We start from the raw sequence: 61,199 nt of genomic DNA on the forward strand, positions 1-61,199 counted from the left end.
TCTGTTTTATCGAACATCTGACTCCAATCTGTTCTCAGGAAACGGAATGACTCAGTTCTATCGTGAGAATGTTTATTTATTTTTCATTTAGATCATTTAATATGTGACAGAAAACAAACTGAACATCACTTTATCTGAGAGATTAAGTCAAGTGCTGAAATATTTAATTTCTCAATTTAGCTCTGTGTCAGAGCTGTAGACTTAACAGATGGGCACAGGTATATGTGGCTGATGCTTTGGCATTCCTACACTAATCTGAGATGTGCACCTGACGTCAAGGGTTGGCCTATTGCCTGGGCCAAGTCATTTGAGCAGTCATGCAAGTTAAGCCTAAGGTTGCATGTTGGGCAGGTGATTTTTGACCCAAAAAAAAGTCAAAACAACCAAACTGCAAAGAATTCCAGTAGCCTAAAGCTGATCTTTCTGGTTCCTCCCCATTGTTTAAATGAAAGACAGACAATGTATGGCAGTTGGGCAAGTTGAGCCTGTTCTACTTGCTAATAACAACCAAAATACAAAGAATTCCAGTAGTGATCTTTCTGGTTCCTCCCCTATGTGTAGGTGAAAGACAGGCAATATATGGCACTTCTGTGTGTAAATAGCTCATTTACATTTTCGGGCAAGTGCCTTTCAAACTTTAATGTCAATCCCTGTAATACAGTATAATACTCTACAAATACAATATCATACAACAGTTTGACTCCTGTTTCCCTGCACTTAACTGTGTGTATGTGACCACCATTTTCTTCACTGACAACACATCTGTGGCAAGCCTGAAAGGGCACCATATTGCCTATACACTGCACTACTGACCAGATCCTGATAAGCGGTGTACATGCGTGTGTTTGTGTTGAAATGCTGAAAGGCTACCGGTATTTTCTGCTCAGTCACAGCTTTCCACTATAATATAGCATCAATATTGTCATAGCATGGCATTGTATCTAGGTCAACACAGACGTTCGAATAGTACACAGCAGCAGCAGAATCCCACCTTTAGCCTATTGTGAACATGTCATATTTCATTTTACCTTCCTGAATGTCAACTTAAAGCAGTTTAAGTATTCACTGTGTTTTTTGTTAACATGTTAAAGTGCTCAAGAAATTGTGTTACCATTTGTACTCGGGGTGATGGTTTTGTTTTAAAAGTTCCTCTATGAAGGTTCATGATAGTCAAAATGAAGACTTCCTAGAAAAGGCCTCTTTTTAAATAATACTTTATTTACCACCCACACCGGCTGCCCAGTCATTTCTGTGTGATGTCTGCGTAAAGGGAAGTTAAAGATGGGAAACTATACTATAAGTCACTTTAAAGAGCGTAAACCATAAGCTGTGAGTCATAGAGAGAGTTAGGGCTGGGGTATTTTTCTCCCCGCTCCAAGGGGGGGATTTTTTGTGGCGCCCTGCTGACGAGTATTTCGCTCATACAGCGGTCATGAAGGCCTAGAGTACTAATTTAATGTCATTTTTATTTAAAAAATGATACTATTTTTTAGCATCACCCTCAGCACCCCTAAATCCGCTGTCTATGGGCTGGATTCAATACGTAGCTCCGAAGATCAGCGTTGTAGGCCGGTGGAAATGTAAAGGTAATTTTTGGTTGAGCCGGAAATGCAGCATTTACCCTAAATTCAGTCTCTGAAAAAAGTATGGTTGCTGAGGGTGAGCGAACTATAATACAGAAGCTGTGGCTCTTTCATTGTTGATGGACACATTTAACAAGGTGTGGTAAACTTTATAGGAAGATATTTCAATATCACAATTCATGTCAGCCTGATTCAGATTTCAGATAGGTAGACTTAACATTCATTTAAGACAAAATATGTACTTAAGCAGAGGCGTCATGCCCATAGGGGGCATTTCTGATATTTAAATATATATATATATATATATATATTCAGACCTCTTGACATTTTCCACAATTTGTTACATTACAGCCTTATTCTAAAATGAATTACATTTTTTGTACATTTTCATCAATCTACACACAATACCACGTAATGGCAAAGCAAAAACAGGTTTTTGGAAATGTTAGCAAAGTTATATAACAACAAAACAAATAGAAATAGCTAATTTACATAAGTATTCAGACCCTTTGCTATGAGACTCTAAATTGAGCTCAGATGCATCCTGTTTCCATTGATCATCTTTAAGATGTCTCTACAACTTGATTGGAGTCCACCTGTAGTAAATTGAATAGATTGGACATGATTTGGAAAGGGACACACCTGTCTATATAAGGTCCCACAGTTGACAAAAAATCAAGCCATGAGTCGAAAGAATTGTCCGTAAGCTCAGAGACAGGATTGTGTCGAGGCACAGATCTGTACCAAAACATTTCTGCAGCATTGCAGCATTGAAGGTCCCCAAGAACACAGTGGCCTCCATCATTCTTAAATGGAAGAAGTTTGGAACTACCAAGACTCTTCCTAAAGCTGTTCGCCCGGCCAAACTGAGCAATCGAGGGAGAAGTCACTCTGACAGATCTCCTCTGTGGAGACGGGAGAACCTTCCAGAAAGTCAACCATCTCTGCAGCACCAATCAGGGCTTTATGGTAGAGTGGCCAGACGGAAGCCACTCTTCAGTAAAAGGCATATGAAAGCCTGCTTGGAGTTTGCCAAAGGGCAGCTAAAGGACTCTCAGACCATGAGAAACAAGATTCTCTGGTCTGATAAGGACTCTCAGACCATGAGAAACAAGATTCTCTGGTCTAATGAAACCAAGATTGAACTCTTTGGCCTGAAAGCCAAGCGTCAGGTCTGGAGGAAACCTGGCACCATAGCTGCGGAGAAGCATGGTGGTGGCAGCATCATCCCTGGAGGAAACCTGGCACCATCCCTATGGTGAAGCATGGTGGTGGCAGCATCATGCTGTGGGGATGTTTTTCAGCGGCAGGGACTGGAAGAGTAGTCGGGAATGAGGGAAAGATAAACGGAGAAAGTACAGCGAGATCCTTGATGAAAACCTTCTCCAGAGCACTCAGGACCTCAGACTGTGGAGAAGGTTCACTTATCAACAGGACAACAACCCTAAGCACACAGCCAAGACAACGCAGGAGTGGCTTAGCGACAAGTCTCTAAATGTCCTTGAGTGGCCCAACTAGAGCCCGGACTTGAACCTGATCAAACATCTCTGGAGACAGAGGTTGAGAGGATCTGCAGATAAGAATGGGAGAAACCCCCCAAATACAGGTGTGTCAAGCTTGTAGTATCATACCCAATAAGACTCAAGGCTGTAATTGTTGCCGAAAGTGCTTCAACAAATTACTGAGTAAAGGGTCTGAATAGTTATGTAAATTATATATTTCAGTTATATATTTTTTTTATAAATGTGCAAAAAATTCTAAAATACCTTTTTGCTTTGTCATTATGGGGTATTGTGTGTAGATTGATGGGAAAAAAAACGATTTAATACATTTTAGAATAAGGCTGTAACGTAAGAAAATGTGGAAAAAGTCAAGGGGTCTGAATACTTTCCATATATATACATTTTTCTGTAATACTACTGGCCACCTAACAATTTGATGAAATTGGCTTTAGCCCAGATAGGTTACCAATCTCCCAGCCTCATAATCTTCTAATATTTTTTTATACAAAGGGCACCATTGGGAATTAGACCCTGGTCTCAATTGGGCTACCCTGAATAAATAAAACGTAATAAAAATACATTTAAGAAAACTAGTTACCAAGAAGCCATTTCAGGGTAACAATTAAGTTAGAGTAGCTAGCTTGTTTAACTATCTTATCTGGCATGCCCGCCTGCTGGCAAGGTTGGTAGACTTTAGAAAAGCAAACAATAACTAAATGTATTCTTTTCAATCTTATACCCAGATTTTAGCAGAGAAACAGAGAAGCATATTCAGTTTATTTAAAAAAAAAAAGAACCACCACTCAGTAGGATACAGAAAGCTCAAGAGGTATGCTTAGATATGCAATAATTAACATGGCTCTGCAGTACTTTTATGTCAACTTTTTTTAAACTTAGGTTCATGTTGAGACAACCATCTCAAGTTTGAATTGAAAACTGAATTGACCCCAACCATGACGGAGATGAGCCTCCTCTCTCTCATCCGTGACGTGAGATATTTACTCTTTCAAATCAACCACACGCACGCACACGCGCGCATACATTCTCCTACCACCCACACTCACAAATAAAACACTCACACCCTCTCAGCCATTAATAACACTCAGTTTTGTGAATTGTTCTCTTCAGTAGCATCATGTTGCGACATTGACGCAGAGCCATTCTGCCTTGGGCTAGTGCAAAGTAATTACAATCACAGAACAAAGAAGGTCAAACATTTGTAGAATGTAACCTAGTGTATGAAAAGGATTTTGAGGGAACGTAATCATGTGATGGTTTCATTATTGTTTATTTACACAAAATACTTACAATAGCAGGACAAACTGAATTGGAGAGCCCATATTGTATTAAAGGTTGTCTTTGTTCACAACAACAATCCTTTATTGTTATGATGGATAATATGACAAGTTCTCCCCTTGAACTCTTGGTTACCAATCATCATTTGTACATAGATATTATGTTAAACCAGCCTTATCAGTTTCCCCACTGCTTGGCTGTGGGTTTCCTCTTCTCATATATGCTGTGAAGCAAATGACACACTAAATATGCAAACATTTATCACACCGCCTAGTTTTCCGCTAAGTAGAGGACCTCTAACTAAGCAAATGGATTAATTAAACAAAGTTATCCACACTCTGAGAAAAAAGGTTCTATCTACAACCTAACAGGGCTTTTCAGCTGTCTCCGAAGGAGAACCCTTTGAAGAACTCTTTTTGGTTCTAGGTAGAGCCCTTTTTAGTTCCATGTAGAACTCTCTGTGGAAAGTGTTCAACATGAAATCCAAAAGGGTTCTACCTGGAACCAGAAGGGTTCTACGGCTGTCCCCATATGAGTACTCTTTTTGGTTGTAGGTAGAGCTGTTTTTGGTTCCATGTAGAACCCTTTTGGGTTCCAGGTAGAAGTCTTTGTGGAAAGGGTTCTGCATGGAACCCAAAAGAGTTCTACCTGGAACCAAAAGGGGTTATCCTATGTGGACAGCCAAAGAACCCTTTTGGAACATTTTTTATAAGAGCGCATGCCTGCTGGCTGGGAGTAAAAGTCTTTACTTAAGACTCATCTCTTCAGTGAGTCCAATGATTGAGCGTAGGGGCCCCTCGAGCACATTTCTCTTAGGGCCCCCAAAAGGCTTGATCCGGCCCTGATAGAGGATATGTAGAGCAGGAAAGGGGAAAGGGTAGGTGGAAGGACAGACAGAGAGAGAAAGAGGAAGGAGGAGACTGCAGAGGACATAAGCGAGAATGGGGAGGGTGAGATAGAATGATAGGAGTGGTTGTATAGCAGTCTTAGTCTAGCAACTCACTATATGCTGATGAAGTTCCAGAGAAGGACTTACTCTATTGTTCTCTCCCAACAAAAAGCTTGGTGCGAGCCTAGTGAAGACCTATCAGTCTATAGGAGGCTTGATATTACCTATACATTTGAGGTAAGCCAACTGATTACCCTGCATTTCTCTTTCTGTATACTGTTTTGATTCTTTTCCCGCTCCTATCTCTCTCTTCTTGCTTACACTGTTTTTTGGGTGACGTATTTGCAGCTGGGTCTCTAGTCCTACACAATCTCCCTCTCTTTCTCTCACTCTCAGGGTTAGAAAAGCTCACGTGTGTACCTAGCAGCTAGGACCATTCCAGGAAGGAAATGTAGTCAGCAGAGAGCAGTGGAGGTCTGAGAGAGAGGGGGATACAGAACTTTGAGAATGCAGCCAGGGAAAGACACCTGGAAAGGCTGTAGAATGTGTGGAATGCCGCCAGCCCCTCTCAGGACACAACATGTGAAGGAGGGGGTTAAGATGATATCAACTCACCTGGCTGCAGGACACACTAAGGTGTAGTTAGTCTAATTCTATTGCACTTGGTCAGAGAATGGCTGACACTAAGTGAGTAAGGTTTCCCAGCAGCAGAGCTAACATTAGTGCCAAGGTAAACAAGCTCGCCAGACTAGCTAGAAAGCAATTACTCTCAACATTCAGCCTTCGGTTCATCTCCAGTGGCATGTTTGATGTGGTTTTTTTAGCTCTGCGTGCCAGGCCGGCACACGGCCGGTGAGTGAGACTGGTGCCAAGGTAAATACTGGGGTATTACAGTGGTGTTACAGTAGGTTAGCTATATGTTTATGGGTTATCTTGTTTGTTTCACACTCTTTCGTGGGAGAAACCAGATTAAATAGTTAGCTGGGACTGTATGTGGCTGTGTGTTCTTTTCCTTAGGCAGTAGGCACAGATCTATGATCAGTTTACCCTCCCCAAATCCTGACCTGAACCATTAGAGGTGAAAACACAAAAATGAGCTCATTGACTATTGTTTACTGATAAGGTTTACGTTTACTGATAAGGTTTACGTTTACTGATAAGGTTTACGTTTACTGATAAGGTTTACGCTTCCCAGAGTTGGTGCCAGATGATTTTGGATCCTACACTGGGGATGTTGGCATGGGTCAGGACACTGACATTGGTCTGTCGATCCTCACACCTGATGTTTAGTATCTTATTATGACAGTTTTGTACACGTTTTACAGCCATAGAGAGGGTTGGGATTATGACAGCCCTGTACACGTTTTACAGCCGTAGAGATGGTTGAGATTATGACAGCTTTGTCCACGTTTTACAGCCGTAGAGATGGTTGGGATTATGACAGCCCTGTACACGTTTTACAGCCGTAGAGATGGTGGGGATTATGACAGCTTTGTACAGGTTTTACAGCCATAGAGGTGGTTGGGATTATGACAGCCATGTACACGTTTTACAGCCGTAGAGATGGTTGGGATTATGACAGCCCTGTACACGTTTTACAGCCGTAGAGATGGTTGAGATTATGACAGTTTTGTACACGTTTTACAGCCGTAGAGATGGTTGAGATTATGACAGTTTTGTACATGTTTTACAGCCGTAGAGATGGTTGGGATTATGACAGCCTTGTACATGTTTTACAGCCGTAGAGATGGTTGGGATTATGACAGTTTTGTACATGTTTTACAGCAGTAGAGATGGTTGGGATTATGACAGCCTTGTACATGTTTTACAGCCATAGAGATGGTTGGGATTATGACAGCCTTGTACACGTTTTACAGCCGTAGAGATGGTTGGGATTATGACAGCCTTGTACATGTTTTACAGCCATAGAGATGGTTGGGATTATGACAGCCTTGTACATGTTTTACAGCCATAGAGATGGTTGGGATTATGACAGTTTTGTACATGTTTTACAGCAGTAGAGATGGTTGGGATTATGACAGCCATGTACACGTTTTACAGCCGTAGAGATGGTTGGGATTATGACAGCCTTGTACATGTTTTACAGCTGTAGAGATGTTTGGGATTATGACAGCTTTGTACACGTTTTACAGCCGTAGAGATGGTTGGGATTATGACAGTTTTGTACATGTTTTACAGCAGTAGAGATGGTTGGGATTATGACAGCCATGTACACGTTTTACAGCCGTAGAGATGGTTGAGATTATGACAGCCTTGTACACGTTTTACAGCCGTAGAGATGGTTGGGATTATGACAGCCTTGTACATGTTTTACAGCCATAGAGATGGTTGGGATTATGACAGCCTTGTACATGTTTTACAGCCGTAGAGATGGTTGGGATTATGACAGTTTTGTACATGTTTTACAGCAGTAGAGATGGTTGGGATTATGACAGTTTTGTACACGTTTTACAGCCATAGAGATGGTTGGGATTATGACAGCTTTGTACACGTTTTACAGCCATAGAGATGGTTGGGATTATGACAGCTTTGTACACGTTTTACAGCTGTAGAGATGTTTGGGATTATGACAGCTTTGTACACGTTTTACAGCCATAGAGATGGTTGGGATTATGACAGCCCTGTACACGTTTTACAGGCGTTCGAGATGGTTGAGATTATGACAGCCCTGTACACGTTTTACAGCCATAGAGATGGTTGGGATTATGACAGCCCTGTACACGTTTTACAGGCGTTCGAGATGGTTGAGATTATGACAGCCCTCTACACGTTTTACAGCCATAGAGATGGTTGGGATTATGACAGCCCTGTACACGTTTTACAGGCGTTCGAGATGGTTGAGATTATGACAGCCCTTTACACGTTTTACAGCCGTAGAGATGGTTGAGATTATGACAGCCCTGTACACGTTTTACAGCCATAGAGATGGTTGGGATTATGACAGCCCTGTACACGTTTTACAGCCGTAGAGATGGTTGAGATTATGACAGCCCTGTACACGTTTTACAGGCGTTCGAGATGGTTGAGATTATGACAGCCCTTTACACGTTTTACAGCCGTAGAGATGGTTGAGATTATGACAGCCCTGTACACGTTTTACAGCCATAGAGATGTTTGGGATTATGACAGCCCTCTACACGTTTTACAGCCATAGAGATGGTTGGGATTATGACAGCCCTGTACACGTTTTACAGCCATAGAGATGTTTGGGATTATGACAGCCCTCTACACGTTTTACAGCCATAGAGATGGTTGGGATTATGACAGCCCTGTACACGTTTTACAGGCGTTCGAGATGGTTGAGATTATGACAGCCCTTTACACGTTTTACAGCCGTAGAGATGGTTGAGATTATGACAGCCCTCTACGCGTTTTACAGCCGTAGAGATGGTTGGGATTATGACAGCCCTGTACATGTTTTACAGCCGTAGAGATGGTTGAGATTATGACAGCCCTGTACACGTTTTACAGGCGTTCGAGATGGTTGAGATTATGACAGCCCTCTACGCGTTTTACAGCCGTAGAGATGGTTGGGATTATGACAGCCCTGTACACGTTTTACAGCCGTAGAGATGGTTGGGATTATGACAGTTTTGTACACGTTTTATAGCCGTAGAGATGGTTGAGATTATGACAGCCCTGTACACGTTTTACAGCCGTAGAGATGGTTGAGATTATGACAGCCCTGTACACGTTTTACAGCCGTAGAGATGGTTGGGATTATGACAGCCCTGTACACGTTTTACAGCCATAGAGAGGGTTGGGATTATGACAGCTTTGTACTCGTCCTGAGATCGTGGTTTTTGAATACCCATTAGTTTTCCAAAGGCTGTGCTTGTGCAGCCTATCGTGTGCTGTATTTCTTCCTTAGTGGTGACTCATTAGGCGAGATGGCTGCTGAGGTAGGCAAAGTGTTCCACGTTGTCAAGTGGTTCACATTCATCATAGGTCACTGTTGGATTTGGTGGTTTGGTTTATTTATGTTCAGGCTCTTGTATGTTTCAGAGGAGCTTTCGAGAGCAGTTTGGAGGTCTGCTTTGGAGTGTGTAACAATTGCACAGTCTTCGGCATATTGGAGGTCTTTGACTTTGGTAGTTCTCACAATGTTTTTTGCGCGAAGGCCGCAAAGATCGAAAAGGTTTCCTTTATTTATTACACAGTGAATCATTATGATGAGCAGTCTTGTGTGAGGGGTTGGAGTGCTGCAAGGAATAGGGAGAAGTTGGTGCCAGCACACATGCTTTATAAAATGTATTTTACAAGGACCAATCAATATTTCCATAAATGTGCCATGTGTATAGCTGTTTCATCAGTAGTAACTGAGTGACATTACATACAGTGTGAATGGCAACACAGAGGTGTCAGCGCTACTGTCAGAACATGACTAAATCCTGTCATTAACACTATCTAGAGTATCTGTTTGATATTGGAGTGGAGCATGACTAACATGGTGATAAGAGGCTGTTAATATCTTGGAAAGGCCATGATGTAATTGTAATCTGCCATCACTCACTCCCACCTGGGAAAGGTGTTTGATCATACACTCTAATCTGGGAACAAACAGGTGTGTCATGAATCATGTTTAAGTGATAATGCCCGAGAAGCCTGTGTTTGGAGGATATATTGGCACGGGTGTTGTTTCTCCTCGGGCCAGCAAACCTTGCCAATATATTCTCCAAACACCGGTATCGAGGGCATTATCAATTTTATAACATATTCAAATAATGATTTACATATTTTAATTAAACACGTTATTTTGGGTCTAAGGCACTGTATCGCAGTGTTGCGGCGTCACTACAGGGATTGAACCCAGGCTGTGTCACAACAAGCCTTGACCGGGAGTCCCATAGGGCAGCACACAATTGGCCCAGTGTCATCCGGGTTAGGGGAGGGTTTGGCTCATCGTGCTCTAGCGACACCTTTTGGTCAGGCCAGGTGCCTGCAGGCTGACACGATTGTCAGTTGAACGGTGTTTCCTCCCACACATTGGTGCAGCTCACTTCTGGGTTATGTGGGCGGGTGTTAAGAAGCGCGGCTTGGCTGGTCATGTTTCGGAGGACGCCTCTCCCGTGCCCGTTGTGGAGTTGCAGCGATGAGAAGATCGTAATCGCGAAATTGGGGAGAAAAAGGAGATCAAAAGTTATTTTGATGAATTTATTCATACTATTTCATCCTTCCACAAGATCTAGGGTTGCTACACAAGCCGGCTGGTTGCTCATTCGTTCGGTTGCCAGAGACGCGACCCAGTCCTTCAGTCTTTTTGTTCCGTATCTATGGACACGACCCAGTCGTCCGTTCTAAATGTTCCCTTGCCATACTGGCTGGCAACGTTCTTATCCCTTGCTTGCTAGCTAGTCAACTACAGCTAACTTACAGTCACATCAAAAAATCAGAATAACAGTAAAGTAGCTGCATTGCGTAAATTTAAGCTGTTTTCTAGTGACATTTATTTGGATACTTCCATGACAATGAGCAAATGATGCACAATTTCACCTGGCATAGAAAATGTGCTCTCTCGTCTGGACACTGTTGTTCAGAGGAGCAAGCCAACAACACAACTAACACAATCACTTCAAACTGAATATGGAAAGACTGCAAAATATCTGCACGCTTTACCTGTATGTCTAAAAGAAATGTGAGTTTATAAATTGCCTGGCTGGGCTGATGAGACAGTGGATTGCGCAGTCAGGTGGAACAGAGCAAATAGGCATTTTAAGGTCATAGATTTAGCTGATGGTAACTTGCGGGAATAGACACTGGCTGGAATATGCTTTTAACCAATCAACTTTCACATTAGATCCACACTTTGTATAAGAGCTTATACACACTGTAACTCCCCCCCCCCCCCCCCCTTTCTCTTTCTCTCCCCTCTCTCTGATGACTAGCAATGATGACTAACTCTAAGTGGACATACAAATCATCAAATCAAATTGTATTTGTCATATGCGCCGAATATAACAGGTAGACCTTACCGTGAAATGCTTACTTACAAGCTCTTAACCACCAATGCAGTTAAGAAAATAATATTTACTAAATAAAGTTGAAAAAAAGTAACACAATAAAATAACAATAACAAGGCTATATACAGGGGGTACCTGTGAATGTGCGGGGGTACAGGCTAGGTAATTGCGGTCGTATGTACAGCAGTGAAAAATAATCTATGCAAATAGTCCAGATAATTGGTTAATTGTTCAGCAGTGGCTCGGGGGTAGAAGCTGTTAAGGAGCCTTTTGGACCTAGACTTGGCGCTCCGGTACCGCTTGCTGTGCAGTAGCAGAGAGAATAGTCTATGACTAGGGTGGCTGGAGTCTTTGACCATTTTTGGGCCTTCCTCTGACACACTTCCCTTATTGTGCATTGTGTGATCCACTGTGGAAAAACCTGAACAAGAGGAAAACTTATGTGAGAGTGTTGTTCATTGACTACAGCTCTGCTTTCAACACAATAATGCCCTCCAGGCTCATCACTAAGCTTAGGGCCCTGGGTCTGAACCCGTCCCTGTACAACTGGGTCTCAGACTTCCTGATCGGCTGACCCAAGGTGGTGAGGGTAGGCTACAACACCTCCGCCACACTGATCCTCAACAGCGGGTAGAGCTCTGCTACCCGACCCGAGCCCGACGAGCCTTTAGGGCCGGGTAAGGACTGTTTTTTCATCAATAACTAGGGTACAGGCAGGGCTTGGGTGTCACTAAATTGATCACTAGTAGATTAAAAAACATGAGCTGGCGCACACCCAGAAAAACTAGCCTGTGTGGAGGTGCTGACCAACGGCGAACAAACTACCAAAACAAAGAAAGTCACACACTCCATGTATAAACACCCAGCAACCTAATGGGTACAATTAAAAATCAACCAAAAAATGCACATCTCTTCAAGGAACCCCCACTGGTGGTCTATAAGCGTGGTCGCAATACTGGAGATAGTTTGGTGAGATCTGACCTGCCCCCTGAGCCCACTCAGACACTCTTGGAGATAGTTTGGTGAGATCTGACCTGCCCCCTGAGCCCACTCAGACACTCTTGGAGATAGTTTGGTGAGATCTGACCTGCCCCCTGAGCCCACTCAGACACTCTTGGAGATAGTTTGGTGAGATCTGACCTGCCCCCTGAGCCCACTCAGATACTCTTGACACCTATCCCAAATGGGAACTACAAATGTGGCTCATGCGCACAGTGTAATAGCACTATAAAAACATCTTTCTTCATACATTCATATACAGCTTGAAATATCTCTGTTAGGGGTATCATCTCATGCAAGACCAAGGGAGTAATCTATCTCATCACCTGTTCATGTGGAAAAGCCCACGTAAGACAAACGAAAAGACAATTAAAACAATGCATAGCTGAACACCGCAGCTCAATCAGGTGTAACGACATTGATTATCCAGTAGCAGGTCACTTTGTTGAAGCTAACCATCCAATCCCCTCCCTCAAATACACAGGCTTTGAGCATGTTGCTCTACCAAGGAGAGGAGGTAACATCGAGATCCTACTACTACAAAGGGAGGCTTACTGGATATCTAATAACATTGACCACTAGTTGCCTGAATGTTGACTTTGATCTCAGGCCCTTCTTATGAACATATTTTTCCTTTATGAACAAGTCTTATAAATGTATATATTATTTCTATAGCTTATTAGCGTACAACTAATATGTTCCCCCTGTTGATGATGCTCATTATACGTTAAGGTTGAACCAAAAGATTACATGTAACAAATATGAAATTATGTGAAATTTAATTAAACAATAATGCATGTTGATGCTAATATGATGTACAATATTCCATTATATTTCTATATGATAGCAATAGTGTAATATATTTAATATGCCATATAATATTTTTTAACAGTTTAACTAATTCATTCTAATTAACTTAATCATCATGAAACACCCCTCACTATTGTCATTGGTTGCACTAATTGCACTGTTTGTCTACATAACCTGGTTCAAGTATTCATGACATTACCCTGAGGAAGACACAGTGATGCCCAAACGTTGGTAAATACCCATTAGGTTGCTGGGGGTTAATACATGGAGTGTGCGACTTTCTTTGTTTTGGTAGTTACTAAATTGATCAGGAACATTTTGAAGCTGAGCCATTTGCTCGTGCTCTGCTGCACAACACAGTCATATCTGACTAAGATTATAACATGGTGTCAGAAGTGCTTCAACTTCGTCATTTAAAACAGGATAGATTATTTCACAGAAAACAGTAATAATGTTCCTTGAGTTTTGTCAGTTTTCAGTGACAAAGTAGCTAACAGCTAACTGCTCTTTAATTTCTCTTCATTGAGCAGAGCAGCCCAAGCAGAGCAGTTGCTATGGATACTCACAGACTCAAAGCTGCCATGAGCAGAGTGCATGCAGAGCGAGATGTGCGCAGGGAGTGAATGACAGACAGAGAGGAGCAGCTAATGGATTTACTAACGTCGTGGGCATGTGTTGGGCTTGGGTTTAAAATTCATTCCTGTGCAGGACTCTAACACGGGGGCCCCCAAGGGGTGTGTGCTCAGCCCCCTCCTGTACTCTATGTTCACCTATGACTGCTTGGCTATGTATGACTCCAACTCATTCATCAAGATAGCTGACGACATGACAGCCTGTTTACCAGCAATGATGACATAGCCGACAGGGAGGAGGTGAGGACCCTGGCAGAGTGGTGCCAGAAAAATAATCTCTCCCTCAACTTTAAAAAAAACGAAGGAGTTTATCGTAGACTACATGAGACAGAAGAAGGAGCAAGCCCCCATCCACATCGACGGGGCTGCAGTGGAGAGGGTCAAAAGCTTCAAGTTCCTTGGCGTGCACATCACTGAGGACCTAAAATGGTCCCTCCACACCGACACCGTGGTGAAGAAGGCACAACAGCATCTTTACAACATCAGGCGGGTGAAGAAATACGGCATGGCCCCTAAGACCCTCACTAACTTCTACAGATGCACCATTGAGAACATGCTGTCTAGCAACTGCACCGCCCTCAACCGGCTCTACAGAGGGTGGTGCGGTCAACCCAACGCATCACCAGGGGAACGCTGCCTGCCATCCAGGACATTTACAGCACTCAGTGTCAAAAGAGGGCCAGGAAGATCATCAAGGACCTCAGCCACCTGAGCCATGGTTTGTTCACTCTGCTACCATCCAGCACACAGAGACGGTACAGGTGCATCAAAGCGGGGACCGAGAGACTGAAAAACAGCCTCTATCTCCAGCCATCACCCCATCTCCAGTAGTAAGACTCACTCACACAAAACACATACACACACAGACAACGCTGCTGTCCCATGTATATAGAGACATTAAACACTGGACACTTCCTGTTTCTTTTATACTGCTTTTCACACTGTGTATTCATATACTGGATTCTTGACATCGCTCATTGTAATATATCTACTGCCATCTACTTTTTACTATATATTTTTGTTGTGTATACTGTTGGATTCTGGGGTGAACTTTGAACATTGTTATACTCAGAGAATATGAACATTAGTTACACAAGAGACATGAGGGGTGCCATAATGAGGGGCTGAGTGCAGGGAAAACAATCATTTGTGACAGTACTGATAAGGGGAGAAACCGTTGAAGGCTCATATCACTTAGTTCCCTGCTTAGCAGGAAGGATGCAACGTTTAGAGATGAGGAGACTCCACCCAAAGTGGGGTATGAATACCACCACAAGGGAAGCCATGTCTGTGTCTGAATTACAGCTGTGTCGACCCTTTGGGAAGAATTCAACTTGGTTAAAGCTTCTCTAGTGTCCGTGAGTTATTTACTCTGAAAAATTAGAACCTAATAATACGCATAGATTGCATTTGTATTACTGATACAGTGTTATTTGGGTTGTAATTGGGTTAGTTCCTGTAATTAGCTGTAAGACCTTGATCAGACTTTGTAAATAAATGCACTATAATGATAACATACCGGTACAGGCTAGTACTATTTTGTGTCATTGCGGCAAAGAATGGACTTCATCAGCCACAGTGATGCACACCTGGTAGAGAACCTCCATAGGCCCCCAAGCATCGTCTCCCGCGACACAGGCCAAGCATCGTCTCCCGTAACACAGGCCAAGCATCGTCTCCCGTGACACAGGCCAAGCATCGTCTCCCGTGACACAGGCCAAGCATCGTCTCCCGTAACACAGGCCAAGCATCGTCTCCCGTGACACAGGCCAAGCATCGTCTCCCGTGGCACAGGCCAAGCATCGTCTCCCGTAACACAGGCCAAGCATCGTCTCCCGCGACACAGGCCAAGCATCGTCTCCCGTAACACAGGCCAAGCATCGTCTCCCGTGACAGACCAAGCATCGTCTCCCGTGACAGACCAAGCATCGTCTCCCGTGACAGACCAAGCATCGTCTCCCGTGACAGACCAAGCATCGTCTCCCGTGACACAGGCCAAGCATCGTCTCCCGTGACACAGGCCAAGCATCGTCTCCCGTGACACAGGCCAAGCATCGTCTCCCGTGACGTAGTGTTTTGTGTTTAAAAACTGTGCTGAAATAACTGTGTTAATTCATTTCATACCACACAGAACTCTTGTCGCAACCACAAGGCATGATCAACAGCTTCACTTGTATTCCTGTAATCATTATCTGTCAATCAGGGGAGAAGATGCTCTGATTCCTTTGTAGGTCAATTGAAATGTATTGAGTCAAACGTTACATGAACTGAGTTCTCACAGTCTGGTATGTCTCAGTATCTGACCCTTTATCTGACTAGGGGAAATGGCTGAGGGTAGTCTTAACCACACACACACCAAGTCTGATTACATATAATGACTGTTTGAGCAGCAATGAAAGGATTACGCAACTAAGTGCAATGTCACAACTTGAACTGAAAAGGATATTTGTCAAAGATATTTACACAATTACATTCCCAGGTCACGTTATCAGGTACTATGCAATGCTGACATATTTGACTAACATTGTGTATTATTGGATATTTCCCACCTGTCTATCTGTTCAGTGACAGGCAGTTAGTTTAGCAAGTCGAGTTTAAGAAGGAAGTTGCAGCAGACAAGCTGTTACCCTCTGGGTTTCCATTTAAACTTTACCACCACAGTAAATCATAACCTCGGCTAAACATTAGCATTCACATATAGCATGTTTAATAATAATATATGAATAATAATAATAAATCATATTATAACCTATGCATCTAAGAGAAGATAATCAATCATTAACATTCATTCTTGCTTAGTAGAACATATTTTTCTTTCTCTTGAGGAAAAAAAACAACAGATTGTGATCCTGACTATAATTCAATAAATAACCCCTCTACTCCTCTCTCGACCTCTCTTTTCCTCCTTCAGATGGGCGACCAGGATGTTTATGACAGAATGTTTGGGTCCCAGATAGACGGAGAGATGGACGAAGAGAAAGATGAAGAAGGAGAAAGTGAAACGAGGGGGTCAGGGAAAGGCGCTCAGAGTTTCTGCCAGTTCTCGTCCTCTCTGCGTACTGTGGTTCGCATCAAACAGAAGTACCAGGCTATGAAGAAACAACGGCTGGAGTTGGCCGGGCTGGGGGGAGGAGGGCTAGTGTTAGGGGCTGGTCTCCACACTGGTGCCCCTGTTCGCAGCAGCCCCAAAATCTTCACCTTCGAGACCCCCTCCAGCTCCCCCTCTGCCTTATCGTCGCTCTTCCTAAAGATGAAGAAGAAGAAGAAGTCGCGGCGGGTCATGTTCCCCAGTGGAGGGGGGCGCAAGGCCCCCGTCGTACAGGAACACAGCCGAGCAAAGATCTGCCTCTTCCTCCTCTGCACCATCCTCTTCTTCCAGGTAATGAGTGAATGTGTGTGTGTGTGGTTCATCTTCGTCATCCTCTTTGCCTGTGTTTGTCTCATTCTGTACTTTCTAACCTCCCTCCCTCCTTCACTCCAGGTGTATAATGCCATAGAGAACCTTGATGACCACGTCCTGAAGTATGACCTGGGGGGATTAGAGAAGACTCTGTGTAGGGAGGTGTTTGGTCAGCAGGGAGCGATGGATGCTCTGTTAGCCCAGCTCAGAGACTACCTCTCTACCTACGTCCACAGTAAACCCCTGGTCCTCTCCTTACACGGACCCAGTGGCGTGGGGAAGAGCCATGTAGGGCGACTCCTGGCTAGCCACTTCCGCTCGGTGGTAGGCGCGCCCCTGGTTCTACAGTACTTTGTGTTGCACCACTGCCCCCTGGAGGACGAAGCCTGGCGCTGCGCCCGAGCCCTGTCGATCTTAGTGTCAGAGACAGTGCTGAGAGCAGAGGAGGAGGAGAAAATTCCTCTTTTCATCTTTGACGAAGCAGAGCACCTTTACCCAGAGCTTCTTGATGCATTGAGTGACTTGGTCCGCTCAAACCGCTCCAACGAATACCTGAACGCAGTCTACCTGTTCCTGAGCAACCAAGGACACACCCACATCACCATGCACCTGCTGTACAACTCCTCCAGCGACTCCATGATGACCGCATCTGGACACCACGGCAAACTCGTCAAGGAGCTGAATCCGTTGTTGCGCAACACTCTGGTGAAGCTCCACCCACTGTGGGCAGAAGCTGAACTCTTACCAATGACCCTGCTGGAGAAAGGTCACGTGATGGAGTGCTTCCTGGATGAGATGACAAGGGAGGGGTTCTACCCGGACCGTACCAACGTTGAGAGGCTGGCGGGGGAGATTGAGTACTACCCTGTGGTAGGGGGCCACGTGTATGCCCGGACAGGTTGTAAACAGGTGGTTGCTAGGGTCAACCTGCTATGAGAGACTTAGAACTGCAGGGAAATGTTGTGATTAGATGAGATGTCTACTGAGAAAAGACAGTTCTGGTCCATATCCTTTTGGTGTTTCTTATGATCCACCAAGCAAACATTACCAACGTTACAAGCCAGAACCCATCCTTGAAAAACATTTTAAAATAAAAAGGTGTGTGTCTGAGAATGAGGAGTATCTCCATGACGGCTAATCATGTCCGATAATCATGTTTTCTACGTTCTGTAACAACCTCCCAAACAAGACCCTTGATTACTGGACGAATAGATAATTACCATTTTGGTATGAGAGGGAAAAGAGAGAGGTGAGGTTGGGATAATATCCAGAGTGAAGTCACAATCAGATGTTATGGTGAGACACGGCTGTGCCCTTCTCCCACGATGCTGTTAGTCAAAATACTGACGGTAATAGACAGACCCACTCCTGATAGAGGACGAGAGAAGTGATTGGACCAAATTAGTCTGGCTGTGGCATTGACAACAGCAGATCAGGAAAATGTGATGCAGTATTTGATGCATTTTGTTAACACAAATAATGTATTGATTAAACTATCATCCTGTCTAAATGATTAGTCTGTCTGGTCAACAGTGACCAAGGGTTTGGGACAGACTGCAGAAGCAGCTTTCTCTGGAACCCCCACAATTAGAAATTCAAAATACATATGGAAACTATTACAACTGAACCAAATACTGAAATTATCACTACTACTATCACTACTTCTCACTTCAGTGTTAACGGACAATGAGAAACAAAAGACATGATCAAGTCAATGTGTTTATTAGAATTCCATTACTTGAAGTTGGAAAAAATGTGGTACTGTGTCTAAACACACAAAATCAAAGTGATTCACAATTATGTCAACAAATGGAAAGAAAACAAAGATAAATGGATAACTGGTTTATGACTTGGTGAAGGAAACAGTTGAGTTCCACACAACAGCCTGTGACATGATCCCTTCAAGTGTTTTCTGACTGTAGGAGTGGTGAAACTAAGAGGAGAATATGTATACCATGTACAGAGAGTGGGAATGACAGGGAGTGTTGATTAGCTTCCAATGGGACCGATGGCAGCCAGGAAGGGGTGTCGGTCCAAAGTAGCATGAGCAACAACAACATTCTAGAATGGCACCAAGACACACATTTTAGAACAGACTAAATAAATCCCTGAACAGAAATTCTAACTCATGAGTCGCTCAAAATACTCTCAAATAGCTCCATGTCCACGTCCCTCTTCACGTGACCACAGATCTTAACTAGATAGATGAAAGCAACACTGTAGAAATGCCACCTATTCTAACCTACTGGAAGATTCCACCATATTATTTTCACCTACCAGCTGGTATATACAGAAGTGTGGCAAGTTTCAAAGGAGAGGAAAATATGAGTGTTTCAAAGGAGAGGAAAATATGAGTGTTTCAAAGGAGAGGAAAATATGAGTGTTTCAAAGGAGAGGAAAATATGAGTGTTTCAAAGGAGAGGAAAATATGAGTGTTTCAAAGGAGAGGAAAATATGAGTGTTTCAAAGGAGAGGAAAATATGAGTGTTTCAAAGGAGAGGAAAATATGAGTGTTTCAAAGGAGAGGAAAATATGAGTGTTTCAAAGGAGAGGAAAATATGAGTGTTTCAAAGGAGAGGAAAATATGAGTGTTTCAAAGGAGAGGAAAATATGAGTGTTTCAAAGGAGAGGAAAATATGAGTGTTTCAAAGGAGAGGAAAATATGAGTGTTTCAAAGGAGAGGAAAATATGAGTGTTTCAAAGGAGAGGAAAATATGAGTGTTTCAAAGGAGAGGAAAATATGAGTGTTTCAAAGGAGAGGAAAATATGAGTGTTTCAAAGGAGAGGAAAATATGAGTGTTTCAAAGGAGAGGAAAATATGAGTGTTTCAAAGGAGAGGAAAATATGAGTGTTTCAAAGGAGAGGAAAATATGAGTGTTTCAAAGGAGAGGAAAATATGAGTGTTTCAAAGGAGAGGAAAATATGAGTGTTTCAAAGGAGAGGAAAATATGAGTGTTTCAAAGGAGAGGAAAATATGAGTGTTTCAAAGGAGAGGAAAATATGAGTGTTTCAAAGGAGAGGAAAATATGAGTGTTTCAAAGGAGAGGAAAATATGAGTGTTTCAAAGGAGAGGAAAATATGAGTGTTTCAAAGGAGAGGAAAATATGAGTGTTTCAAAGGAGAGGAAAATATGAGTGTTTCAAAGGAGAGGAAAATATGAGTGTTTCAAAGGAGAGGAAAATATGAGTGTTTCAAAGGAGAGGAAAATATGAGTGTTTCAAAGGAGAGGAAAATATGAGTGTTTCAAAGGAGAGGAAAATATGAGTGTTTCAAAGGAGAGGAAAATATGAGTGTTTCAAAGGAGAGGAAAATATGAGTGTTTCAAAGGAGAGGAAAATATGAGTGTTTCAAAGGAGAGGAAAATATGAGTGTTTCAAAGGAGAGGAAAATATGAGTGTTTCAAAGGAGAGGAAAATATGAGTGTTTCAAAGGAGAGGAAAATATGAGTGTTTCAAAGGAGAGGAAAATATGAGTGTTTCAAAGGAGAGGAAAATATGAGTGTTTCAAAGGAGAGGAAAATATGAGTGTTTCAAAGGAGAGGAAAATATGAGTGTTTCAAAGGAGAGGAAAATATTTGAGTGTTTCAAAGGAGAGGAAAATATTTGAGTGTTTCAAAGGAGAGGAAAATATTTGAGTGTTTCGGGACACATGTAGAACTGCATTCAGCGGACGATACTCCTGACAGGTCCTTCGCTAAAATCTTACTGAAACTCTCCTGCAGACGCCCCTATTGTTCAGTGGTTACAGTAACAGCAGATGGTAGCAGTGGTCAAATGGTGGATTCATTCTCAAGGTTGGACTCAATTAAAATCTCACTTCAGTCAAATGAGGAATTAAAACATAAATTGTCTGAAATGAGATGAGTTCTTACGCCAACCCTGTTTCTTGTGGCTTTAACCGGTCTCTTTCCACCCACCCAGCCCGACCAAAACCAACAACGGTTTACATCCGTGATATGAAAACATACAATTGAGTCGTACATAATGTCCAACATCACTAAAACATCATATGATCACACCTAGTTTAACTGATACCATGGTCCACGACTGACAACATCACAACCAAAATACAACATTTGATACTCAAACCAATACAAAAGAAACAGACAGACGGAGCACTTTTTTTTTTACCAAGGGAACACTAGACTTCAAATGCATGAGGCTTCCATTCTTACCAAGCCTTCCGTTCTACCCCAGATATTCATTCAGACATGTTTACAATGAAAGACGAAGGGGAATATATACACGTACATAAGCTACAAGTTTCCCAAGGACTACTCCCCTAAACCCCTACTGAGAGGTGACTCTTCAGTTACCAGTCAGATGACAAAACTCCCCTGCGCTTCTGTACAACGTCAGTTAAAGGGGAGGTATCCATCTTATGTGCCTGCCTTTCCCCTCTAAGACTGAAACACTTTCTTTAAAACAAGATGAACGGTAGTGGTAGCTAACTATCTAAACCAAAGGACTAGAATATATAATGGCCATGACATTACAGAATGTCTCTCAGAATTCATTCAGGTTATTTAGCTACTTCAGTCATGACGGACATGGCTGCCACGGGTTTGACTATTCCTGCCTAAACACTTAGTGTGTGTGTGTGTGTGAGAGACAGAGGTGTAGGAATGGAGAGGCTACATGAAGATGGTTTTGGATAAGGGCTGTGGTAGGATTTGCATGTGGTTGGGAATGGAGGTGTGATTGGTTCTGAGCTCTTCTCTTGGTTGGTGGGTTTTGTTCCTGCTTTATGCCTCCAGCTCGAAGCCCAGGCCAACCTTGTGACCGCCGGTGTTGAAGTTCTTCCCATCGATCAGGGCTGACAGAGTCACCTTCACACCTACACGCACAGAGGAGAATAATATTACTGGAGGTGTTAAACACTACAGCTAGACCTAACACGACGGTTGTGCTTAGATCATAACCTTCTCTGTTGTGATTGTTACTCACCTGGCCTGAGGCTCTGGGTGTAACCGACTCCAATCAGGCTGGCGTTATTCACTTTGGCCTGCAGGGGGAGACAGAGACAGCCAGAGAATGTGTGTTAGTCTGTAAAGCTGGCTGAAGTCCCGCCAGGGTAAAGCGTGTAAATGGAAGTGTGTGTTACTCACAGACAGGGAAGCATCTTTGTCTAGAGCGTATTTGGCTGCGATGCCAAAGCGTGTGTTGTTGCTGCCGGCCGTCCAGGCCAGAGTGACTGCCGTCTCCAGCTGGTCATCCACTTTCTGGTAGATAGAACCCCCAAATTCAGTCCCATCGTTACTGAGAGAGGAGAGAGAGAGCAGTTAACAGACATGCCCAAATCAACCCCTAGTTCATACTCCTAGACACCTTCTGGTGGGTGGAACCCTCTTAATTATGTTCCGTCATTACTGAAAGAGAGGGAAGGTAACACAGAAACTCCTTCCTACTCTAACCTCCATACCATTACTGCTGAGAGACACGGGGCAACTGCAGCCACGGTTCCCAAACTTTACCATCTAACACATTCCACATTTCTGATGACTCACTCAAAAACAAAACCAGTGTTTCTGGGCAAGATCCACTGCATTGAGATACTCACACGTTGGTGTGGAGCTGGAAGTCTCCAGCCTTGTATCCCAGGGCGAAGTTGTTCTGGGCCAGTTTGGACTTGGCCGTGTCAAAGGCCATCTGGTACCCGGCCAGCCAGCCCTCATAGCCCACCACGGCTGCTGCGTGGATGATGGGACCCTCGAAGTCGACGTCACAGCCCACATTAAGGAATTCACGCTTGTAGCCAGTCTTCAGCTTGCCACTCTTCTTACTGAGGACAGATGGAGAGGAGACAGGAAAATTAGACACCCAACAAATAACCTTTCATATCTGATCCTTCACACTCCAAAAAAAGAAAGGCGATAACATATTTCATTAATAAATCCTAAATCATTTCATATTTTTTTGTCAAAAGGAATAACGTGGTATGTCATTAACAGTTTGATGTCCCTCTCTCACCCAGTGTTTGGTACGAAGGATGTGTCCAGAGCCAGCTTGAGACCTTGAGCCAGCTGGTCCTCCACAGTGACCTCTGTAGCCAGAGTGTTGTCGGTGTTCCACTTCTGGTTGAAGCTCAGGCCCAGCTCCTTCATCTTGTACTTTGTCTCCAGGTTACCAGCTGCCTTCCCTGTGTCTGTGTTACTGGAACCTGATGTGTTGAACTCCTGATGGGGAGAGAAGAGAGAGTGAGAAAAAGAGGAAAATGTATGAGGCAAGAGATGGTAGAGAGAGAGTTGGTCAAATAGTTTAAAGTGAGTGAGTGAGATCTAGAAAAGCAGATTTTTGAAAAGGGAAGTTTTTTGCTTACAGCAAAAGAGGACACCCTGTATGATTAATGAACTATGTAAGGAGAAACACAGAAAACAGATTACAGGTAATAGAGCATGAAAAGGTTCACCAGGAAAATAAAGGTCAAGAAAGTGAGGGATGCAAGGTAAGGAGGGTGGATAGGTGGGTGGGAGGAAGTATAGACAGAAACACTATATATATATACATAAAAGTATGTGGATACCCTTTCAAATGAGTGGATTCGGCCATTTCAGACACAGCAGTTGCATCCCTCACTTCGAGCACACAGACATGCAATCTCCATAGACAAAAATTGTCAAGATAATTACCTTACTGAAGAGCTCAGTTACTTTCAACATGGCATCATCATAGGATGCCACCTTTCCAACAAGTCAGTTTGTCAGATTACTGCCCTAATAGAGCTGCCCCGGTCAAATAAGTGCTGTTAATGTGAGGTGGAAACATCTATGCGCAACAACAGCTCAGCCGCGAAGTGGTAGGCCACACAAGCTCACAGAACAGGACCGCAGAGTGCTGAAGAGCGTAGAACGCAACAATAGTGTGTCCTCGGTTGCAACACTCACTACAGAGTTCCAAACTGCCTCTGGAAGCAACAGCAGCACAAGAACTGTTCGTCGAGAGCATCATGAAACGGGTTTCCATGGCCGAGCAGCCGCACACAAGCCTAAGATCACCATGCCCAATGACAAGCATCGTCTGGAGTCTCTCCCCCCCCCCAGTCACTGGCAGCAGAGAACTGGAAGGAAAGGCGGCCAAAGGGGGTGTTGGCTTTGGGGATGACCAGTGAGATACACCTGCTGGAGCACGTGCTACGGGTGGGTGTTGTTATCGTGACCAGTGAGCTGAGATAAGGCGGGGCTTTACCTAGCATAGACTTGTAGATCACCTGGAGCCAGTGGGTCTGGCGACGAATATGTTGCAAGGACCAGCCGACTAGAGCATACAGGTCGCAGTGGTGGGTGGTATAAGGCACGTCGGGAACAAAACGGATGGCACTGAAAGACTACATCCAGTTTGCTGAGTAGAGTATTGGAAGCTATTTGTAGATGACATCGACAAAGTAGAGTATTTACTAGGGTAAGTTTGGCGGCTTTATTTGCTAAATAGAACGCCAATTCTAGATTTGATTTTGGAATGGAGATGTTTGATATGAGTCTGGAAGGAGAGTTTCCAGTCTAGCCAGACACCTAGGTATTTGGAGTTGTCCACGTATTCTAGGTCAGAACCGTCCAGAGTAGTGATGCTAGTCGTGCGGGCAGCGAACGGATGAAAAGCATGCATTTGGTTTTGCTAGCGTTTAAGAGCAGTTGGAGGCCACGGAAGGAGTGTTGTATGGCATTGAAGCTCGTTTGGAGGTTAGTTAACACAGTGTCCAAAGAAGGGCCAGATGTATACATAATGGTGTCATCTGTGTAGAGGTGGATCAGGGAATCACAATCAGCAAGAGCGACATTGTTGATATATACAGAGAAAATAGTTGGCCCGAGAATTAAACCCTGTGGTACCCCCATAGAGACTGCCAGAGGTCCGGACAACAGGCCCTCCGATTTGACACACTGAACTCTGTATGCGAAGTAGTTGGTGAACCAGGCAAGGCAGTCATTTGAGAAACCAAGGCTATCGAGTATGCCTATAAGAATATGGTGATTGACAGAGTCGAAGGCCTCGGCCAGGTCGATGAAGACGGCTGCACAGTACTGTTTTCTATCGATGGCGGTTATGATATCGTTTACTACCTTGAGTGTGGCTGAGGTGCACCCATGACCAGTTTGGAAACCGGATTGCACAGCGGAGAAGGTACAGTATATCCATTTATTGGATATTTCAAACTTTTTTAACAAATCAAAAACTGAAAAATTGGGCGTGCAAAATTATTCAGCCCCTTTACTTTCAGTGCAGCAAACTCTCTCCAGAAGTTCAGTGAGGATCTCTGAAGGATCCAATGTTGACCTAAATGACTAATGATGATAAATACAATCCACCTGTGTGTAATCAAGTCTCCGTATAAATGCACCTGCACTGTGATAGTCTCAGAGGTCCGTTAAAAGTGCAGAGAGCATCATGAAGAACAAGGAACACACCAGGCAGGTCCGAGATACTGTTGTGAAGAAGTTTAAAGCCGGATTTGGATACAAAAAGATTTCCCAAGCTTTAAACATCCCAAGGAGCACTGTGCAAGCGATAATATTGAAATGGAAGGAGTATCAGACCACTGCAAATCTACCAAGACCTGGCCGTCCCTCTAAACTTTCAGCTCATACAAGGAGAAGACTGATCAGAGATGCAGCCAAGAGGCCCATGATCACTCTGGATGAACTGCAGAGATCTACAGCTGAGGTGGGAGACTCTGTCCATAGGACAACAATCAGTCGTATATTGCACAAATCTGGCCTTTATGGAAGAGTGGCAAGAAGAAAGACATTTCTTAAAGATATCCATAAAAAGTGTTGTTTAAAGTTTGCCACAAGCCACCTGGGAGACACACCAAATATGTGGAAGAAGGTGCTCTGGTCAGATGAAACCAAAATTTAACTTTTTGGCAACAATGCAAAACGTTATGTTTGGCGTAAAAGCAACACAGCTGAACACACCATCCCCACTGTCAAACATGGTGGTGGCAGCATCATGGTTTGGGCCTGCTTTTCTTCAGCAGGGACAGGGAAGATGGTTAAAATTGATGGGAAGATGGATGGAGCCAAATACAGGACCATTCTGGAAGAAAACCTGATGGAGTCTGCAAAAGACCTGAGACTGGGGACGGAGATTTGTCTTCCAACAAGACAATGATCCAAAACATAAAGCATAATCTACAATGGAATGGTTCAAAAATAAACATATCCAGGTGTTAGAATGGGCAAGTCAAAGTCCAGACCTGAATCCAATCGAGAATCTGTGGAAAGAACTGAAAACTGCTGTTCACAAATGCTCTCCATCCAACCTCACTGAGCTCGAGCTGTTTAGCAAGGAGGAATGGGAAAAAATGTAAGTCTCTCGATGTGCAAAACTGATAGAGACATACCCCAAGCGACTTACAGCTGTAATCGCAGCAAAAGGTGGCGCTAAAAGTATTAACTTAAGGGGGCTGAATAATTTTGCATGCCCAATTTTTCAGTTTTGGATTTGTTAAAAAAGTTTGAAATATCCAATAAATGTCGTTCCACTTCATGATTGTGTCCCACTTGTTGTTGATTCTTCACAAAAAAATACAGTTTTATATCTTTATGTTTGAAGCCTGAAATGTGGCAAAAGGTCGCAAAGTTCAAGGGGGCCGAATACTTTCGCAAGGCACTGTATGGTGGGATTCGAAATGGTCAGTGATATGTTTATTAACTTGGCATTCAAAGACTTTAGATAGGCAGGCAGGATGGATACAGGTCTATAACAGTTTGGGTCTACAGTGTCACCCCCTTTGAAGAGGGGGATGACCGCGGCAGCTTTCCAATCTTTAGGGATCTCGGACGATACGAAAGAGGTTGAACAGACTGGTAATAGGGGTTGCAACAATGGCGGCGGATCATTTTAGAAAGAGAGGGTCCAGATTGTCTAGCCCAGCTGTTTTGTTCGGGTCCAGGTTTTGCAGCTCTTTCAGAACATCTGCGATCTGGATTTGGGTGAAGGAGAAGCTGGGGAGGCTCAGGCAAGTAGCTGCGGGGGGTGCGGAGCTGTTGGCTGGGATTTGGCTAGTCAGGAGGAAAGCATGGCCAGCCGTAGAGATATGCTTATTGAAATTTTCCATTATCATGGATTTATCCGTGGTGACCATGTTACCTAGCCTCAGTGCAGTGGGTAGCTGGGAGGAGGTGCTCTTGTTCTCCATGGACTTTACAGTGTCCTCAAACTTTTTGGAGTTAGAGCTACAAGGTGCAAATTTCTGTTTGAAAAAGCTAGCGTTTGCTTTCCTGACTGACTGTGTGTATTGGTTCCTGACGTCGCTGAACAGTTGCATTTTGCGTGGGACTGTTCGATGCTATTGCAGTCCGCCACAGGATGTTTTCGTGCTGGTCAAGGGCAGTCAGGTCTGGAGTGAACCAAAGGCTCGCCACCATTGGACTGGAACAGGAAATGCCATTGCACTGGAACAGTGGAAATGCATTCTCTGGAGTGATGACTCATGCTTCACCATCTGGCAGTCCAACGGACAAATCTGTGTTTGGCAGATGCCAGGGGAACGCTACCTGCCCCAATGCATAGTCCCAACTGTAAAGTTTGGTGGTGGAGGAGGAATAATGGTCTGGAGCTGTTTTTTCATGGTTCGGGCTTAGTTCCAGAGTCAGACCCTTAGTTCCAGTGAAGGGAAACCTTAACACTACAGCATACAATGACATTCTAGAATATTCTGTGCTTCCAACTTTTTGGCAACAGTTTGGGGAAGGCCCTTCCCTGTTTCAGCATGACAATGCTCCCGTGCACAAAGTGAGGTCCATAAAGAAATAATTTGTCGAGACCAGTGTAGAAAAACTTGACTGGCCTGCAGAGCCCTGACCTCAACCCCATCGAACACCTTTGGGATGAATTGGAACGCCGTCTGCGAGCCAGGCCTAATCACCCTACACCAGTGCCCGACCTCACTAATGCTCGTAGCTGAATGGAAGCAAGTCCCCGCAGCAATGTTCCAATATCTAGTAGAAAGCCTTCCCATAAGAGTGGAGGCAGCAAATGGGGGCCCAACTCCATATTAATGCCCATGATTTTGGAATGAGATGTTCGACAAGCAGGTGTCCACATACTTTTGTTCATGTAGTGTAGGTGCAGCAAAGCAGTGAATGGCAGTCAGTGGTTGAAGCTGGACAAAGAAATGGATGACAAAATTAAATTAGTTGAAGAGACAAAAATTAAAACATTGACACCAGTCAATCCAGATGGACAAAGAAATGGATGTGAAATACATGTAAATTAGTTGGACAAAATTATAATAGTCACTGGACAGTGATGTAGATGCAAACAGACTAACAGTACCATCTGCTGGACACAAGGATGCTAAAACAAGACTTAACAGTGAAATCAGAGTCTGTCGATGCATCTTCCAGCACGTATCATGTTGTACATACATAGAGACATCAGCACACTGTGGGAGAGAGTCTTACCATCTAAAATAGAGCGCAGTCCAGGAGGCAGGGGGACAGAGCAGGGGTTAGGATAAGCAGATGGAGACAAACAGGCCCCACACACAGTCTTAAACACAAGCTGCCTCTCACACACACAGCCTGTCATATCTCTTTATCCTGAAGCATAAAGCCAAGCAGAGCCAGCAACATCACCTAGCAACCTGTGAACCTTAGAGCCCAGAATTACAAACCGTTAGAAGGGTCGTTATTACAGTACCATAGAGAGACAAGGGTTATTTCTAAAATTACAGTCACAGAATCACTACTAATCACTACTAATCATCTACTTTTTCCTCAAAGAAAGAAAAATGTTCTACTAAGATGTTCTACTAAGCAAGAAGGAATGTTAATGACTGATTAACATTAACAGAGAGAGAAAGAGCAGCCGAGGAAGCGCAGGTGGTACAGTGGAGGGGGGAGAGAGAGAGAAAGAGCAGCCGAGGAAGCGCAGCTGGTACAGTGGAGGGGGGGAGAGAGAGAGAAGTGGAAAAGGGGAGGACAGAAACAGAAGACTCACCACTCCACTCTGAGACTTGGTCTTCAAGTCCAGCTTCACGATGCCGAAGCCTTGAGGGTTAAATAAGAGGTTGAGGAGCTAAGTATATATTTGAGCAGACTTGAAGAACAATGACAATTTGCTTATGATGTGTTGAGTTACATCATGGTTTGCATTTAGGGATGTGCATCTTTCCCCTTCAAGACGTTTCGATTCGTATCCAGATACATGGGCTCCAACATGATACAGGAACGATATGCTTCAGTTTGAATCGATTCGGTGCCATTTCAGCTCCATGCGATTCGATGCACTAACATATGCTGCATAAACCCAGTTACCTCACATTGGTAACATTGCTTTAAGGGTCCATAATAAACCAATTATATAAGGCATTTATAAATTGGGTATTCCCCATGTATTAACTCGCTACTCAAACAATAATAAACCATTTACTAACCAATAGTAAAGCATTTTTGCAGTCCCTAATCTAGAGTGAGTGCAATTTAAACTACTACGTTTTGAGTGACCAGTATAACTTCTCACAAAAAGATGGGCATGCCAATTGTAGACATTCTTGCTGTACCTGGTAAAAGAACAATTATACAACACAGGATGTTTAAGTAAACTCAGCAAAAAAAACATGCTTCACTGTAGGGATGGTGCCAGGTTTCATCCAGATGTGATGCTTTGCTTTCAGGCCAAATAGTTCAATATTGGTTTCATCAGACAAGATAATCTTGTTTCTCACGAGTCCTTTAGGTGCCTTTTGGCAAACTCCAAGCGGATTGTCATGTGCCTTTTACTGAGGAGTGGCTTCCATCTAGCCACTCTACCATAAAAGGCCTGATTGGTGGAGTACTGCAGAGACGGTAGTCCTTCTGGAAGGTCCTACCATCTCCACAGAGGAACTATGGAGCTCTATCAGAGTGACCATTGGGTTCTTGGTCACCTCCCTGACCAAAGCCCTTCTCCCCCGATTGCTCAGTTTGACCGGGCGGACAGCTCTAGGAAAAGTCTTAGTGGTTCCAAACTTCTTCCATTTAAGAATGATGGAGGCCACTGTGTTCTTGGGGACCTTAAAAATTGCAAAAATGTTTTCGTACCCTTCCCCAGATCTGTGCCGAGACACAATCCTGTCTTGGTGCGCTACGGACAATTCATTCGACCTCATTGCTTGGTTTTTCCTCTGACATGCACTGTCAACTGTGGGACATTATATAGACAGGTGTGTGCCTTTCCAAATTATGTCCAATCAATTGAATTTACCACAGGTGAACTCCAATCAAGTTGTAGAAACAGCAAGGATGATCAATGGAAACAGGATGCACCTGAGCTCAATTTCGAGTCTCATTGCAAAGGGTCTGAATACTTATTTAAATAAGGTCTCTGTTTTTATTTTTTTTAACATTTCTAAAAACCTGTTTTTGTTTTGTCATTATGGGGCACTACATTTTTTAAATTTAACTAGGCAAGTCAGTTAAGAATAAATTCTTATTTACAATGACGGCCTAGGAACAGTATTGTGTGTAGATTGATGAAGAAAATAACTGATTTAATCAATTTTAGCACAAGGCTGTAACGTAACAAAATGTGGAAAAAGTCAAGGGGTCTGAATACTTTCCGAATGTAGTGTAGGCCCATCTCATTATCTTATTCAAATGTTAGGCAATGTTGGAATGATTTAACTGTTTTGCTTACTTTGTGTATTATAATTAGCTCGTGTGCTTTTCTTGACGAGGAGCAGATACTATATAATGTTGTTGTGTCTAACCATATTTGCCAGTGACAATCTACCATTAAAATATTTGTTTTCAACAAAAAGTTCAGTAATTGACCCATGTAATTCCAGTTGATAATGCAAGGATTGTTTTGTTTGCGCACTGCGCTGACTGTGCGTCGGTATATTGTACATAAGTGGATCCTCGCGATTGTATTTTCCTCCATTTTTAGACCACATAGGCCTAAGAAAATACTTAAAATGGTAGGCTAACCAAGTCTCTCTCGCTCTCCCTCTCTGTGTGAGAGTAAAGTTAAGGGCTCAACATCTTGTTGAATTTATTTGAACTAATATCTGAATTTCTGTTGGTGTCCATTTTGAAAGTGCTGAATGGATAGGCCCTTGTTTGCTTGCACTTGCTTATATTTAAGGCTAAGTGTTAATGATAAGAATAAACATTGTGAATTTACTGAACATACATTTAAATGATGTTTGTGTATGGTTCAAAAGTCAAAACTCATTTTGGCGTTCGTTATTATTTAAAGAGAATGCGGTTCTAGATTTATAGACTTACACATATCCACAAGGAGTCAGTAGTAACCACATTTGTTTAAGCAAGTCAGTCATATCAGCTATAATTTTTAAAAAGGCAGTAAATAAGGCTTGATGAACTGTTGTGCTGCTAGACAAGGCTCCGCTGATAGCCAAGTGTAGTGGTGTTAAGGATTCACTCCATGGTGCTGAAAGTAGAGGTCGAACGAAAAGGATTTTTCAACGCCGATACCGATGATTGGCGGACCAAAAAAAGCCGATACGGATTATTCTGACTATTTTTTACATTTATTTGTAATAATGACAATTACAACAATACTGAATGAACACTTTTTTAAACGTAATATAATACATCAATAAAATCAATTTAGCCTCAAATAAATAATGAAACATGTTCAATTTGGTTTAAATGATGCAAAAACAAAGTGTTGCAGAAGAAAGTAAAAGTGCAATATGTGCCATGTAAAAAAGCTAATGTTAAAGTTCCTTGCTGGTGGTTCCTTTTAACATAAGTCTTCAATATTCCCAGGTAAGAAGTTTTAGGTTGGGGTTATTATAGGAATTATAGGACTATTTCTCTCTATACGATTTGTATTCATATACCTTTGACTATTGGATGTTTTTATAGGCACTTTAGTATTGCCAGTGTAACAGTATAGCTTCCGTCCCTCTCCTACCTGGGCTCGTACCAGGAACACATCGACAACAGTCACCCTCGAAGCAGCGTTACCCATGCAGAGCATGGGGAACAACCACTCCAAGTCTCAGAGCGAGTGCCGTTTGAAATGCTATTAGCGCGCACCCCGCTAACTAGCTAGCCATTTCACATTGGTTACACCAATCTCGGGAGTTGATAGGCTTGAAGTCATAAACAGCGCAATGCTTGAAGCACAGCAAAAAGCTGCTGGCAAAACGCATGAAAGTGCTGATTGTGCCTACCATCGCTCAGTCAGACTGCTCTATCAAATCATATACTTAATTATAACATAATAACACACAGAAATACGAGCCTTAGGTCATTAATTTGGTCGAATCCGGAAACTATCAGCTCGAAAACAAAATGTTTATTCTTTCAGTGAAATACGGAACCGCATTTTATCTAACGGGTGGCATCCCTAAGTCTAAATATTCCTTTTACATTGCACGACCTTAAATGTTGTCATAATTACGTAAAATTCTGGCAAATTAGTTCGCAACGAGCCAGGCGGGCCAAACTGTTGCATATACCCTGACTCTGCGTGCAATGAACGCAAGAGAAGTGACACAATTTCACCTGGTTAATATTGCCTGCTAACCTGGATTTCTTTTAGCTAAATATGCAGGTTTAAAAATATATACTTCTGTGTATTGATTTTAAGAAAGGCTTCAATGTTATGTTTATGGTTAGGTACACATTGAAGCAACGACAGTCCTTTTTCGCGAATGCGCACCGCATTGATTATATGCAACGCAGGACACGCTAGATAAACTAGTAATATCATCAACCATGTGTAGTTATAACTAGTGATTATGATTGATTGATTGTTTTTTATAAGATAAGTTTAATGCTAGCTAGCAACTTACCTTGGCTTTTTACTGCATTAGCGTAACAGGCAGGCTCCTCGTGAGGCAGGTGGTTAGAGCATTAGACTACTGTAAGGTTGCAAGATTGAATCCCCGAGCTGACAAGGTAAAAATCTGTCATTCTGCCCCTGAACAAGGCAGTTAACCCACTGTACCTAGGCCGTCATTGAAAATAAGAATGTGTTCTTAACTGACTTGCCTAGTTAAATAAAAGGTGTTAAAAATGTTTTTGCCGATTTCCGATTGTTATGAAAACTTGAAATCGGCCCTAAATAATCGGCCATTCCGATTAATCGGTCGACCTCTAGCTGAAAGGAAAGCTCTGCTGTTGGCACAGTTTTATGTACTGTAGTACCTAACAGTTTATGGCCACCGTTTGTCAGTGTTATAGTGCAATGAATGTATTGTTTCGTGTTGTGGCTTTGCTGGCATGCATCTAAAATGTTTTGAGTTTGTCCCACCAAGATTTACCTGCTAATATCGCCACTGCTCTATATATCAAAAATAATACCATATTACACTATTACACTAATTGCAAAACTAACAAAATTATTGCTGTTGGTGAACCTGAATAATCAAAATAAAATCTATTGTAGCAGGTAGAGCCTATAGCCAGATGAGAGTTGTCTCCGGCAGCTTACTTTTAGTCTGGTAAAATACATTTTTCAACAGCGCATAGATAATAACCTAGAAAATTACATTGGTTGTCAGTTAACTAATAAAACCTTATATTGCGCTAGTCATTTGGGGATTTTAATGCTGAAGGTGCCGGACACCGTATGTAGTTTGACTAGGCTACTGATAGTCCCTGGGATCGTTCAGCAGGTAAAAGGACTTGAAGAGCAATGACTGTCAACGCAGTTACATGCTTAGTTCCACACTGAAGAAGAAGACGCATCAGGTGTTACAAAAAAATATATATTTTCAGAAGGTAGAAAGTAAGAACAAAGAGTGAATTAGTGATTCATAACGTTTGAATATATTTTCTGACCAATGCAGCTGCATCTAAAACATTTTAAAACAGAGATCAAGGCATATTGGTGAATCCTTACATCCCTATCTGCTTTGCTTTCTAACAGTCCATAACCTCGCCAGCCAAGTGCAACTTAACATTTTTATGTATCACATTGGCTGATTCCCAGGTGACTTTGGTGTATCAAATTCTAGCACGACCAGACTATAAACAGTAACTTTATCTGTTATTTCATGCTTCAGCTAACTCCTCTGACTGTCATTCATTGTCATGTGTGGAATTTTGGCTTCTCCTTGGTAAGCTAACTGTTCAGGTGTGCAAATGGTTTTACTATTTAGTAACCTATCATAGCCCTTGTTGATGATAGTTAGTAACTCACCATAGCCCTTGTTGAAGATAGTTAGTAACTCACCATAGCCCTTGTTGATGATAGTTAGTAACTCACCATAGCCCTTGCTGAAGATAGTTAGTAACTCACCATAGCCCTTGCTGAAGATAGTTAGTAACTCACCATAGCCCTTGCTGATGATAGTTAGTAACTCACCATAGCCCTTGTTGAAGATAGTTAGTAACTCACCATAGCCCTTGCTGAAGATAGTTAGTAACTCACCATAGCCCTTGCTGAAGATAGTTAGTAACTCACCATAGCCCTTGTTGATGATAGTTAGTAACTCACCATAGCCCTTGCTGAAGATAGTTAGTAACTCACCATAGCCCTTGTTGAAGATAGTTAGTAACTCACCATAGCCCTTGTTGAAGATAGTTAGTAACTCACCATAGCCCTTGCTGATGATAGTTAGTAACTCACCATAGCCCTTGTTGAAGATAGTTAGTAACTCACCATAGCCCTTGCTGAAGATAGTTAGTAACTCACCATAGCCCTTGCTGAAGATAGTTAGTAACTCACCATAGCCCTTGCTGAAGATATTTAGTAACTCACCATAGCCCTTGTTGAAGATAGTTAGTAACTCACCATAGCCCTTGCTGAAGAAAGATAGTAACTCACCATAGCCCTTGTTGATGATAGTTAGTAACGCACCATAGCCCTTGTTGATGATAGTTAGTAACTCACCATAGCCCTTGTTGAAGATAGTTAGTAACTCACCATAGCCCTTGCTGAAGATGTCCTTGGCAGCCTTGCCCAGGTCTGAGTATGAAGGAGGAACAGCCATTGTACCTGGAGAGGAGGAGACAAGTCAGGAAGGTCAACACATGCAAGTCATATACAGTTGTGGCCAGATATATTGGCTCCCTTGACAATATATTCCCCATTTCTTCTAAAATAAGTTGGGGGGGAAAATGGCCTCCTTACCTTGCTAATCGATTTAACATTGCAGAACTATTTTTATTTTTGTAAACTTAAGTTAACAATTAGATTTTCGAAAATAAAGACATGGAGAAAATGGACAAAATTATTGGCAACCCATAGCTGGTACTTGGTTGCACAGCCATTGGCCAAAAGAACTGCCAACAAATGTTTCTTGTAGCCATCAATGACCTTGCTGCACTTTTCTACTGGCAATTTGTCCCACTTTTTAGCAGTAAACTGCTCTAATTCTTCTATGTTTGAGGGGAGCCCTCCATGTGCTGTTTTCAGCTCTCGTCATAGGTTATGGGTGTGATTCAGATCTAGATCATCGCTGGCCGCTCCAGAACAGTCTAGTGATACTTCTTGAACCATTTCAGGGTGCTTTTGCTGTATTTTTGGGGTTGTTGACTTGCTGGAAGACCCACAACCATCAACAGAGACACTGTTTTTGGACACTGGGTTGAACATTACACTCCAAAACACAATGATAATCTGCTGATTTTATGTCTTGCACACATTCAATGCTCCCAGTATCAGAGGCAGCAAAGCAACCCAACAGCATTACCAAACCGCCCCACGTTTGATTTTAGGGAGGGTGTTATTTTCTTTGAATGCTTTATTTAGTCGTTGGTAAACATGAGACCCCACTGCCGAAGGAGACACAAGAAAGCCTAATTGAACTTCTCAAAAACTCCCCTAAACAAGCCTAAATCCTGTGGAAATGTTCTGTGGACCAATGAAACAAAATCAGAGCTCTTTGGCAATACAGATCAGCACTGTGTTTACTGACAACCAAATTAAGCAGTCAATGAAAAGAACACCCTCCAACAATCAAAGACGGGGAGGATTGATAATTCTGTGGGGTTTCCTTGCTGCCTCTGGTACGGGGGGCCTTGAACGTGCAAAAGGCATCATGAAATCAGAAGATTATTAGGTGTTTTGTAGTCCAATGTTGGACCGACCCAGTGTCCAAAAACTGGGTCTTCATTAAATGTTGTGGGTCTTCTTCCAGCTGGACAGCAACACCAAACACAAATCAAAAAGCACCCTGGAATGGATCAATGAGAGATGTTTAAGAAGTGCAAGGCTGCCAATATATTTGGCCGTAACTATGTCCCACTGCAATACTTGACTCAGTGTGTGATGTTCTAGAACGTTGCATACAGCTGACATGATACCTTCAGGACTGATTTGGAAGTTGTCACTAGAAATCTCAGGACTCTCCATTTTGCAAAGCAGTCCAGAAGGACTGCAGTGTGCCAGTGACTATTCTGCAGCATGACTTTCCTGCAGCAGACATTTTTTTCCTAGTGAATCATCAGTGTAGTATAGATGCCCTGTCACATATCCTTGGCAACCAGAGTGCTGGGAGGCTGGGTACCTAGGTCATGTGACCGGTTTCCCAGTGAGTGAGCTCAGCTGGAGAACAGATTGTTTCTTCTGGCAGGAAGCTAGCTAGGCCGACACCAGCATCACACACAGCACTGGATTAGCCTATAGCTTTGATTGACCTACATAACCGTAAGGAGATGCTTTTACATGCCATTCTGGGCAAGTTTCCAAACCTATCATCTCAAGGATAAACTGAAGTCAGAGGTGGCATGTATTTTCTTGACTGGGGACAACAGGAGCTTGCAGAACAGGCTGCAGTATTTACACATCTAGGCCCTTGTGATTTGACAGGACTGGGCATAGGCACATATTGTAACAATATTTGCAGTTATCACAATACCAAACAAATAGATAGTTGATTTTTACTTAGAATTTTATTTTCAGGTGGATTTTGAGTTACCTTGATCTGTCACAAAGCCAAAATATATGTCAGGTTAGTAATTATTTTTTTTATTTAACCAGGTAAGTTGACAGAACACACAGGGTGGGGGATGAATTAGCCAATTGTAGATAACTAGCTAGATGCATCTAATAATGAATACATTTTTTTTTTTTTAAGTTTAATGTTATGTCATCCTTCCAACCAGCTAACAGTAAGGCACTGGTTAATTCACTTGGCTGATTATCTTCTAATTTCAGCACGCAACGACAGCTACGCAACTTAGTTTAGCAAGATAGACTCAACCAGAAAAATGTGTGTTCATCTTGAAGGTGAGGGTCATAGCTATCAGTTACCAAGGTGAGGGTTCTCCTGTAAATGAACGCCACCAGCACAAATGAAAGTACCTAGATGGCTCGCTAGTTTATATATTTCCACAGCTACATTTTCATTTTTCTATTGTTTGCAAGACGAGTGGCGGGCGAACATATTTTGTGCACTGTCTATTTCTGACAAAGGACTGTAGATGGGGCCGTTTAAGTGAGTCAGTTGTGGTGGTTAGCCAGGCTAGTCAAACTGGTTAACATTAGCCAGCTGAAATGTTGGCTAGCGTAGATAACGTTACAGCTGCATGATGCACTGGAATCAGTAAGAGTAAATATGCCAACAACGACAAAAAGTATCATATATAAAAAGTTAAGTACTTAATTTGATAAATATTGCAGCTAGTTAGCCTCGTTAGCTAGTTAACTAACAGTAGCTAATAGTGGAAAAATAATGGTACACGCCCCTTATTTCTTAAAAAAAACAACTGTTAATCCTTTAAAACGTTAAAATAACGTTAAATAGTTTCATCTCGTTAATTGCAACACAACTCTACATGGGATTATACAGCACAACATTATGTAATATTTGCTAGCTAAAAGGTTAGCATGTTAACCACATTAGCTAAAACAGATGGACATTGGAATAGGCCCTTGTAGCGAGCTACCTAACATTAGCTAGTTGGTGCAGTGGCTAACCTTGGACAACCGCGCTAACTATTGTAGTGACATTTACTGTCAATGATTCATTCATGCGATGAATGGCATTATTAAAAAAAAAAACATTAATGTTTTATATTAGCTACATCAACAGTTAAATGTTCATAGCTACCGATTTTATGATGTGAAGCAAGGAGAGGAGATGTCTGGTCCTTTTTCACCCTGTCAAAGCTAGCATCTGCCGGCCTGGCAAAGATAGGGCACAGTGAAGGAGACACAGGGAGCATGCGCAATTCACAGGGGCGACTGTTTGAACGACTGCAGAAATATGCAATTTACCTGCCGGTACATAATCCACATTTCTTCAATTAATTCCAGCATTTTCTAAAACAGTAGTAGTTTCAATTATTGTATTTATATTAGTCGAAGTGCATCTCAAATGTCAGCAATTTACAGCCTTTTTTTTACTGCTTACAGTTTGAAACATCATTATATTCGGACGAAAATAGATTTTTTTGTGCCCAATAATAAGATGAGAAAGATAAATCATCATCACTGTAGCCCCCCCCCCCCCCCCCCCCCTATGAGCAAAATACGTCAAAATACGTTGAAAAAACGTTGAAAATAGTCTTGTGCTCACTGGGATAGGAAATGGGGAATGTAATGCTTACAAAGGGCCCAATGGCTGTGTTAGGGTCAAAATATTTTTTTTAAAATTTTTTTTATTTATCCGTTATTTTACCAGGTAAATTGACTGAGAACACGTTCTCATTTGCAGCAACGACCTGGGGAATAGTTACAGGGGAGAGGAGGGGGATTAATGAGCCAATTGTAAACTGGGGATTATTAGGTGACCATGATGGTTTGAGGGCCAGATTGGTGAAAAACACAATTGCTGTTGTCATTTACACCTGCACTTTAGGCCAGTGGCCACCCTGATAAAGTTTACAGCAGGATATTTGGAGAGGCAGCATTGGGAGCTATTTTTACAGTCTAGTTGGGAGAACGTGAGGTGTCTGTTTCTCAAACCAGACACTCTAATGTACTTGTTCTCTTGCTTAGTTGTGCACCGGGGCCTCCCACTCCTCTTTCTATTCTGGTTAGGGCCAGTTTGCGCTGTTCTGTGAAGGGAGTAGTACACAGCGTTGCACGAGATCTTCAGTTTCTTGGCAATTTCACACATGGAATAACCTTCATTTCTCAGAACCAGAAAAGACTGGTGAGTTTCATAAGTAAGTCCTTTGTTTCTGGCCATTTTGAGTCTGTAATCGAACCCACAAATACTGATGTTTCAGATACTCAACTAGTCTAAAGGCCAGTTTTATTTCTTCTTTAATCAGAACAATAATTTTCACCGGTGCTAACATAATTACAAAAGGGTTTTCTAATGATCAATTAGCCTTTTAAAATGATAAACTTGGATTAGCTAACACAACGTGCCATTAGAACACAGGAGTGATGGTTGCTGATAATGGGCCTCTGTACATCTATGTTGATATTCCATTAGCCATTTCCGGCTACAATAGTCATTTACAACATTAACAATATCTACAATGTATTTCTGATCAATTTGATGTTATTTCAATGGACAAAAACTAGTATTTTCTTTCAAAAACAAGGACATTTCTAATTGGCCCCAAACTTTTGCACGGTAGTGTATGTTATGGTTCAATCTTAGCTTTCCTTATCTCCTTTGTGACCTTCTGTGTCCCTGTGTATGAGGTTTCTGTGTTATGCACTATAGCCCATTACCACATATATGTATTATCTGCTGTTGGCTTGTGTGGATGTATGTATGTGTTATGCAACATAGCTGACTTGAAACATTGTTAACAGTTTCAAAGCCATGGGCCTTTCTCATGATGGAAAAATACAGAATAACATAAAAACGGACACATACAGAACGTAGTGTAGCAAACCACAGACTGTTTTTGTTAGAACTCAAACTTAACAATAACAGAAACCAGATATGTGATAACGGTATCTAGGGAATGAGCGCATTGATACTCGACACAGCAAGTTACATCTATCAACTGGAGCGCCCGGGGGCTGGTACCAGCTCGTACGACAACAATCAATAATAGGCTGGGTGAGTTTAAACCACGCCCAGTCTCTACTCTGACAGGCCGCGCGGAAGCAGGAACTACTACTGTCATCTGGGTATATTATAATATCTTTGTCAGGAACAAGTCAGTTCTCTGCTTGCCCTGCGAGGTGGGACAGAGAGCCCGTATATACGAAAATTGCATTTACCACTTATTGCTTAGCTAATAAAAAATACATAGTATACAATCGGTGACTCATTGTCATATTTATCCTGATACCAGATTCGAATTGACGCAATTCTAACATGTGGAATGTCCATGTTGATCCTCTTGGTCCATCCACCTGTCTTTGTTAGTCAGGCCTGACCCCTTCATCCCGTAGTTTATTCCAGTTATCTATTTTAATATGACTGAAGATGCAGAAGTGTATGCCAGGCCGCTTCTAATAGGGTATAACAGACTGGTTAGAACTTTGACCACACACCCTTTAGACGGACTACATGCCCTCTATCAAATCAAAACTGGATTTTTTGACTCAAAACAAAAGTTGTAAAAGTATGCTAGACATTTATAGAATACATTATACATAGTTTGACGATTCTGTGACAAGCGGTGAATTTGTTATTGATTTATACTGCTTTAAATGCCATTTATATATTTTATGTATTTCTATCAAGTCAAAACTGGAATTTCTACTCAAAACAAAGGTTGTAAACGTATGCCAGACATTTATAGAATAAATCATATCTAGTTTGACGATTCTGTGACAAACGGTGAATTAGTTATAGATTTGTACATTTTTAAATGGCTTTCGGCTTTTGGCGAATGTCTGTTGAATGTCTGTTGAATGTCTATTGAATGTCTATTGAATGTGTGAATATAAAACCAAGTCCCGTTCCACCTTAAATCGGATTTGCGTTTGTGAAAAATATGGCGCTTTTATGAGGGTGAAAACACCGCGCTCCGCCCTAAAAACACTGACCACGATGGGCCGATACACTAGCCTACTGGCAATGGAGGAGTGAGGAAACTTCGCCTGTCAAAAGTGCAGATTCAACATTATCTTTTGTACCGTGCCAAGTCCAATGATCAACACCGCCTTTGTAAATGATCGCACAGCAATTCGTGCACAGAGCAGTAGAGTGCACGGAGGCTGACGATCGGGAGAGAGAACGAGTGTCGTCGTAGAATAGAACAAGTTCTAGCTTGTTTTTTGGGGCGCGATTGTTGCCAATATGTCCGGGAATCCCACATTTGTGAGTCCCTTCCACAGACCCCGCTGTTTGGCCGCAGCCGCGCCAGCAGGGAAAGCCAAACTCACCCACCCGGGCAAAGCCATTCTAGCAGGTAAGGATGAAGTCATTCATCTTTCCTTGTGTAAGCTGCTGACTTTGTATCACATTTTCATACAGTGTTCATTCCAGCGCCTTGCTACACTCGAATAACACTGCAAGTCATTGTCACAGTGACAATGCAGGGTTTTCTACATGGGTTTCTTTTTACTTTTGTCAAGTGTTATATTGTAGCAATATATTTAAACACGATTGCCTGCCTATAGTGCTTGCTATGGGAGTAGTGAGGTGAGCTTTGTTAGTGTAGTGAGTTATTTGAGAGTACTAATCCATTCAGTCATTTTTTTCTTAATTTAGTCATGAACTACATGTCATTCAGTTGCTAGGGAGTAAGTAGCCCATTCATAGACGCTAACCACCTTTAGCGTCAGTTCATGACGGCATCTTCGAGGGTCAGACTGATTACAATATAGCAACCCACATCATGTGCTGTTCTTGACAGGGTGCTGCAATATGATAATTATTGAACGCATATGAGACTTAAGGAATACAAGACAGTATGGAATTGTTTGGAAATTAAACCTAAAATAAGAGTCCACCATGTCTAAGCCTGGGTTGTCTTTAAACTGTAGTAACCTCAAAGTGTTCAGCAAAATCCTACTCACTTTGACTATGGTTCTGTCTCCATCTGTTGAACTACTGCTATCAATTTGCCCTTTGAGCCTTTACTTCAATGTGTGTGAGCGAGTGGTGTGTCTGTTCTAATCAAGGACACATGCTCTGGCTGAAAGTTCCAGGGTGTATAAAGTTAATTAGATGCATGTGGTGGTCCTTTTTCTCTGATAATTACTAACCCCACGATCCTACTGAATCCCCCTCTCCTCAGTCCAGCAGAGCTTGGTTAACATGGCTTATGAATGGAAGTTAGGCAGGCTTTCCTCTCACAGGAATGGGGGCTGAGTGGAGTGTGCCGTAACACTAAAGTTACAGAATCTGGCAAACTTGGTTTCAGACACAAAACGTTTACAAAGTTCCAATCTAGGAAAGAGTTTGTTTGGATTTTGTAGAACACTTGGTGCCATCACAGATAATGGTTGGCTGTTCTATCCCTTTCTCGGAGTACAGTTGTGGCCAAAAGTTTTGAGAATCACATTAAATCAAGGTTTATTTGTCACGTGCGCCGAATACAACCTTAGAGTGAAATGCTTACTTACAGGCTCTAACCAATAGTACAAAAAATATATTAGGTGAACAATAGGTAAGTAAAGAAATAAAACAACAGTAAAAAGACAGGCTATATACAGTAGCGATACTATAAATGTAGCGAGGCCAGTTAGTCAGGCTGATTGAGGTAGTATGTACATGTAGATATGGTTAAAGTGACTGCATATATGATGAACAGAGTAGCAGTAGCGTAAAAGAAGGGTTGGCGGGTGGTGGGTGGGTGGGTGGGACACAAGAATGACACAAATATTCATTTTCGACGTCTGCTGCCTCAGTTTGTATGATGGCAATTTGCATATACTCCAGAATGTTATGAAGAGTGATCAGCAATTAATTGCAAAATCCCTCTTTGCCATGCAAATGAACTGAATCACAAAAAAACATTTCCACTGCATTTCAGCCCTGCCACAAAAGGACCAGCTGACATCATGTCAGTGATTCTCTTGTTAACACAGGTGTGAGTGTTGACGAGGACAAGGCTGGAGATCACTCTGTCATGCTGATCGATTTCGAATAACAGACTGGAAGCTTCAAAAGGAGGGTGGTGCTTGGAATCATTGTTCTTCCTCTGTCATCCATGGTTACCTGCAAGGAAGCACGTGCCATCATCATTGCTTTGCACAAAAAGGGCTTCACAGGCACGGACATTGCTCGCAGTAAGATTGCACCTAAATCAACCATTTATCGGATCATCAAGAACTTCAAGGAGAGCGGTTCAATTGTTGTGAAGAAGGCTTCAGGGCACCCAAAAAAGTTCAGCAAGCGCCAGGACCGTCTCCTAAAGTTGATTCAGCTGCAGGATCGGGGCACCACCAGTATATAGCTTGCTCAGGAATTGCAGCAGGCAGGTGTGAGTGCATCTGCACTCACAGTGAGGTGAAGACTTTTGGATGATGGCTTGGTGTCAAGAAGAGCAGCAAAGAAGCCCCTTCTCTCCAGGAAAAACATCAGGGACAGACTGTTATTCTGCAAAAAAGTACAGGGATTGGACTGCTGAGGACTGGGGTAAAGTCATTGTCTCTGATGAATCCCCTTTCCGATTGTTTGGGGCATCCGGAAAAAAGCTTGTCCGGGGAAGACAAGGTGAGCGCTAGCATCAGTCCTGTGTCATGCCAACAGTAAAGCATCCTGAGACCATTCATGTGTGTGGGTTGCTTCTCAGCCAAGGGAGTGGGCTCACTCACAATTTTGCCTACGAACACAGCCATGAATAAAGAATGGTACCAACACATCCTCCGAGAGCAACGTCTCCCAACCATTCAGGAACAGTTTGGTGATGAACAATGCCTTTTCCAGCATGATGGAGCACCTTGTCATAAGGAAAAAGTGATAACTAAGTGTTTCGGAAACAAAACATTGATATTTTGGGTCCATGGCCAGGAAACTCCCCAGACCTTAATCCCATTGAGAATTTGTGGTCAATCCTCAAGAGGCGGGTGGACAAACAAAAACCCACAAATTCTGACAAACTCCAAGCATTGATTATGCAAGAATGGGCTGCCATCAGTCAGAATGTGGCCCAGAAGTTAATTGACAGCATACCAGGGTGGATTGCAGAGGTCTTGAAAAAGTGTCAACACTGCAAATATTGACTCTTTGCATCAACTTCATGTAATTGTCAATAAAAGCCTTTGACACTTATGAAATGCTTGTAATTATACTTCAGTATTCCAAAGTAACATCTGACAACAATATCTAAAGACACTGAAGCAGCAAACTTTGGAAATTAATATTTGTGTCATCCTCAACCTTTGGTCATGACTGTATACGCTGAACCTGGCTATTGCCTTGTGTTGCATGGCTGTGTAGATATTTGTAGTCATAGTAAGGCTTATCCTAAGTTTACATGTAAATCAAGTCAAAGTTTATTGGTTGTACACATAATTTTGCAGGTGTAATCGCAGGTGCAGCAAAATACTTATGTATTCTTATACAGCCTGAGGAGGAAGGTCCTTGGATGGAAACATTGCAGCACATGCAACAGATAAAAAAATCAAGGAACCCTTGAATGCAGTTCTACTACTTGTTTTGTCTCTTTTACATCATAACTAAGAGCATTCATGGGTGATAGCTGAGGGCATACATAGGTGATAGCTGAGGGCATACATGGGTGATAGCTGAGGGCATACATGGGTGATAGCTGAGGGCATACATTTGTGCCTAACTGCCTATATTGCTTCTGTATCTTGCTTTTTGCAAGAGTGTTGTTCAACCTCAAAAAGCACCAAAAAGATAGATTTTGACACCCACCATCTCAGATTCTTGTGAAATAATTTATGTTGTTGATGCTTCATGTCCAAATCTACCTAACTTATCTAAAAATGTATTGTGTAACTTATAGATGATTTGGATATAAAGCACAAAAATGCTAACATAGGTACCATTGACTTGCATTGGATTTGTGCCACAAATTATTTAAAGTTAGCATTTGAAGCAATGGCCAGGTAAACAAAACCAAACAATGGGTTGCTGTCATACCTGGTTCAGAGACTTACCCTGTAAGAAAACCAATATGTAATTTGGGACATAAACCCAACAACTTCAATGGCTAATTTCTCTAAACATGAATAAAACATATTTTTGTTGTTGTTGCTGAGAATACAGTACATAGGATAAAGAAACAATACTCCAAACCGCAGCTCCATACTACTTGTCAAAGTTAAGTAATGATACTATATACTCTAGGCTACCCTGGGGCGGCAGAGTAGCCTAGTGGTTAGAGCGTTGGACTAGTAACCGCAAGGTTGCAAGTTCAAACCCCCGAGCTGACAAGGTACAAATCTGTCGTTCTGCCCCTGAACAGGCAGTTAACCCACTAGGCCGTCATTGAAAATAAGAATTTGTTCTTAACTGACTTGCCTAGTTAAATAAAGGTAAAATAAAAAAATAAAAAAAACTCATTGTTGAGGTGGGATTGGCTTGGGGTGGAGGGCTTTTGACCACTTCTTTGGACTCCTCATGTCTTACTCATTGTTAGCAAAACATTTGGTCCAAATTGGATACTATTGGTACTATTGGTACAAATTGGTACTATAATTCTTGAATATTATATACAGTTGAAGTTAACATACACTTAGGTTGGAGTCATTCAAACTCGTTTTTCAACCACTCCACAAATTTCTCGTTAACAAACTGTGGTTTTGGTAAGTCGGTAAGGACATCTACTTTGTGCATGACACAAGTCATTTTTCCAACAATTGTTTACAGACAGATTATTTCACTTATAATTCACTGTATTACAGTTCCAGTGGGTCAGAAGTTTACATACACTAAGTTGACTGTGCCTTTTTAAACAGCTTGGAAAATTCCTGAAAATTATGTCATGGCTTTAGAAGCTTCTGATAGGCTAATTGTCATCATTTGAGTCAATTGGAGATGTACCTGTGGATGTATTTCAAGGCCTACCTTCAAACTCAGTGCCTCTTTGCTTGACATCATAGGAAAATCAAAAGAAATCAGCCAAGACCTCAGAGAATATATTGTAGACCTCCACAAGTCTGGTACATCCTTGGGAGCAATTTCCAAATGCCTGAAGGTACCAATTTCCTCTGTACAAACAATGGTACGCAAATATAAACACCACAGAAGTATCTATATCCACAGTAAAAGGAGTCCTGTATCGCCATAACCTGAAAGGCCGCTAAGCAAGAAGAAGCCACTGATCCAAAACCGCCATAAAAAAAAACTGTTTACGGTTTGCAACTGCACATGTGGACAAAGATCGTACTTTTTGGAGAAATATCCTCTGGTCTGATGAAACAAAAATAGAACTGTTTGGCCATACTGACTATCGTTATGTTTGGAGGAAAAGGGGGGAGGCTTGCAAGCTGAAGAAGACCATCCGAACTGTGAAGCATGGGGGTGGCAGCATCATGTTGTGGGGGTGCTTTGCTGCAGGAGGGACTGGTGCACTTCACAAAATAGATGGCCTCATAAGGAAGGGAAATTATTTAGATAAATTGAAGCAACATCCGAAGACATCAGTCAGGAAGTTAAAGCTTGGTCACAAATGGACAATGACCCCAAGCATACTTCCAAAGTTGTGGCAAAATGGCTTAAGGACAACAAAGTGAAGGTATTGGAGTGGCCATCACAAAGCCCTGACTTCAATCCTATAGAACATAAAACATAGAACTGAAAAAGCGTGTGCGAGCAAGGAGGCCCACAAATCTGACTCAGTTACACCAGCTCTGTCATGAGGAATGGGCAAAAAATTCACCCAACTTATTGTGGGAAACTTGTGGAAGCCTCCCCAAAATGTTTGACCCAAGTTAAACAATTGAAAGTCAACGCTACCAAATACTAATTGAGTGTATGCAAACTTCTGACCCACTGTGAATGTGATGAAAGAAGTAAAAGCTGAAGTAAATAATTATCTCTACAATTATTCTGACATTTCACATTCTTAAAATAAAGTGATGAACCTCACTGACCTAAGACAGGGAATTTTTACTAGGATAAAATGCCAGGAATTGTGAAAAACGGAGTTTAAATGTATTTGGCTAAGGTAATCTTCCGACTTCATCTGTAAATCTTGTAAATAAATATGTCCAATTTGGGTGCAATCAAGGAACTTAATTTCTCAGAGATCAAATTTATATTTCAACAAAATAATGTTTCCGGAATGCTTATGTTTCTAACTACAGAAGCTATTTCAGAACAAGTGAACACAGACCCATTCCAATGCCCTGATTGACTGGAAATATCACCGATTGACTGGAAATATCACCGATTGACTGGAAATATCACTGATTGACTGGAAATATCACTATCTACTTTAGGTGACTGAAATAATTTGTCTGTCTCTCAGATCTCTGGCACATTTTTCAGGACTATTTTTTAAAATTTGTATGTCTATCGGTGTTAGTCAACTACTATGCTTTCACCTGGAGTGATACGGGAGTTATAGGGGCCCACTCATTTTAACTCACAGAATAGATGAGAGCAATATGATAGTGCTTTCACAGTCAAACCGAAATGGAAAGGAGATGAAAGGAATACAGTGAGATTCACCCAATAATGTGAGTGCTTGGCAGCGGGGTGGGGCCTGCAGTGCAGTGCTGTGTTACTGAATCCATGAACCATGATGACACAGCATAAATCCACACACTTCTGCAGTTCAGAGAGCACACACACACACACATGCACACGTGCAGCTGGATTACAACATCCTTTCACCCGACCAGCTCAGACCAGGGCCAGGGACGCATGCAGAAGGTAGGGTTGTCCTTTCATTTTTTATTTTCTTTCTTCACTGTTCACTTTTTAGTGCAATTTTTGTACTAGATTACCCCCATAGAATGCAAGCACTCTGAGACCCAGTAAAATGTGTCATAAATGTAAATCAATTCATTGGTAATGTTGTTGAGCATAAACTATGGTCTTCAACACCCTCATCTACACAGATTACGTTATATCTGGCTATGCAGTATTTTGGCTTGCTCCTCATCTTTAAATCTGAGCCTTTCTTTCTCAACATAGAGAGTTGTAGTAGGTCAGTTAAAAAGTCAACTCATATTGAAGTATCATTGTTGCACGATCACTTATTTCAGCGTGTTTTGCTTGCACACTTTCCTTTGCAAGAAAATAAGTGTGTGTGTGCTCGAATGTTTCCCTCCCACCAGAGACCAGTCAGCAAAGCTGTCTATTAGCCCAGAGACGATTGCAATCTCAGTAGTCAGACCTGACAAACTGGTTGTCTTTCTCCTGTCCTGTTATGAGGAAACCGTTAGACATGTCTAATTATAAATATCTAACTTTATGACGGAAGGCGCTGGGCAGAATTTAGAGCCTACTGTGTAATAACAAGATCATTTGCGTGAGCGTTTGTGGAGATTGTTGCATGTCCATTCCTGTGTGGGACTGACAGACCAGCATGTCTGTGTGTTCAGGTGAAATGCATGCTTGGAGTTCAGAGCCTCAACAAATGTCTCTTTCAGAAGCCGCAGCATTGGGTTGCAGTTGAGGTTCAACCAGGACGTTTCCCAAACACACACAGGTTTAGGGTCAGCTTTCCCAACTCCAAATCTAACAGTTTTTTTCCATGGTGAGTGTTTTAGCCTAGTTACAACTGGTTAGAGATCAGTGGTTGAGAATGCTAAATTATCAAATAACTTTTAGGTTGCTACCGGCAACAAACTCTATGTCTGTGATGACTCTGTGTCACTGAGTGTGTGTGTAGCTCTAGCTCGCGGTCCCCTGCTAAGACGTTGCATGCATCAAATCAAATTCTATTGGTCGCGTACACATATTTAGCAGATTTTATCGCAGGTGTAGCGAAATGCTTATGTTCCTAGCCCAACAGTGCAGTGCCACTGGGCTGCCGAGTGGCGCAGTGGTCTAAGGCATCACTACAGTCCCTGGTTCGAGTCCAGGCTGTATCACATCTGGCTGTGATTGGGAGTCCCATAGGACGGCGCACAATTGGCTCAGCATCGTCCGGATTTGGCCAGGGTAAGCCGTCATTGTGAATAAGAATTTGTTCTTAACTGACTTTCCTAGTTAAATAAAGGTTTAATAAATTTAATACATTTAACCTTTTATTTAACTAGGCAAGACAGTTAATAACAAATTCTTATTTACAATGAGGGTCTACTGGGGAACAGTGGGTTAACTGCCTTCTTCAGGGGCAGAACAACACATTTCTATCTTGTCAGTTTGGGGATTCGATTCAGCAACCTTTCGGTTACTGGCCCAACGCTCTAACAACTAAGCTATTTAAAAGAAAATGCCTGACGATATAAGCAAACCCCCCCAAAAAAAGAATAAAGAAATGAATTAAGAAATATTAAATTATTAGAATGAGCAATGTCAGAGTCCGGAATAAAAATATATACATGTACAGTTGAAGTCGGAAGTTTACATACACTTAGGTTGGAGTCACTTGTTTCTCAACCACTCCACAAATTCATTGTTAAACTATAGTTTTGGCAAGTCGTTTAGGACATCTACTGTGTGCATGACAAGTCATTTTTCCAACAATTTTTTAGACATATTATTTCACTTATAATTCACTGTATCACAATTCCAGTTGGTCTGAAGTTTACATAAAATAAGTTGGCTCTGCCTTTAAACAGCTTGGTAATTTTCCAGAAAATGTCATGGCTTTAGAAGCTTCTGATAGGCTAATTGACATAATTTGAGTCAATTGAAGGTGTACCTGTTGCTGTATTTCAAGGCCTACCTTCAAACTCAGTGCCTCTTTGCTTGACAGCATGGGAAAATCAATAGAAATCAGCCAAGACCTCAGAGAATAAATTGTAGATCTCCACAAGTCTGGTTCATCCTTGGGAGCAATTTCCAAATGCCAGAAGTTACCACGTTCATCTGTACAAACAATAGTACGCAAGTATAAACACCATGGGACCACGCAGCTGTAATACCGCTCAGGAAGGAGACGCGTTCTGTCTCATAGAGATGAACGTACTTTGGTGTGAAAAGTGCAAATCAATCCCAGAACAACAGCAAAGGACCTTGTGAAGATGCTGGAGGAAACTGGTACAAAAGTATCTATATCCACAGTAAAACGAGTCCTATATCGACATAACCTGAAAGGCTGCTCAGCAAGGAAGAAGCCACTGCTCCAAAACCGCCATTAAAAAGCCAGACTACAGTCCAACTGCATATGGGGACAAAGATCGTACTTTTTGGAGAAATGTCCTCTGGGATGATTAAACAAAAATAAAACTGTTTGGCCATAATGATCATCGTTATGTTTGGAGGAAAAAGGGGGAGGCTTGCAAGCCGAAGAATACCATCCCAAACGTGAAACATGGGGGTGGCAGCATCATGTTGTGGGGGTGCTTTGCTGCAGGAGGGACTGGTGCATTTTGCAAAATAGATGGCGTCATGAGGAAGGAAAATTATGTGAATATATTGAAGTAACATCTCAAGACATCAGTCAGGAAGTTAAAGCTTGGTCACAAATGGACAATGACCCCAAGCATACTTCCAAAATTGTGGAAAAATGGCTAAAAGACAACTAAGTCAAGGTATTGGAGTGGCCAACACAAAGCCCTGACCTCAATCCTATAGAAAATGTGTGGGCAGAACTGAAAAAGCGTGTGCGAGCAAAGAGGCCTACAAACCTGACTCAGTTACACCAGCTCTGTCAGGAGGAATGGGCCAAAATTCACCCAACTTATTGTGGGAAGCTTGTGGAAGGCTACCCAAAACGTTTGACCCAAGTTTAACAATTTAAAGGCAATGCTACCAAATACTAATTGAGTGTATGTAAATTCTGACCCACTGGGAATGTGATGAAAGAAATAAAAGCTGAAATAAATCACTCCACTATTACTCTGACATTTCACATTCTTAAAATGAAGTGGTGATCCTAACTGACCTAAGACTGGGAATTTTTACTAGGATTAAATGTCAGGAATTGGGAAACTGAGTTTAAATGTATTTGGCTTGTAAACTTCAACTGTATTATGTATATGATGGTTTGTATAGACAGTTATTGGCTGTATATGAATAGAAAAGTTGTATACAGCAGTAGTTATACAGGATAAGCCTTGACTAGAATGCCGTTCAAGGACTATATACACAGAGCAGGCGTCTCTAAGGTGCAGGGTAGAGTACTGGGTGGTAGCTGGCTAGTAACAGTGACTAAAGTTCAGGTCAGTGTACTGGGTGGAAGCTGGCTAGTAGTGACTATTTAACAGTCTGATGGCCTGGAGATAGGAGCTGTCTCTCGGTCCCAGCTTTGATGCACTTGTACTGTCTCCGCCTTCTAGATGATAGCGGGGGAACAGGCTGTGGCTCGGGGGCAAAGACGAATTTCTTCAGCCTCCTGAGGTTGATGAAGCTCTGTTGCTGGTTGTGTGCCACATCATTGCCTGTGCCGCGGGCGCCAGATTGCTATAACATACAGCATGATGTGGTTAGCTGATATGTAAAATACCTATCCGGCATTGTAAGATCTGGCATGCGTCACTAATGCCCAGGCAGAGGAACGCACCCTATGTGTGTACTACTTTCTCTGTTCCAGTGGAGAACACCGGTTACCACAGCCACAAAGTCAAAATTGGATTTATCGTAAGATTTTTGGTCTTAATTTAAGGTTAGGCTTCGACATAAGGTTAGCAGTGTGGTTAAGGTTATTGTTAGGTTTAAAATGACATTTAAAGAAGATGCATTGTAGAAATAGGCAGGTATATGACTGTGGCTGTGGTAACTAGAGACGACTAGTCACACCCCCACTGATCAGGAACAGCACAGAGAGGAGTATCCTGTGGGCAGAATCCCAGTTGAACCAATCAGAGACCTTCTTTCTGTTTGCTGTTCAACTGCAGATGTGTGGAGCTACTGCTGTTAAGGTGGAACTAGGAGGTTACCAATAAAACTATAGTTACAGAGAAAAGTCCTACACTGTTGATCTTTTTGAATTGTTAAGTTATTGAAACACTTTGATTCTTTATAATATTATTACATATTTTATTTGTGAATGCGGTAATAACACATGCTATACATAAAAGGATGACATCATTCAGCTAGCAGAGAAGACCCATCTACAGTGCCTTCAGAAAGTATTCACACCCCTTGACTTTTTCCATGTTTTGTTGTTACAGCCTGAATTTAAAATATATTAAATATAGATTTGTTTGTCTCTGGCCTACACACAATACCCAATAATGTCGAAGTAGAATAATGTAAAGCTGGAATGTCTAGAGTCAATAAGTATTCAACACCTTTGTTGTGTCAAGCCTTAAGTTCGTGGGGGGGGGGGGGATGTCTTAACAAGTTACATAATAAGTTGCATGGACTTACTCTGTGTGCAATAATGGTGTTTAACATGATTTTTGATTGACTACCTCATCTCTGTACCCCACACATATAATTATCTATCTGTAAGGTCCCTCAGTCGAGCAGGGGATTTCAAACACAGATTCAACCACAAAGACCAAGGAAGTTTTGCAATGCCTTGCAAAGAAGGGTACCTATTGGTAGATGGATTAATAAAAAATAAAAGACATTGAATACCCTTTTTAGTATGGTGAAGTTATTAATTACACTTTGGATGGTGTATCAATACACCCAGTCACTACAAAGATACAGGCGTTCTTCCTAACTCAGTTGCCAGAGAGGAAGGAAAACTGCTCAGGGATTTCACTGAGGCCAATGGTGACTTTAAAATAGTTAGAGTTTAATGGCTGTGATAGGGGAGAGAACTGAGGATGGTTCAACAACATGATACTTACTCTACAATACTAACCTAATTGACAGAGTGAAAAGAGATGAAGCCTGTTCAGAATAAAAATATTCAAAAACATGTATCCTGTTTGCAACAAGGCACTGAAGTAAAACTGTAAATGAGGCAAAGAAATTCACGTTTACCCTGAATACAAAGTGTTAAATCCAATACAACAAATTACTGAATACTACTCTCAATATTTTCAAGCATAGTGGTGGCTGCATCGTGATCTGGGTATGCTTGTAATCGTTAAGGACTGAGGAGTTTTTCAGGATAAAAAATAAACTGAATGGAGCAAAGCCCAGGCATAATCCTAGAGGAAAAGCTGGTTCAGTCTGCTTTCCACCGGACACTGAGTTGACTTCACCTGTTCAGCAGGACAATAACCTAAAACACAAGGCCAAATCTACACTGGATTTTCTTACCAAGAAGATAGTGAATGTTCCTGAGTGGTCTAGTTAGTTTTTACTTAAATCGACTTGAAAATCTATGGCAAGACCTGAAAATTGTCTTGCAATGATCAACAACCAGTTTGACAGAGCTTGTAGAATTTTGAAAAGAATAATGGGCAAATGTTGCACAATCCAGGTGTGGAAAGCTCTTAGAGACTTACCCAGGAAAACCGTTGTAATCGCTGCCAAAGGTGCTTCTACAAAGTATTGACTTGGGGGTGTGAATACTTATGTAAATTAAATATTTCTGTATTTCATTTTCAAAACATTTGCAAAAATGTCTAAAAACATGTTTTCACTTTGTCATTATGGAGTGTTTGTAGATGGGTGAGACTTTTATTTTATTTAATCCATTTTGAATTCAGGCTGTAACACAAAATGTGGAATAAGTCAAAGGATATGAATACTTTTTGGGAGGCACTGTACCTTTAACTGAGAACTTGTGACTGTTTCAGATTGTCCAGGGGGTATAGTGATCAGCCCAACCTTAACACTTTCTCTGTCTCTCGCTCTCTCTAGGTGGTATTGCTGGAGGAATAGAGATCTGTATTACATTCCCTACAGAGTATGTGAAGACTCAGCTGCAGCTGGATGAGAAGGCCAACCCTCCCAGATATAAAGGCATTGGTGGGTATCTGTTCCAACAGTTTCTCCCAAACAGGAAAGGGAATTATTTTGTTACGTTTACATGATTTCCTATATTGTTACCAGTAATAGCAGTAACAGTCCATCATTGGCACACATTGAAACAGAGATAGCTGTTTGCAGTAGACCTTACATGGCAGATTAATGAAAAGCCTTGAACCAGGGATCTGTACTAAATGGGTCTACACTTTCCTGAGGGGGGTGTGTGTGTGCCTAGCTGTGTTATCTGTGTGTTTAGAGTCAGTGGACTTTGGTTGGAGTCGCTCCTGAGCAACATGTTTGTCAGTCAGTTCTGAGTTCATACTCATGAACTGTTAACTGAAGAAGCTGCAAGTTGATGTTTGTCATCAGTTCTGCCTTCAGGGTAAAACTCATCGACCTCTGCTAGATGGGCCGGCTTCAAAGTCAAAATTGTTTAAATTGTAAACATTTATGAAGACTAAAGTTCGCTTTTTTGTCTTAATTTTAAAGTTAGGTTAGCAGTGTGGCACAACCATTTAAAAAAAATGTATTTTATTTAACCTTTTATTTAGTTAGGCAAGTCAGTTAAGAACAAATTCTTATTTACAATGACTACCCCGGTCAACCCCTAACCCGGACGAAGCTGATCCAATTGTGCGTGGCCCTATGCGGACTCAGCCTGGAATCGAACCAGGGTCTGTAGTGACGCGTCTAGCACTGAGATATATTGTCTTAGACCTCTGCGCCACTCGGGATAACATCAGAGCTTTGTGGCTGTGCCAGGTAGTGACCACTCTGCAGAGCTGCCTCCAGTACATGAGTCATGACAACAAATGCCAACCTACATAGATGCAAGCACCATGACTGTCACTAACACTTTTCTATATCCATGCATTACTTTTTGGTGATACTATTGAATGTTCCACATGTAACGTGCACAAAACACTATGCACAAAATACCTTAAGCCGAGTTGAAATATCTGCAGTTGACTGTGTATGTTTGTCATTTCTCAGCCTGATTCTCTCTGTCCCTTTTCCTTTCCCTCCCTGTAGTTGACTGTGTGAAGCAGACGGTAGATGGTCATGGGGTGAGGGGTCTGTACAGAGGGCTCAGCTCACTGCTCTATGGCTCCATACCCAAAGCAGCTGTCAGGTACTACACACAGACATACAACCACGCTACACCACACACTGTTTATTTGTCTCTGTATATCTTTTCTATGTCCCTGACAACCGCTCTCTCTATCAGGTTTGGTATGTTTGAGTTCCTCAGTAATAAGATGCGTGATGAGAATGGGAAGCTGGACAGTACCCGGGGTCTTTTCTGTGGTCTGGGGGCAGGAATGGCTGAGGCTGTGGTGGTGGTCTGCCCCATGGAGACGGTCAAGGTATGTGTGTCTTAAAATGTTTTAGGAAATCTTAAAACAGTTATTTGCATGTGTGTTGGTGTCGATATCAATAAAGATCTGCATATAATTTGAATCCGTGTCGTCCACTTGTGTCATTTCAGGTAAAGTTCATCCATGACCAGTCATCAGCCAACCCAAAGTACCGGGGATTTTTCCATGGAGTCGGGGAGATCATCAGAACCGAAGGTAACAGGATGATTGACATTTTTCCATTCACCTAATAGGGGGGATCCTGTTTTCTGCTAACAATGCCTGCAGTACCACCAATTTTTATAACTAATCCAAGATACACCACAGCCTGTCGTTTCCAATGGGAACAAATTAGTCATAGTGGGCAGAGCAAGCAAGGAGGGGTGCAGAGCCAAGAACGAGCTAGCGAGATCCTATTGGCGCGTTCTAGCATGTATTTGCATATTTCCATTAAGGAACGTCTACTCTGATGTGCATGTGCAGTAACTCAATTAGCCCTTGCACTCTTTCTAAACAACTGCATTTTTTTCCTTTGGCAAATGGTAAAATCTACACAACTTTGTCCAGTCTTTTCGTAACAGATTCTGGTTTAGGGAACAAAAAACTGTATTGAGATAAAATGTTTCCTCAATGAGAAAATTAGCATTATGTCAGCCAAAATCCATCTCGCTATGTCTTCTCCCACTGCCGGCCACTGGCCTTCCTCTCATCACCATATTTGGTAATGAGTGGAAACACCAAGCGGATGCTTCACACTTATACATCAGGTGAAATATCTGACTCATTGTTCTATCTGTGGTACTGAGTTTGGCCTTGAACTTCCGTGGCTTCAATGAGAGGGGAGTCATTCTCTACTGGTTGAAAGAGACTAGTGAAGAGAAGAGGGAGTAGTTACTGCCATCTGCTGGACAGTTATTTGTTCTGGTCTCACCATAACTGAAATGGCCGTTGGATGGTTATTTTATGGTAATTGGACGGAAGATTGTGGGATGGTTATTGGCTGTGTGTTGATGTGTTATGGTGTTGTGCTGTCAATATCTCTTCCAGGCCTGAGGGGGACGTACCAGGGTCTGACAGCTACGGTACTGAAACAGGGATCCAACCAGGCCATCCGCTTCTACGTTATGACCTCTCTAAGGAACTGGTACAAAGGTGTGTGTGTGTGTGACCGACTTAGTTTGAATCCTTGTCTCCTGTGTGTATGTGTGTGTTGTTTACCTGTGTGTGTGTGTATCCAGAGAGTCTTACTGCTCTGTCTCTCCGTGTCCGTTTCCTAGGTGATGACCCTAACAAGGCCATTAACCCTCTGGTCACGGGAGCATTCGGGGCCTTCGCTGGAGCTGTCAGTGTGTTTGGAAACACTCCTCTTGATGTCATCAAAACCAGGATGCAGGTAGACACTTCCATGATTAATGACCTGTTCACATGCAGTGAATTGTAGATATTTCTCTATACATGTATTGTATCATATTGTTAAGTGAACCGCGCCAGTCTCTCCTCTAACAGGGTCTGGAGGCTCACAAGTACAAAAGTACCCTGGACTGTGCCGTCAAGATCATGAAGCATGAGGGACCTAAAGCGTAAGTATCTCTGTACACACTAACTGTCTCATTTTCATCTATTTTTATCAGACTGATAATGGTATTGACTCTGCCTTTTGCCTCCTTCCTTCCTTCATTATTTCCTCCCTTTCTCCCCAGGTTCTATAAGGGTACAGTCCCCAGGCTGGGTAGGGTGTGTATGGACGTAGCTATCGTCTTCATCATCTATGAGGAGGTGGTGAAAGTCCTCAACAAAGTCTGGAAGACGGACTAAGACCACATTTCTGTGACGACCAGCGGAGCAGGGAACGGCCGGGAAGGCCTGTTGACATCATAACTATGGCCTGATTCCAAACCCAATCCCTTTGCCCTTTCCTTAGGTTTACCATGTCTAGCAACCTCCTCACAGATCTGACACGACTCTGTATTTCATTCCAGAAAGTTGTTCTCTGTCCCCTACCCTTGTTTACTTTGATGGTTGAGTGCACTTCACCTAGGGTGCTATAGGATCCTATCAGGGACACTACTATCATATTGGTTATACCTACTGTAGGGGGATTTAGGGGGGGATTTAGCAAGGGCACAGGGGGTAGGGTGAGGAATTGGGCCTATGTGACTGAAATATGGGAACACGGTGTGTCATTCCAGAGAAGTGTAGTAGACGGACAGTGCTTCAGTTCACTAATGGCTATTGTTATCATCTTATGTTATACGTTAACATACTTGACTTAATCAAAAATGAAATGATACTTATAAAACCCCAAATAATGTGATGTAGATCAACAGAAAACACTTGAAATGACAGAGGAGGATCTCAGAGGCTTTTAACTCCAAGGGCATTTAACATTTAACAGGAAATGGTATTACCCGGTGAAATGGGTCTGGTAGAGACCATCGTTTTTCCCTAATAGCAGTATAACAGACATGTCTGTTTGTTCACGGGTCATATGAGTCTTATTGTCCAGGTCTGAATGCAATGCAGGTCTGAAATGTTTTAGCTGCTTTACATACCTGAGTGCTATTACATCACAATGCCTTATAGATTGTTATATTCAGAGATATCTTTATGGTAGAATGCTATCATGGGTGCGTTCGTAAATGTGTCAGTTATTCTGTTCTGTGGCACATTCAGACCAGAGTGCTCTGAAATCGGAGTAGACAGAGTGAATTTACAAACGCACCCTATATGTAGTAACCATAATTGTTGTGACCATAGAATTAGAACTCTGTGTTTAATTGCTATTCATTCTACTAATTCTGTAGTGGTGAATAGCCTGTTTTTGGTGTCAGTCAAATACAGAGATGTACATGTCATACAGTATACTCAGACATTCTGCAGAATGCACCAACACTTTTTTAAGTTAATTCCATAAAAACAATGACCAAGATTGAGATGATGCTGGTGAGGGTGATGAACTTTGCAATTGCAAATGTGAAACATCAGAAATATATTTACATAATGATTGTTTATTGGGGGGGGGGTTGATTGTTGTATGAAAGTGCCTGCAAGTGTATCTCATGATTGTTTTAGAAATCTGGTATAAGATGTCTAGTGTTACTAATGTCTATAGTTGAATGTCTTATCTGGGTCAGTTCTTCATTACTGTCATATGATACAATAACTGAATTGTTTTTATTTAATATAGACAGTAACACAGTGCAATGAGGCCTTGCTGAGATGTTTTTATTGGCAAATATGATTAGATGTACTGGTTGACAGTATTGCTCACCAGACACTATCATAATGCAGCCTTGAGTAATTCAATGTGATGAGATATTGTCTCGTAATGTTCCCTGTCAGTTATAGAGTATGTATAAATGTCTTTGATTTACAATTTATGATTACAAATTTCCTTGGTAGTGTTGAGGGGTGGGGACACTGATTTTTATTTAAAATGACTAGATTTATCTTCAGGGCGGCTCCAGGCACAAGCAGCATAAACTCAGTCCAGCTGTCAATTTGCAAGTTCCAAATTTGGTTGTGCATCAACAATTTTTCTATTATGTCAGTCACTAGCTATGTTTCCATCCAATTGGCGACAGATTTTCATGTGAATATTCTAGAATCTGCAGAAATAAAATATGGTCATTTTGGACGGGAAAAAAATCAGTGTGATGACATAGTGCACACAATGTACCTTTTCACTTAAGTTTTCGTGTACCGAATAAAACGTTTTGTTTCCATAGCATTTTCAACTCTACCGATAGGTTTATCACAAAAACTGTTGCATTAAATAATGAATGTGCCTGCTTTGTTCTTGAGACATGCGCTCTGACCAACAGCTCACAGCTACTCTTCCTGGGATCCACATAAAACGGACAAATACATGACAGAACAGTAATAGACAAAAACAACGAGATACTTATTTTTAATTTAATGTAATAAGATAGTATTTCTGTAGTATACTATATATATATACACGGCTCCTAAAAATAAAGGGAACACTAAAATAACACATCCTATATCTGAATGATTTAAATATTCTTATTAAATACTTTTTTCTTTACATAGTTGAATGTGCTGACAACAAAATCACACAAAAATTATCAATGGAAATCTAATTTATCAACCCATGGAGGTCTGGATTTGGAGTAACACTCAAAATTAAAGTGGAAAACCACACTACAGGCTGATCCAACTTTGATGTAATGTCCTTAAAACAAGTCAAAATGAGGCTCAGTGTGTATGGCCTCCCTACAACGCCTGGGCATGCTCCTGATGAGGTGGTGGATGGTCTCCTGAGGGATCTCCTCCCAGACCTGGACTAAAGCATCCGCCAACTCCTGGACAGTCTGTGGTGCAACGTGGCGTTGGTGGATGGAGCGAGTCATGATCTCCCAGATGTGCTCAATTGGATTCAGGTCTGGGGAACGGGCGGGCCAGTCCATAGCATCAATGCCTTCCTCTTGCAGGAACTGCTGACACACTCCAGCCACATGAGGTCTAGCATTGTCTTGCATTAGGAGGAACCCAGGGCCAACTTCACCAGCATATGGTCTCACAAGGGGTCTGAGGATCTCATCTCGGTACCTAATCGCAGTCAGGCTACCTCTGGCGAGCACATGGATGGCTGTGCGGCCCCCCAAAGAAATGCCACCCCACACCATGACTGACCCACCGCCAAACCGGTCATGCTGGAGGATGTTGCAGGCAGCAGAACGTTCTCCACGGCGTCTCCAGACTATGTCATGTCTGTCAAATGTGCTCAGTGTGAACCTGCTTTCATCTGTGAAGAGCACAGGGCGCCAGTGGCGAATTTGCCAATCTTGGTGTTCTCTGGCAAATGCCAAACGTCCTGCACGGTGTTGGGCTGTAAGCACAATCCCCACCTGTCGACGTCGGGCCCTCATACCACCCTCATGGAGTCTGTTTCTGACCGTTTGAGCAGACACATGCACATTTGTGGCCTGCTGGAGGTCATTTTGCAGGGCTCTGGCAGTGCTCCTCCTGCTCCTCCTTGCACAAAGGCGGAGGTAGCGGTCCTGCTTCTGGGTTGTTGCCCTCCTACTGCCTCCTCCACGTCTCCTGATGTACTGGCCTGACTCCTGGTAGCGCCTCCATGCTCTGGACACTACGCTGACAGACAAAGCAAACCTTCTTGCGACAGCTCGCATTGATGTGCCATCCTGGATAAGCTGCACTACCTGAGCCACTTGTGTGGGTTGTAGACTCCGTCTCATGCTACCACTAGAGTGAAAGCACCGCCAGCATTCAAAAGTGACCAAAACATCAGCCAGGAAGCATAGGAACTGAGAAGTGGTCTGTGGTCACCACCTGCAGAACCACTCCTTTATTGGGGGTGTCTTGCTAATTGCCTATAATTTCCACCTGTTGTCTATTCCATTTGCACAACAGCATGTGAAATGTATTGTCAATCACTGTTGCTTCCTAAGTGAACAGTTTGATTTCACAGAAGTGTGATTGACTTGGAGTTACATTGTGTTGTTTAAGTGTTCCCTTTATTTTTTTGAGCAGTGTATATATCTAGTATAGTCTACATGATGAGATTATTATGGATACGAGTGAGAATATTTTTATTTGTCAAACGGCAGTCAAGCATCGATCATCGTATCACCAGAATTAGACCCTCGATATTTAATGGAAAGGAGCATCAAGCTCATCACCTTGCACTTTCACCACCCTGTGAAGTTTATCTTAACTAATGTCATCTGTAGCCTAATAAACTGCATAGTTTCCCAAGTCGTAGTGGGAGCGTGACTCTAAATTTACTTCGATATGATGGTTATTATATCAATATTTGGGCATGAAGGCGTTCCATTGACATTTCGAGTAGAATACATTTTACAGACACAAAAAGATCCCACTATGTCGAACGAACAAATTATGTGTCGGCATTTATAAAATTACACCGACACTTCCCGTTTCCAGCTGTCGTGTACATTTTTTATATGATAAGACTTTACTCGCTTGAAAACTGTGGATTGAAACATGGTTAATGACAGTCACTCAATTAGCCATGTCATATAGCAATTGTCAGGTTGGTAAATTAGTCTAACCAGCTATCTGAACTTTTAATAATCATGTCCGAATACCGACCCTACCCAGGGTCCCTGACCTCCAGG

At 42.2% G+C, this 61,199-nt stretch overlaps 4 protein-coding genes across 6 annotated transcripts in view; 3 read left to right on the forward strand and 1 right to left on the reverse strand.

The window, feature by feature from the left end:
• Positions 1 to 446, forward strand: part of LOC110536805 (BRCA1-associated protein) — a 9,067-nt gene extending 8,621 nt beyond the window's left edge. Inside the window, 1 exon segment of the mRNA XM_036938714.1 lies at positions 1 to 446. This exon segment is cut by the window's left edge and continues 929 nt beyond it. The gene's annotated coding sequence lies outside the window, so the exon portion shown is untranslated.
• A 4,592-nt stretch (positions 447 to 5,038) lies between these two features.
• On the forward strand, positions 5,039 to 20,713 carry LOC110537094 (torsin-4A). The gene is made up of 3 exons (XM_021622863.2): positions 5,039 to 5,507; positions 16,604 to 17,071; positions 17,174 to 20,713. Exons 1-3 carry the CDS (start codon positions 5,388 to 5,390, stop codon positions 18,026 to 18,028), a joined length of 1,443 nt encoding a protein of 480 aa, XP_021478538.2. The 5' UTR covers positions 5,039 to 5,387; the 3' UTR covers positions 18,029 to 20,713.
• LOC110537096 (voltage-dependent anion-selective channel protein 2) lies at positions 18,804 to 38,206 on the reverse strand. Of its 2 annotated transcripts, XM_036937085.1 has the most exons (9): positions 38,054 to 38,206; positions 34,924 to 34,995; positions 29,035 to 29,084; positions 28,497 to 28,499; positions 23,062 to 23,267; positions 22,652 to 22,873; positions 22,200 to 22,350; positions 22,039 to 22,096; positions 18,804 to 21,928 (listed from the first exon to the last, which is right to left on the reverse strand). In XM_036937085.1, exons 1-9 carry the CDS (start codon positions 38,166 to 38,168, stop codon positions 21,837 to 21,839), a joined length of 969 nt encoding a protein of 322 aa, XP_036792980.1. In that variant the 5' UTR covers positions 38,169 to 38,206; the 3' UTR covers positions 18,804 to 21,836. The 2 variants fall into 2 exon arrangements, with proteins under 2 accessions (XP_036792980.1, XP_036792981.1); XM_036937086.1 differs by lacking the exon at positions 28,497 to 28,499.
• Positions 38,207 to 40,893: 2,687 nt separating this feature from the next.
• On the forward strand, positions 40,894 to 58,804 carry LOC110537097 (tricarboxylate transport protein B, mitochondrial). Of its 2 annotated transcripts, XM_036937087.1 has the most exons (10): positions 47,511 to 47,659; positions 48,382 to 48,488; positions 53,609 to 53,716; positions 54,749 to 54,848; positions 54,945 to 55,083; positions 55,206 to 55,290; positions 56,122 to 56,226; positions 56,352 to 56,467; positions 56,581 to 56,654; positions 56,775 to 58,804. In XM_036937087.1, exons 1-10 carry the CDS (start codon positions 47,526 to 47,528, stop codon positions 56,887 to 56,889), a joined length of 1,083 nt encoding a protein of 360 aa, XP_036792982.1. In that variant the 5' UTR covers positions 47,511 to 47,525; the 3' UTR covers positions 56,890 to 58,804. The 2 variants fall into 2 exon arrangements, with proteins under 2 accessions (XP_021478542.1, XP_036792982.1); XM_021622867.2 differs by lacking the exons at positions 47,511 to 47,659; positions 48,382 to 48,488 and adding an exon at positions 40,894 to 41,273.
• Positions 58,805 to 61,199: the final 2,395 nt, after the last annotated feature.

The sequence above is a fragment of the Oncorhynchus mykiss genome, chromosome 12, assembly GCF_013265735.2.
Source record: "Oncorhynchus mykiss isolate Arlee chromosome 12, USDA_OmykA_1.1, whole genome shotgun sequence".
NCBI lineage: Eukaryota > Metazoa > Chordata > Actinopteri > Salmoniformes > Salmonidae > Oncorhynchus > Oncorhynchus mykiss.

Bases quoted from the DNA above. Each gene is read 5' to 3' on its own strand.
- LOC110537094 (XM_021622863.2), top strand. From the start codon at position 5,388: ATGCTGATGAAGTTCCAGAGAAGGACTTACTCTATTGTTCTCTCCCAA. The intron at 5,508-16,603 runs GTAAGCCAACTG...TTCCTCCTTCAG, and splicing joins ATATTACCTATACATTTGAG to ATGGGCGACCAGGATGTTTA. The intron at 17,072-17,173 runs GTAATGAGTGAA...CCTTCACTCCAG, and splicing joins GCACCATCCTCTTCTTCCAG to GTGTATAATGCCATAGAGAA.
- LOC110537097 (XM_036937087.1), top strand. From the start codon at position 47,526: ATGATGACACAGCATAAATCCACACACTTCTGCAGTTCAGAGAGCACA. The intron at 53,717-54,748 runs GTGGGTATCTGT...CCCTCCCTGTAG, and splicing joins TCCCAGATATAAAGGCATTG to TTGACTGTGTGAAGCAGACG. The intron at 56,227-56,351 runs GTGTGTGTGTGT...TCCGTTTCCTAG, and splicing joins TCTAAGGAACTGGTACAAAG to GTGATGACCCTAACAAGGCC.
- LOC110537096 (XM_036937085.1), bottom strand. From the start codon at position 38,168: ATGCTCCCTGTGTCTCCTTCACTGTGCCCTATCTTTGCCAGGCCGGCA. The intron at 29,085-34,923 runs GTGAGTTACTAA...TTAACCCTCAAG, and splicing joins CATCTTCAGCAAGGGCTATG to GCTTCGGCATCGTGAAGCTG. The intron at 22,097-22,199 runs GTGAGTAACACA...CTCCCCCTGCAG, and splicing joins ACAAAGATGCTTCCCTGTCT to GCCAAAGTGAATAACGCCAG.